Raw genomic sequence first — 72089 nt, 5'->3', positions numbered from 1 at the left:
ATATATATATATATATATATATATATATATATATATATATATATATATATATATATATATATATATATATATATATATATATATATATATATATATATATATATATATATATATATATATATATATATATATATATATATATATATATATATATATATATATATATATATATATATATATATATATATATAGTCGAACCTCGATTTCACGAATTTTTCGATATGTCGAAGAAAAAAAAATTCTCTTCAAATTTCCTATATACTCAATGTTAAAAAAAACTTGATTTCACGAATTTTTGTTTCAAATATATCGTTAGCTTGAATCTTCTTTCCATAAATAGAGTAGATTTTTTTTCTAAAATTAAAAAAACATTCCAAAAAAAAAAATTAAGAATAGCTGACAAGGCATGGAATGATATGTCTTCTCTACGATAATGAATGGCTTCAAGAAGTCTGGATTCATAAAAGATCACGAAAGTAGTCAAACAATCAATACCGTTAATTCTGCTGAAAACTACACCGCGAATGATTGGAACAGATTGACCGGACTCATGAAGCTTGATGACATGGAATTTCATGACTTTGTAATCGTAGATGATGCAGTAATAGTGTGTGGTCAGTGGGATGACAATGATATCATCGCTCAAACGAAAGCTTGTTGTGAACTATCAGAAGAAGAGGATGAGGAAATCGAAGATTTACCGCCCAATGTTACTAACAAACAAGCTCTTTCTGCAGTGGACACTGTAAGGAGATTTATTGAGAGGCTGCCGTATATGTCAGAAGAGACATTTAAAGCTATAGTCCACTTAGAAGACTTTCTCACGCATCTCTAAAGCAAACAACAATTGAATCTTTTTTTTTTAAAATGAAAGTGTAAAAAGTGTTTTTAGAATAAATGTGGAATAGTAAATAAGGTATGTAAAGAGCATTTTTCTTTATTCTACCATCGATAACATGCGATTTTCGATCATTCGAATTTTCAATATCTCGGAATTTTTTCTGCTCTCCCTTCAAGTTCGAGATATCGAGGTTTCTATGAACTTGCATATTGTGCGCATGCGTAGTTAGTAAAATTTAATAAATCATATACTACATTACATTTGCATTTGACTTTGATCTTGAAGATAGAGGCCTTCTCTCCATCGAATAATTCTACTTCTACTTTGATTTTCAATGTTTCTGTAAATAATCTTCATCTGACTAGCTATTGTTTCTAGTTTATTTTTTGGGGGCATAAGGTTATTTGTGACATTTTGCTATAAGCCAGCAGAAACTGCTCCTGCACTGACTGCTTGGTAATGTCACTAAAAATATGGTAATGTCACTATAAAGTGGCTTCCATTGTGTCAGTGTTTTTTCCAGTATTTTAATTTGAGAATTTTTACATAAAATATTAAGATTTATCGAGCAATATTAATTTTTAATTGAGTATTGGAAGATATTGTTGGATTGTTAAAAATTTTTTTAAAACTATAAATTTTGGATACTGATAATTTTTTTAAATTTTCCTTTTTAAAAAAATTAGATTTTTAGCATTCTTTTCTTTAAATTAAAAACAGTTTTCTTGTTGTTTCTTTTTATTGTTTTTTTGTGTTTATCGTATTTCATGGGTTAAATTTTCTTTTTTTAGCAGCCATTTTAGTTTTTAAATTTTACAGTAAGTTTGTTTTAACAAACAATATGCTATTGTCATGAGAATACATATTTCCTGAAAAATTTAGTAGAATGATAATATGCATCTAGCTTTCACTTAATCTGCTTTATTGAAACAAACCATAAGAAAGAGTTTTGTCACGTGATATTCCGTGGTCCGGCCACGAACAGCAGCGAATCTGTATCTTTTATGCTTACATTATATCTCTTGATGCTTTATCTGGACTTAATATAATTCTAACTAGTTATGCTACGCATCTAACGGAAATTACTATAATCGAACAAAAAATACCAGATTTGTTCAGAAAAAAATTCATATTGACTCAATTTTCAGGAATGAGGGAATGAATATTTTTCGTTCACACGAAATACGACAATTTACAGTCTCTTGCTTCAAGATCTAATACTATACTACTAAATAAACTTTTTTTTAAAAATTTCAATAAATAGCATTGATGTTAGTATTTTAAAATACCTTGTACTAGCATTGGCTGTTTTGTATGTTTAAAAAATTTAATTAAATTTTAAAATGTCATTTTCCTGGTATGGCACAAACAATGTTTCGAATAATAACTAGCTTCAAAACATCCCATAAATTTTTTTTATCTCAACCGTTGCATTTCTAGAATATATGCGGTTAGTATTATTTACAAAAACTTTGTTGAAAATAATTTTTTCTGTCAATAATTTGTTTGTCACAAGAAAAATCTGTCATTTTCCTGGCTACTTTTATTTAGTGATTTATAACCAAAATAGATAGAGCCAGCAATCAATATCTTATGTTAATAGATTGATTAGAACCATCCTATTATTACCATCCATTATTACCATCCTATCTGAACATGTCTTATTGCATGAATAAAGTACCAACTTTCTGGTTCAAAACCTATTTCAAAAATTTTTTCAAGGTGAGTAGGTTTTTATATAGTCATTTTCCTGTCTTTTTGAAATCATAATAACATAAACTGCATAGATTTTCCTGAGTCATTTCAAGAAATCTGAACTTTCATTTCAAGAAGAGTTTTCAGCGGAATGTAAATATCTTAGGCCGAAATGTTAAGTTAAATGCAAATTGTCATTTTCCTGACTTATGAATGCCAGGACATTGAAACAGTTACCAAAATTTTTTTTAAACAGTTGAATGTAAAGAGAGAAAGGAAATATTAACCTAATACCAAGTTTATGTAAGATTGTAACACGCTTGAATGTAATCAAAGTTTTTTTTTCTTCATTTGGTGATTGATTATTATACACAATTTTATTCTGTGCATATCAGCGACAAAAGCATTTTTGATTCTTTCTACAGTGGATAAGAGAATTAATTTAAGCAATTCATGTTCCATCTAACGCAAAGGCTCAAGTTGAATTACTTACTATTAGCTTAAAATGACTGTTTTTTAAATTTCTAAGCTAATATGTCATTTTCCTGTCATTCAAAATTTGGAGAATTTCTATTTTTTTTTTCCTCGAGCAAATATCAATAAATAAACTACACTGCTGTCTGTAAGATATTAATAAATGTAACTAAATAAATATACAAAAAAAATTAGATTATTTTGAAGAGTTTAAATTTGAAGAAATTTTTTATTTGAATTGTCACGTTTCCAAAACCCATATATATATATATATATATATATATATATATATATATATATATATATATATATATATATATATATATATATATATATATATATATATATATATATATATATATATATATATATGTAACATAAAAAGCTTTTATTAATCTTTTTATGTTAGTTTCTTTGCTATGAAACAACTCCTACTTTATTCCTAATTAATTATTCTATTCCAAATTCTTTCTCACACTTTTAAAAGCCACATCCTGTTCTTAAATCTATTTTTGGCTCAACTATGCATTTAATTAAGAGCAGGACATATCTCCCTATGCTCTGTGTGGGAAACGTTAGATTTCTTTCATAAACCAATAGTAATCCGTATCACTTCCCTTTTCCCCTCAAATATAACAAAATAGAGGGAAATTCCTTTGCTACTTTCCCTAGGATATAAACTTAAGCACACAGTTTTTGAGTGCGAATTTGAGCTCCGCCTTTGCTAGAAAATGTCTTAAATATACTAAGTGAAGTTAATAAAATATTTTTTGCCTTCCAACTGCTATCTGCGTGGCCTAACATCACTCACCATGACTGCTACCCTTTCAAGCCTTGCAGGATAAATTTTGCAGTTGGTTTGGCACTTTTTTTTTTTCACTGGCTCCATTAAAAAAAAAAATGCTTTTTTCAAATAAGTAAAAACTATATAAATATAAAAGGAAAGAAGAAAATAATGGAATGAAGTTTTAGGAGATGCCGGCGTTGCTCGTGAAACAGATATCCTGACTAAAAGAATGAGAATTTCGGGACCTTCCTTCATAATGGGTCCAGACGTTGCCTCTACACCGTTGTACCGGAATCGCCGTTAAAGAATTGATGTCTTCGCTGTTTTGGTTTCGTTTTCGCCTACCGTGTGGTGTGTTACCATCAACAATTAGCTTCTTGCGGATTTACAGCAAGTGCTTGCTGTGTTGCCCTACTTGTTTGCTGCTTGTCGGTCTCATTGAGGATTGATAAAGGTTCAGCATATGATCGAATTGATTTCGTTTTCTGGCGATTTTCTCGGGTGTTCTGTGTTTCCTTGAACGGAAGATGACCAAAAATGTGATCTCAAGTGGTAGCTATGATTCCGCTCGCGTGTGCGCGTGATTCATCAAATATTAGAAGTGATTTATTGGTGATTAATTACAGATGTGATTGGTATTTACTCTCAAAAGTTTAAGTTTTTAAACGTGAATACTTTTGAATCATTTACGCTCATATATTGAAATAGGAACATATAATTTTATGTTTATTGTTCCAAATATTTATTCCGGTAATATTATATTTATCTATTAATATTTATATTTTGATAATAGTTCCATTTATTGATGCTATTATTCAATGGTTTATAATATTATTTGTTTAAATTAAATAATGATATTAAAATTTAGTGCTATCACATATTTTTTTTTCCACTTTTGATTCAGTATGATTATAGTTTTAATTATTATTTAAGGAATCACTTTTTATATTGCATTATATATCACAGTGTATATTATATTGATTGTAGAAGTAAAATTTAAATTTTTATTTTATTATGGTGTTTAAAAAAGCAAAATATGTGCTATTCATAAATTTAAATTTTTTTTTCCTTCTAAATGTTATATTTAATTATGAAAATTTATTTTTGTTATTTGAATGCGGAGTGGAAAAAATTACAAATTAAAGATGGTAATCAAAAATAGTGCAACAAATACAAAATTAAATTTTAAATGAAGGTTCAGGCAATCCCATTAACAGATCAAGTTTATATGAGAAAGAGTCAAACCCAACATAAAGTGACCAAACCACGAATTGACAATGAATAGTATCCGGATACACTCAAAATACATTCAAAATAAAAATAATAAAAGTAACAACTACCCGATGGTGACTAAGAAAACTATCTTGTTAAATACTAACACAGGTGGTACTTTAAAAATAAACCCAACAAATATTTTCGAAAAGGTATGTGTCCAAAAAGAAAAAAAAATAGATAAATGAAAACAAACAAAAAGTAATTTGCAAATTAACCTAACTTGCACTTCAAATTAAAAATCAAGAAAATAGCAAAGTCAGTCAAATTTTTAAAAAAAAACTGATTTACCTAATACCATATTGAATTTGAAAGCTTTGTTTTGGATTTCAATTCATAATGAATTGTGTTAAACGGGTTGTAATGTAAATTCTGAGAAGACTGATCACCTTTTCTGATTCTAAAAGCAATTTGTTCTCACACATTTTTTTTTCCTGAAATCCTGGTTAATGTTTGCAATAAAAAAAAAAAAAACCAAAAAATAAAGGAAGAAAATAAAAATTTGGGCATAAAAAAAAGAAGAATAGTAAAAAGAAAAATGTTGACAAAGTAAGTTTAAAGAAAAATAAAACAAAAGATAGACTGAAAATAAAGATTTAAATAGCAAAACTGAAAAAATCTTGAATTATCAAGTGTTTTTGAGACTGATTGTGATAATGTGGGGCCGCATTGACAAAATCATGTTGACGGAATTATGCAAATTCAAGATAATGAAAAAAAAAAAAAAACTTCCAGCTTCAGGAATTTTAAGAAATTTTTCAGATATTTTTGCTAAAAATAAATAGTTTATAGAGACCATAAAATTTTAACCTCAAAGGGTAAAATAACCATCAAGTTTACCAGTGTCAAACTTTTTATTCTCTCATTGAAATAAAAATACTGAAGTCTTAAACTTCAGATTAAAGACCATTGTGTCAAAAAAATTTTTATATTTTATATTGAAAATTTTTTTGATAAAAAGTGTCAATTTGTATTTTTATATCTCATATCACTTGCATTTTCATATTTTTGTATCTTTCTTGTTATTGAATATGAATATTTACATCTTTTAGGAAATTTTTATAGATTTTCTTGTCTTAAGTGAAAAGTTTATTTTAATTGTGTTAGTATGAGGAATAACTTTATTTACTGTGATTATAAAGAAGGACTGAAAAAACTTAATCACAAAAAATTTTTGAAAATGGAGATCTAACACTTCATTTCGATAGTAGCGCTACTTCAAATTTTTTTTTCTTCCTCTAACACTGTATAAAAATTTTTTTACATAGTGTGCAAATGTGTTTTTTTTTCATTATAATTCATGTTACTTTATATCTTGTTGATATTACAAATATTAGTATTAAATTATTTAATTGTGTCATCATAAGGAAAGTTTTGCAAAGGGATAATTTTAAAAATTTTTAGATATTAGTCAAAATTGTTCGGCGAGGGGGGATGTAACATAAAAAGCTTTTATTAATCTTTTTATGTTAGTTTCTTTGCTATGAAACAACTCCTACTTTATTCCTAATTAATTATTCTATTCCAAATTCTTTCTCACACTTTTAAAAGCCACATCCTGTTCTTAAATCTATTTTTGGCTCAACTATGCATTTAATTAAGAGCAGGACATATCTCCCTATGCTCTGTGTGGAAAACGTTAGACTTCTTTCATAAACCAATAGTAATCCGTATCACTTCCCTTTTCCCCTCAAATATAACAAAATAGAGGGAAATTCCTTTGCTACTTTCCCTAGGATAAAAACTTAAGCACACAGTTTTTGAGTGCGAATTTGAGCTCCGCCTTTGCTAGAAAATGTCTTAAATATACTAAGTGAAGTTAATAAAATATTTTTTGCCTTCCAACTGCTATCTGCGTGGCCTAACATCACTCTCCATGACTGCTACCATTTCATATATATATATATATATATATATATATATATATATATATATATATATATATATATATATATATGGGGACGGCATGAGTGGTCGTCTTAAATAAAAGACACGTTCTTAAACAAAAACATGTATATTGAAGATTAAATTTACACAAGGAAGGACGATTAACAATTAACGATTAAATAACAAAAAAATAATAAATGAGAGTTCGTCTAAAAGTTTTGTATAACTCCTCTTTGGAGTGCATATCATCACGTCTTTTCCGGTCCGTTCCCCTCCCGCTCTTCTCTGGGAAATCCCCCACTGCTTCCTCGTCGTGCACAGGGATGAGCTTTCAGCTTGCATTGACTGGCGGGACTTCTAGCTTACGGATCTGAGAACTGATATCGGGTTACAGCACAGGAACTGGCACCACAGACAATGGCGTGCCAGCCGGGGGGCAGAGGGGGCAGTCGCCCCTCTGAAATTTCTGGGAGGGGGCAAATAATATGTTTCGCCCCTCCTGAAATTTAAACATTCAAGAAAATAAAATCAAGTAAAATTCCAATTAAAAAATAGTAAAAACGTAAATTTTTTGAAAAAAAAAACATTTTAAATTGAACTTTAAAGCTATTTTCCTCTGAAATTAAAGTAAGAGCTTATAATAAATATAAAGACAAGACACTTTTTTTCAACTTAGAAGCTATTTTTCAAAAAGAAAACTTTATTTTCCTCTGATATTTAAGAAAAGGGCGAATAATGCGTTTCGCCCCTTCTGAAATTTGGACATTCACAAAAATGAAGTCAATTTAAATTAGTAAACTTAGAGGAAAAAAAACTTTTTTTCCCCAACTAAATTGAGGTGGCGAGAGGTAAATTAATTTAATTGAGGGAGCGATTTAATAAATTAATTTAATTTTAATTGAGAGGGCGAATAATGCGTTTCGCCCCTTCTGAAACTTAGACATTCACAAAAATGAAGTCAAATTATATATTAGTAAACTTAGAGGGGAAAAAAAACCTTATTTTTTTCAACTAAATTGAGGGGTTGAATTAATAAATTAATTTAATTTAATTGAGGGGCGAATGATGTGCTTCGCCCTTTCTGAAATTAGCCATTCGTGAAAATAAAGTTGGATTGGTAGTTTTAGAAAAAAAAGGAACTTTTTTAAATTTAAAAAAAAAAATTATTTTCTTCTGAAATTTAATTGAGGGAGCAAATAGTGTGCTTAGCCCCTTTTGAAATTTAGACATTAGTGACTAAGTCAAGCAAAGAAAAAAAAGGAACCATTTCTTTTTCTACTTTAAAATTATTTTCGAAATCAAAATTTTTATTTTACTGCGACTTTAAGTTGAGGAGGCGAACAATGTGCCATTCGTGAAAATAAAGTTAAGTTAAATGAGTAATTTTAGAAAAAAAAACTTTTTTTCAACTTCAAAGTTGTTGTTTTTTTTGAAAACGAAAACACTATTTATTCTGAAATTTAATTGAGGGGGAGAATAGTGTGCTTAGCCCCTTATGAAATTTAGACATTCATGAGAATGAAGCTAAATTAAATTGGTAACTTTTTAAAAAGTCTAATTTTTTTCTATTGTGAAGCTATTTTTAAAATATAAAATTTCATTTTCCTCTGAAATTTAATTGAAAGTCGGAGAATAATATGCTTCGCTCTTTCTGAAATTTATCCATTCGTGAAAATAATGTCAAGTTAAATTGATAACTTTAGAAAAAAACCCCCATTTTTTCTACTTTTAAGTTATTTTCGAAATCAAAAACTTTATTTAATAGTGAATTTAAATTGAGGGGGTGAATAATGTGCTTCGCCCCTTCTGAAATTTAGCAAGTCGTGAAAATAAAGTTAAGCTAAATTGGAAATTTTAGAAAAAAAGTACTATTTATTTCTACTTTAAAGCAATTTTCAAAATCAAAAATTTTATTGAAGGGCGAATAATATCTTTTGCCCCTTCTGAAATTTAGACATTCGTGAAAATAAAATTCAGTTTAATTGGTAATTTTAGAAAAAAGAAGCTGTTTTTTTCTTAAGGCAAAGACTTTTTTTTACATACGAGTATTTTCTATATACGTAATTAAACGAAAAAAAACAATTTTAAAAACAAAATACTTCTTGAAAAACGCATTGCATATAAAATATATCAAATGTTTAGAAAATTAAAATAATTTTATTTCTTTTACCCTTCCCTGGAAAGAGTAATAAAAGGCATCCTCCACTGATAAAAATTGGTTTCAAAGAATCCCTTGACTTTCAAGAATTTCCTTTCCACCCACCCACCTTGGCATATATTTCTGGTGGCCAAACCCCCCCCCCCACAAAGACAGTTATTTGACTCCTCAAAAACAGCCACCTCATGTTACTTTATGGGAAAAAGTACTTTTGCTTCTGTAATTTTCATTTTTATGCCCCTTTGACCTCTTTTTAAAGTGTCAGATATCCACAAAACCATATCTTATTTGGATATCTCTTCATAAATTGTCTCAAACAAGCAATTATCTAGATTTTCTGAGAAAACAGATGTTTTGGCCGGATCTAAACTGGGGAAGAATCTTGTTGACATTTTTCTCTGGTCATTTTGTGATGAGACTTTTAACGCTCTCTGTTGAATTTTCTTTTTTAGCTCATTTAATTACGTAATTTAAGCTATCGATTTTAAATTAAAGCATAATTTTTTTTATTTTGTTTAATTGCTTTAAATTATTTGGTTGATTTTTGTAGTTGTTTTTTTACATCAGTTTGATAAATTAGTTGCAACAGTTCTTTTTAACCTAAATCGTGTCATCCATCAATAATTCAAATTCTTAATGAAGCTTCTCGTTGAATAACAATAAATTTCGAAAGAGGTAAGCAAATGTTTTCATTCCATTTAATTATTTAATGCTTTAATAATTATGTACTGTTAGAATTGTTTTATATAGTTGTTTGTATAGTAAATGTTTTTATTATGTTCGTATATCAAATTCATTTATATAGTGGATTAGGTCATGATTTTACTGTTTATTGTGTTTGGATTTTGTTATCAATTTATATTAGGAATTTTTTTTTTTTTTAATTGTGAAATAATATTTCGAATTCTTTTTGCTTTTAACAAGTTTATTTTGATTCAGAAATGAAAATCAACCTTTAATTTTTTTATGATTGATTATGTAGAGCAGAATTCAAACACCAAATCCGTTACACTCTTTTTCTCTCTCATGTCAAATAAATCATTTGAAAAAACCTTCATAGACCAACTATAATTTGCATAAATAATGATAATTTTTATCGTAATACAAAAAAGTAACTACCATTTACATTTTTAACAATAAAAATGCAAAAAAAATTATTCTTAAAAAATGCTTCGTTAAAATTTCTATAATATTTTATTATTTTCAGTAATAAAACTTTAATTAAACAAAACATATATTTCTAAGAATGGGGCAATTTGTTTCCGTAGCATTGGAGGGAAAAAAAATTTCAGCGTAATTTTTGTAGTTTATTTTAATCATAATTTTATGGGATGGTCAAATTGTCTTAATAACTTTGTGTTAAATAACATAGTAAAAGCTTTTTTCATGAATAATTTTTTTAAATTTAAAGTATTAATTTTAGAAAATTTTAATGCTGAAATTATAAAGGCTGTTGATAGGGGATAAAAAATTGATCCGATTGTAATTTATTCTATATATTTAGGACTGGATAGGAAATATAGCTATATTTTTGGGACACACTAAAGTAACGCAATTTTATTTTTCCCTCGTTGTTAAAGATATAACTGCCGAATATTTTTTTATTTGTGACTTTTTAAAAGGATAGCAAATGTGATACATAAAACCCTAAAATTTTATCCAGTTTCTATAACACGTGTCAAAAATTTTCGATTTGAAACCAATAAGTGATTTCATTTTTTATAACAAGTTATTTCCTGAAAAATAATTTCGGAAAGCTAAAAATATGCAAAAAGGAAGAAGTATGCATCAGTATGATAGAAGTATGCATCAAAGAAAAAAATTTGATAATTTCTTTTAAGATTTCGACTGAAAGAGAAAAAAGAAGTCCCTGGGCAAACTAGAAATCAAGAGCCATCGTCGATTTTATAGCTAATACATTTAGTGTAAATTTCTGTTCTAATAATTAGGTTTCTGGATCGCTCAAAATGAAAATCCTCGCCTTAAGTTCCGATTGTTCATGGAATCTTAATTAAGAGAATATAAATTGTAACAATAGTTCATTTCGAAGAAGCAAACAAAAATTCATAGCCGACATTTACACCCAATTCTTAAAAAAAAGTTTAAATCCGATCTAAGAGTGTTCGCTTAGTTTATTTATTTGCGCTCAATACATTGTTCGATTTTGCTATAAAATGGAAAGCCTCTCGCTCGTTCACGTACATAAATAACGCGAATCGAGATTATTTGAAGTGCCTGCACCCTGCACTGCACAGAATCAGAAATTAAAAGAGCGTGAGCGTGCGAGATATTACGCGAAAGAGCTCTCTAATAACGTTTATTCTTGAACGAAATAATAATTTGTGTTTGGCGTGGTTTAGCCGCTTCTGTACATTGTTCAGTTATATAAAGAATTAGCATCGCATTTTTTACTAAAAATTATAAAAACAAAGATAAAAGAATTTTTGCATTCTAATTGGTCAGTTAAATGTGAAAATTTACGGAATGTGTACAGAAGCGGCTAAACCGTGCCAAACACAAATTATTATTTCTGATTCTGTGCAGTGCAGGGTGCAGGCACTTCAAATAATCTCGATTCGCGTTATTTATGTACGTGAACGAGCGAGAGGCTTTCCATTTTATAGCAAAATCGAACGATGTATTGAGCGCAAATAAATAAACAAAGCGAACACTCTTAGATCGAATTTTCGCAGGACTCAACTTGAATGACTCGAGAGCCTAACTTTAAGTATGCGAAATAATTAGAGTAGACGGACAAGAAATTTCCCCCACAGAAACGTTTTGAATAAACATTTTTCTTTCAACGTATGCAGATTCCTTAAAATAATGAGGATAGCCGCAATGGAAGAAAAAAAATGGTCCTAGCAATTTAGTCAGAGCCATCTCATGTTTGCGATTTGTAATTTTCAATTATTAACAGGGCGATTTTAAGGTTGCTCAATAATCTTTTAATTTACTCCTTTTTTTGTGCGTCAGACATTGTTTAATGCATTTTTTGTCAGTATACATGGCGCAGTAATGTGATTTTTGTCTGACTTTATTTACTTTCTATATTTAATCAGGTATTATTGAAATGCATTTTCCTCACATTTTAATTTTCAAACTTCGCAGTTTACTTTAATTTTTTGTTAGTTATTTTTAAAAATGTTGTTTTCTTCGGATTTTTTTTCTCTATAATTTTCTCTATAATAATTTTTATTCTTCAGTCCTTGCTATTTTTCAAATATTTTTAAGCTAATTGGGACTTTTTGTTTTGCTTTGATTATTTTTGTTTACTCATTAATAAAATAATAAGTCTTCATAAAACCTATGTAATAAATTCTAAAAGTACCACAAATTTTTCAGATTTATTAATTTTTTAACTGTAAATATTTTTTTCGATTTCATTTTTATCGGATTTTAGCTTTTACGTAGCTTATGTTAAGGATATTTTTCTTAATTGTCTTCTCTATATTTTGTTATAATAATTTAAATTCTTTAAATATATTTCATTTAATTTATACTTTTTTTTAAATGTTTTAAAAGTATATAACATATAATTTCCCAATATCATTAGGTTTTTCAAAAGATCTATCCAGCTATCCATTTTTGTTTTGAATAGCTATAATTCGAAAAATAATATTACATTGTTCAGTTTAAAAAAGATAATAACCATGTAACCTCAAATATACAATAAAATTTTGGTTATAATTTTACAATTAATTAATGAAAATCCCTTCATTTGTTTTAGTTTTTTCATTCCTTTTCCTTTCTCATGAAAATTTAATTAATATGATAACGTTAGTTCTACTTCGTTGAATTACAGCATATATGTTTTAAATTGTATATTTTCTTTTTCTTTGAATATATTTACAATTTTTACCTTGGAATAAACCAGAAAAATCAGAAGATTTCTTTAAAATTCAAAGTAATTTTTAAATAAGATTTAATTTGAGAAACCAATCTATTTTACGTCATTCATTTGTTGTAATTTTTATACAACTTGTGCTTAATCATTAAATGATAAAGCACAAGTACCAAGATTAAAAAGGAGAATTAACTTTATCATATTAATTATTTATCATTAAATAATTAATATGATAAAGTTAATTCTCCTTTTTTGTATACTGAAAATTTGTATTCATGATCAAATTAAAATCTATGCCAGAATCAAAATGTAAATCACAAATTACTTCTGATTCAATATGTTTTTGAGAAGCAAAAAACCATATTATGTTATTATGATTAACCCTTTCTGAAGCCGTGGTAAGTATAATTACTCCCTATTTTTAAAGTTCATGGTGAACTGTTTTACCAATTTCAATTTAGATTTCCATTTGTTAATAATTTCAGCTTTCTTTCAGTGCGTTTGAATAAAATTGGTTACAGTTTGTTAGTTTAAGAAAACGTATATAAGTTATAAAATACATAATTCCTTCTGAAGTTTGTAGTATTTATAAGATTTATTTTATAAATAACTAAAAGTAAAACTCAATAAGTTTCAAATAGGTCGTGATAAATACCAAGAACAAAATAATAATAATAATATTAAAATTTAGATAAATTTTTTATAGGCTAAATGGGTTATTCTTTCTTGATTCAATTACTATTCTTATATCAATTTCAATTCCAAAAATACTTCAATTTATCTTTACTAGAAATAAATGGCTCATTAAAAGGTTAATATGTATCTATAAAATGTCTTGCTCAGCATTAATGAATTTAAAGAAGTAAAATTACAAAATTAATTAATTAAATTTTAATACACTTTTTTAAAAATTTGTTTACAATTGATAAATCATTTTTTGTTAACTAATTTGTTGGTGTGAATGTAATAGTTAAATCATAGTCATCCTAAGCAATGAAAATAATAATAAATAATTAAAATTAGATAAATTACAATATTAAAATAATACAACTTATTTTAAAATACTAGATCGGACAAATTGACTTAGAATTGGCTCGCCCCCCCAGTCAAAAAGAAGTTGGCACGCCACTGACCACAGATAGGAACTGGCACCACAGAGAACTGAGATCGGCTTTGTGTACAGGAGCTGGCACCACAACTCGGCCCTCCTGTATCTCGCCTGGTCCTCCAGCGACTCTATAAAGAAAAAAAAGAAAAAGCAGAGCAGACTGAAAAATATAATTGATATCTGAAAATTAAATGTTTTCGGTTAATAACGTTAGGTAAGTAAGTATCAGTTCAGGAACGTTAGGTAAGAGTGTATCAGTTCAGGCACGTTCACTCTTCGATCTTTGCACATCTTTTGTCTCTTCTTCAACGGCTTCGTCTTCTTTTCTTTTCAACGTCTTTCGTCTTTTTTTTTTAAACGTCTTTCGTCTTTAACACCTTTCGTCTTCTTTCACGTCTTCCATCTTTAAATTCTTTCTTCTTCTTTCACCTCTTTCGTCTTCAAATTCTTTCGTCTTCTTTCACGTCTTTCGTCTTTAAATTCTTTCTTCTTCTTTCACCTCTTTCGTCTTTAAATTCTTTCGTCTTCTTTCACGTCTTTCGTCTTTGAATTCTTTCTTCTTCGCAAGCTCTAAAATTCTTCTTGGCAACTGTTCCATAGTTTAAGATACTCCGCACACGTTGTCGAGCAGTTTGGTCCTTCGTGATTCCCTTCTTTTACTACATCATAGGTATTTCCTCCTTTTACTCTTGTTATTTTGTAGGGGCCAAGGTACTTAGGTTTTAGCTTCAAATGAGGTCCAAATTGGGTTCTTTTGATGGCGACCAAATTTCCAATTTCGTACGATTTTGGCTCCTTTCTTCTTAAATTATAGGTCTTTTTATTTTCTTGTTGAATTTTAAAAATTTGTTGCTTTGCGTTTTTTCTTAGTTCCTCTCTTTGGGCATCAAAATGAGACTGAAATTCACTTTCGATCATTTCCTTTAGTTTTCCCAGTCCATTAGTGTTCATTTTTGTCCCAAAAAGCAATTCAAATGGAGTAGTGTCTATGCTTCTTTGATAGGTTGAATTTATCGCTTGTTGAACTTTATTTGTATGCTTGTACCATTCAGCTGGATTTTCTAGGGATAATTTTGAAAGAATCGATATGATGGTTTGATTAATACGCTCTACTTGTCCGTTAGCTCTTGGTAAACCTGTTGTTATTAAATGATGTTTAATATTTTCTTTCGAGCAATAATCAGCAAATTCATTGGAGGTAAATGTTGTACCCCTATCTGAAATTATCTGGAAAGGACTTCCAAATACAGTTTTTTGGATTTCTAGTTTAGCTAAAGTTTCAGCTGACGTAGTAGTCTTCGTGGGATAAATCCATACAAACTTGGTAAAAGCATCTATTATCGCTAACACATATTTATAATTTTTATGGGTGCTCTCCAAAGGTCCGAGATGATCAATATGAAAGGTTTTCAAAGGCATATCTTCTTTATGCAATGGATGCAATAGCCCTTCTTTCTTTCCTCTTTTATGATTCACCAGTATGCAGTGAACACAATTTGCTATGATGTTTTCTATTTTCTGTCTAAGTTTGGGAATGAAATAATTTTCTTCGATTTCTTTTTCCGTATATTTAATTCCTGAATGTCCTTTCTCATGAGCTGTTCTTATAATTTCGATTTGCATATTTTCTGGCACAACCACCAATTCTTTGCCATCAACAAGTTTATACAAAATTCCATTTCTATTGCAATAATCTTCATAATTCGAAATTTTAAGTAGTTCTTTTATAGTCTTAATTCCAGTATCTTTATCTTGGGCTGATCTGAGTCTTGGTAGAATATTATCGACTGTAACACAAAATACATTAATTGGAGATCAACTAAGGGCGTCTACGTGAGCCATCTTATTTCCAGAACGATGCTCAATTATGTAGTTGAATTCTTGCAGCAAAAGTGCCCAACGAGCTACACGAGTTGACAAATCTCGTTTTGACATAGTCTTTTCAAAAGCAGCACAGTCAGTAATTATTTTGAATGGAATACCTAACAGATAGATGCGAAATTTTTTAAGGGCTTCTACGATAGCAAGAGCTTCAAGTTCGTAGCTGGAATACTTTTTTTCAGCATCAGTCGTTTTTCTACTCATATAGTAAGTGGGGTGAAAATGTTTTTCATCAGGGGGTTTTTGCATTAAAATGGCAGCATATCCTTCTAAACTGGCGTCTGTGTGTAATTCAGTTTCATATTTAGGGTTATATATTGAAAGAACAGGATTTTGGGCTAACAAAGATTTTAATTGATTAAACGCTTTCTTTTCTTCAATGCTAAACTTAAACTTACGATCTTTTTTTAGCAGGTCACTCAACGGTCTAGCTATTATAGAATAGTTCGGAATGAATTTTCTAAAGTATCCGGTCAATCCCAAAAAACTATGAATGTTTTTCAAATTTGTTGGCTCTGGAAAGTTGAGAACTGCTTTGGTTTTTAAGGTAGATGGGAATATTTTTCCATCCTCTATCACATGACCTAAAAATTCAATGCGCTTCTTTAAGAAATGGGACTTCTTAAAATTAATATCAAGTCCATATTCACTAGCAATATTCAACACCCGATTAAGCCGTTCAATACCTTCTTCAAGGGAGGAAGATAGAATTATAATGTCATCTAAATATGGTAAAACTATACCCTCATTAATCAAGGTTCGGAAAATGGTGTTTATGAATCTTTGAAATACGGCGGGAGAATTGCAAAGTCCAAACGGAACTTTAAGAAATTGATATTGTCCTTCATGTGTCACAAAAGAAGTGTATTTTCTACTATCTTTATTTACATCGACATGTAGGAATCCGTTCTTAAGATCAATCGTACTGAAAATTTTCGAACCTTGTAGTCTATCTAATATGTCTTCAATCAATGGGAGGGGAAATCTATCTTTGACAATTATCTTATTCAATTTTCTATAATCTATACAAACACGAGGAGATCCGTCTTTTTTCTTAACTATTACAACGGGGCTACAATATTCGGAAGAACTAGGCTCTACTATTCCTTGTTTTAACCATTCAGCGACTTGAGCTTCGACAGTCTTTTTTTCAGAAAACGGTAATCTACGTGGCTGGTGAAATATCGGTTCCTGATTTTTAACCAAAATGTTCATTTCCACATTAGTTGTCTTAAGTTTATCTGGCGCATAATCTAAAACTAATTTTTGTAACTTATTTTTTAAAACATTAGGAACACAAGGATCTATGTTAATTTCAACCTCATCAGATATAGTAAGATCAATTGGTAAAATAGACAAATAGTTTTCTTCATCAAAACACTGAATTTTATTTTTAATTGTGATACCCTTTTCATTGATAATTGTTTCACCCTGCATTAAGACATTAAGGCCTATAATAGCGTCATAAGGCATCATATCATTTTCTACAACACATATTTCAGAAAAACAATTGAAATCATCAATTTTAATATTTTCCTTAAAATAACCTAATGGAGTCACTATTGATTTGCCAAATCCGTTTAGAGTAGAATTAAATGGAAATAGTTCTTTAGAGTTTAATTTATTGAAAATTGATCTTTTGATTAAAGTGGCTTGACTTCCTGTATCAATCAAAGATTTCACATTTAAGTTATCAATTATTACCATTTTAAACAACTTTGGCTCTACACTAACATTTAAAGTAGCAACTTCCGTTTTTGCATTTGATTTTGGACATTGCGAAGCTTTGTGTCCAAACGCTTCACATTTAAAACACTTTAAACCCTTATCTTTATGTATGCAATATTTTGAAATATGATTTCTTGAACCACAATTGTAACACAATTTATTATTAAAAGTTTCAACATCAGTATTATACCTTATCTTTCCATTATTATTTTCATATTTATTTTTATTCCTATTTGAAACATCTTTTCTTACATTATACTTATCATCATATTTTGCTTTTGTTCTATCATAAGAATTATATTTACTATCAAAGTCATGTTTTGTTTTGATTTTATTGAAAGCACTTTTACTCTTTGCAAAATCACTTTTTATTATTTCATAGACTTTAAGTTTCTCTTTAAATTCGGACAAATTTTTGCAGCCGTACAAAACAATTTTGTTTTCATGTTTATCATTAATCCCTTTAATTACATAATGCATAAAAGCAGCAGCATTTATTTTTCCGAAATTACAGATCTCTTTCATCTTTAAATAATATTCTTGAGCGGATTCAGAATCCTTCATTTTACGTCGATTCAAAAGATCATGCAAATTAGCAGAATTAATTTCAAAAGAAAATTCATCAATCAGAGCTTCTTTTAATTTTTGCCATGAATTTATTTCCGGGACAGTTCTGACAAATAAAGAAGCGTTACCACCAAGAGATCTTTTCGCAAAAATAAATTTTTGTAAATCAGACAAATTAAACAATTTTGAAATATTTTCGAAATGTTCGATCCAATGAACAATATTTTCATGCGATTCTGCATTATACTTAGAAATGGTACTTTCGATATCAGAATAATTAATAGCAACATTTTGAAATTCAAAATTTCTACAGGCATTATTTTTATCTCTTAAGCAAGAATCAATGTTTTTATTTTCATTATTGCACAGCATTGAAAAATCATTCTCTTTCTTCTTAGTTAAAGTTTCAGTTTCGTTTTAATTGTTTATGTCTTCCGTGGAGTATTCTTCTGACTCAGAGCTAGACGCGTAGGCGGCGTCATTAAGGAGCTGAGAGAGTTCATTCAAATCAATTAACAAGGTCAAAATGTTTGTTGCAATTTCTGTTTTATTGCCTTTCTCTCTATTCTAAAAAAAAGTTTTTGCAGTTAATTTTGTCCCCTGAAAAACTTTTTAACTACGTGATGAAAATCTAAGATTAAGGAATCAATTCATTCAGAATCTTTCAGGGAAGACATTTAGGGCATTCAAATCTTTTACATAATTTTAAATTTTTATTTATTTTAGTTTTAAAGCACGATTTTGCAGTTAATAATGAAGAATAACCGCCGTTCACAACAGCCAATCACATGTCTGAAAACGGCAAGCTTAAAAAAGCGATTTACAAGTCTGAATTTTCTTTTTCAGAGATGCAACCAATCACAAAATAGTTAGAATTTCATTCTTCAGTTTTACAACATCTCAACTTATTTCGTATTGATATATTGATTAATCTGATTATTTGTTTTCTAAAACGTTAATTCGTAAGTTTAATCTGGTTTTAAATCTTAATTCGATTTGTTTACTTACAAGTAATGCCTAAAAAGAAAAGACCTAACATTACTAAAAAGTCGCAACTCAATGCGAAAGCTAATCGAAAGCGGGAAAAACGTAAACTTCATAGTATAGAAGAAAATAATGCTCTTTTGCTTATACAACCTAATGATGATTCAACTAACAAAAAAAAAAGTTAAACTAACAAAGGTTGAGCTAAAAGAGAATGTGTGTAATTGCTACACAGTCGCAACAACATCGACTTTCATTTGCCCACATCAAACCAGACCTGTAAATACAGAAAATGTGGTTGGAATGCACACTGTACCAATTCGCTTTCGCAATGTTGACAATGATATGGACCAAAATCCTAATCCACCTATTTTAAAATCAAAACAACATGAGTTTGCTGGTGATTTATCGAAATTGTTACCTATCAAAGTGGCAAAACATAGTCTTGGCAAAATGTTTTCAAAATGCAGTTATTGTGGAGCTTTGAGATTTGCTTCTGCAAAAGAGCGCTCTGTTAATTCTTGCTGCAATAATGATAACATACATATACCTCCGCTGCATGAATATCCTTTATTTTTGAAAAACTTACTTCTTTCTGATGAGCAAGAAGCAAAATTATTTAGGCAAAATATCCGTGTATACAATTCATCATTTGCGTTTGCCACTTTTAGTGCTAAATTTCTTCAAGATGAAAGCAGAGGTCCACCGTTGATAAAAATTCAAGGACAAGTATATCACCATGCGACAACATCCCTAAATTCAGCAACCAATGCTCCAAGGAATGGACAAATATATATTTATGACAGTGTTGAGGAGGCTATTAAACTACGCATGAATTTAGACAATCTTCAGTTGACAAGGCATATTGAAAAATTATTAAGGGAAGTCAATCCATATGCACAGAAATATCGGATGCTCAGAGATTTAACTATTCATGATAGTGAATTTGTTTTACAATTTCAAAGATTTATATTCGATGATAAAAGAAGATACAATAAACCTACTTCTTCTGAATTAGCTGCCATTATTGTTTCCAAAGATGGTGTTGTTCCTGTATGCGATTTAACTGTATATCCTAAACAAGAAATAAGAGAAACGAGTATAATAAACCAAAGATCTCAACATGCTGATCCTATGGTCTTTCCTTTACTTTTTCCTAAAGGCGATTTAGGATGGACTTATCAAATGCCTTCGCAAAAAGGAAAACAAATAAGTCCAATTCAATATTATGGGCATAGGTTAGCCTTACGACCTAATGGTCCTTTTAACCCGTTATTGCATGCTAAAAAATTATCTCAGCAGTATGTGATAAATTGCTATTTGTTGGTTGAAAGTCAGCGATTAGATTTCATTAGAAACAATCAAGGAACCCTGCGCACTGAATGCTATCAAGGGTTAATTGACCATGTTGAAAGGAATTCTTTAAATGAAACTGACAGAGTAAGGTTGGGCACAGCTGTTATACTACCAGCTACGTATATTGGGTCACCTCGAAGTATGCAACAACTGTATCAAGATGCAATTGCTATTTGTCGGAAGGTTGGAAGGCCTGATTTTTTTATTACGATGACATGTAATCCGCAGTGGCCAGAAATTACTGAAACTTTAAAAGATCATTTCATTAAAGGTACTACTGTAAATGACATTTCAATAATCGTCACAAAGATTTTCCAAACTAAAGTGGATGAATTAATTCATGACTTAACAAAAAAACATGTTTTAGGCCCTATTGTGGCATACGTTTATACGATAGAATTTCAAAAAAGAGGGCTCCCACATGTTCATATTCTTGCTTCACTCCGAACAGACTGTAAGTTGTTAAAGCCTGAAGATGTTGACAGATTTATAACTGCTGAGCTTTCTGATGATAACTATCTTCGCTCTCATCAACTAAAACACATGATGCATGGACCTCATATTGCAGGCCTTATTTGCTGGAATGAAGAAAAAAAAGAATGCTCAAAAGGATTTCCTAAAGAATTTATCAATGAAACAGATATGACAGGTGATGGTTTTCCAAGATATCGGAGAAGAAATAACATCAATAAATTATACCAATATCCTGCTAAAATAAAAGGCACCACTGTGTATGTAGATAATCGCATGGTTGTACCTCATAATCCGTATCTTTTACTCAAATTTAATTGCCATATAAATGTTGAATATTGCTCCTCAGTGATGGCTATTAAATATATACATAAATATATTCATAAAGGCCATGATAGAGCCAGAATTGCTATTGTTCAAGAGGACAATGAAATTGCAAGCTATATAGATAGCCGCTATATTGGGCCAATGGAAGCTGCATGGCGATTAAACGAAATTCCACTGCATAATAGAAGTCACACTGTTGTTAGGCTTCAAGTGCATCTTCCTGGCCAGCAACACATCAGATTTGAGGAAGGTTGTGAGCCTGCTGCAGTTTCAAATAAAAAAGCATCCCTTACCATGTTATTAGCGTGGTTTAATTTGAATAAAGAAGATCCAACTGCACGTATTACTTTGTACGGTAATATACCAGAAAAGTACTCTTGGAATTACAAATTGAAAAAATGGATGCCAAGAAAAAATAATGTCCATGTCGTTGGACGTTTAATGAATGTTTCTCCTAGAGACTCTGAGAGGTTTTTCTTGAAACTCATTTTATGTAGAGTTCCTGGATCTTTCAGCTATGAAGATCTGCGAACATTTGAAGGTACGATGTATAAAACATTCAGAGAATCAGCAATTGCTATGGGTTTAACTGAATGCTGTGAAGAATCTACAGCAGTTATGGAAGAGGCAGCAGCTAATATGATGCCTAAGCAATTAAGGCACTTTTTCGTGTACTATTTAATATGTGATGAGCCATCAGATGCAGTAAAATTATACAATATTTTTCATGAACAAATGATTGATAAAGATGCCGATGCCAACGATGCTTTAATACACATTGAACAGTTGTTGAATTCTGAAAATAGAAGTTGTAAGGACTTTGGATTACCCGAGCCCCCATTATATGAAGAACTGGTTTATGCTATGGATATAAACGAATCAGTTGAAAAGTTTACTCTGATAAATGCTAAGTTTAACGAAGATCAACTGTTCATTTTTCAAAGAATAATAAAGTCTGTCTCCGATGAATCATCAAATCAGCAAACTTTGCTTTTTATCGATGGTCCAGGAGGAACTGGCAAAACCTTCCTATATAAAGGATTATATCATTATTTTGTGTCAAAGAGCATGAAAGTTGCTTGTGTAGCTTGGACTGGCATTGCGTCAATGTTACTTCCATCTGGAACTACTTCACACAGATTTTTTAATCTGCCTATTGATCTAAGTGACGATGGGATTTGTATTTTAAAAAAATGTGATAAGATTCGCTTAAAAAATGTTGACGTTATTATATGGGACGAAGCAAGTATGATTCCCAGAAAAGCAATAGAAATGATCGATAGAACTTTTCGTGATCTTCTAGCTAATGAGATACCATTTGGTGGTAAGATAATCATTTTAGGTGGAGATTTTCGACAAGTGTTACCTGTCGTTAAAAAAGCTACACATATGCAGGTTATTAATGAAACTATAAAATACTCTTTTCTTTGGCCATTTTTTGAAATCCTCCATTTGACAATTAATATGAGAGTTAAAGCTGGTAACCAAGAATTTGCCAATTGGTTGTTGACAATTGGCAATGGAGAACTTTTACATCTTGATGCAAGCACTCCTGATCTTTATTGTAAAGATATCATTTCTTCGTTTTTTGAAAAAATCGATTGTCTTAATACTAACTTCATTAATCACATCATATTATCACCGCAAAATGATGAAGTTAACAAAGTTAATGAAAATATTTTATCACGTGTGCCAGGTGAAGAGGTTATAAGTTATAGTATTGATAAGGCCACACTATATGGAGTAGATAAATCAGACGGGAGAGAAGAAGAAGCTACTTTAAGGTATTCTATTGAATATTTAAACTCCATAAATCTCCCGGGACTGCCACCTCATCAGCTGAAATTAAAAGTTGGATGCATTGTAATGCTGATCAGGAACATATCTATTGTTGATGGCCTTTGCAATGGAACTCGATTGACTGTTCTTAAAATAGGGAAAAGAGTTTGCCAAATTGCTACTGGTAATAAAAATGGTAGTATTGTCAATCTTCCAAGAATAGAATTAAATACATTATCAAGTAATTCTTCCTTACCATTTGTGCTTTATCGACGACAATTTCCTGTTAGATTAGCTTATGCCTTAACAATTAATAAGGGCCAAACCTTCGATAAAGTTGGGCTATGTATTGAACGGCCTATTTTTTCTCATGGTCAATTATATGTGGCATTGTCAAGATGCACAACGAAGGAGAACATTAAAATATTTATTAAAGATGATACTGTCATTAACAATATTGTATATAGAGAAATATTATAACATATATATATAATGTCAAATTTATAAATGTATTTAGCGTAAAGAAAATGCTATTGGTGCACTGTTTATTTTAATTCCGCAAAATTAATGTTTTCATTTATAGTTATTTTGCTGAATATTATTAAAATATTTTTTTAAAAATTACCCTGTTCTTAACAATATTGCTTATTGAAAAATATTATAGTGTTTGCATATATATATATATATATATATATATATATATATATATATATATATATATATATATATATATATATATATATATATATATATATATATATATATATATATATATATATATATTGAATTAAATGTGTTAAAAATATATTCATTTCTTTGGGACAAAGTCTGTATTATTGTGATTATCATTTTTTTTAAACAAGTTTCATATTAAGATTATATCTGCACATTGATGTTAATTTCTGACAATTTTGGCTCATTTATAGAACAAATAGGACATAGAAGGAACTGTAGTCAACGAAAAAAAGTGACATTGATATTGACACACTGCTTATTCTGCATTTAAGAAAATTAATTCTTTTCGATGATAACAGTTAATATTCAGTTTAATATTGAAATATATGAAATCAAAGCATTCTTGGTTTTGCGAAGCAAACCAAGCAAGAATTGCGAAGCAATTCTCCGGGGGTCGGCGAGCGTCAGCGAGCAGGGGGCGGAGCCCTCTAGTGTATGAAATATTTAGAGTATTGGAAACAGTTATTAACTGATTAAGAGTGAATTCTTTTTCGATATTTTTCAATTTATTTTTAAATTCTTCGCTACCCAAAATAAAACTGAAACCATTAAAATTTCTTAATCGTTTTCTGTTTGACCGATCGCCTTCTACATCGAAAATAAACTTATGTAGAAGTTTTATTTTGTCAGTCTTAAAATTCTTCAATGCTTTGCTTACTTGCTTAATATCGTTAAGAATCATTTTAAATCAATGAAAAAAATGTACATACCCCAATTGTTGTTGCAGATATGAGCTTAAACAAGAAACGAAAGTTTCATCACAACGTCATTCGGTTACTTATTGTTCACGAGAATGAAAAGTATTTGTTTCGAGGAAAATGAAAATTGTTTTCAATTCAAATTGAAATTTCTTCACAGTTCAATTTTTTTCACTACCAATTCATTCATAATCCAATTTTTCATCATCAAGTTTTACATTCATCATCCAATCGTTTCATGTTCAAAAATTTTTTTTTAGAATCTCACTTTTTCATAATCCATTCATTCACTATCAATTTTTTCTTCATCCCACTTCTGAAAATTGTGGGGACGGCATGAGTGGTCGTCTTAAATAAAAGACACGTCCTTAAACAAAAACATATATATTGAAGATTAAATTTACACAAGGAAGGACGATTAACAATTAACGATTAAATAACAAAAAAATAATAAATGAGAGTTCGTCTAAAAGTTTTGTATAACTCCTCTTTGGAGTGCATATCATCACGTCTTTTCCGGTCCGTTCCCCTCCCGCTCTTCTCTGGGAAATCCCCCACTGCTTCCTCGTCGTGCACAGGGATGAGCTTTCAGCTTGCATTGACTGGCGGGACTTCTAGCTTACGGATCTGAGAACTGATATCGGGTTACAGCACAGGAACTGGCACCACAGAGAACTGAGATCGGCTTTGTGTACAGGAGCTGGCACCATATATATATATATATATATATATATATATATATATATATATATATATATATATATATATATATATATATATATATATATATATATATATATATATATATATATATATATATATATATATATATATATATATATATATATATATATATAAACTGCTGTTTGTTGAAAATGCAACACCATGAAAGAATCATCAGAATCAAATGAAATTTAATGCAGAAACGACTTGTACTGATACAAATAAATGATGAAATTTTCAAAACAAAAGAAACAAATTAAGCGTCCGAAATCAGTATTTGGTGCAGCCACCACGCGCTGCAATAAGTGCTGCTATACGACGTGGCATGGAGTCAAACAGATGTTGAATATCTGCTTGAGGAAGAGAATTCCATATCGCTTGTATGCGCAACCAAAGTTCGTCTTTGGAAACTGCAGGACGCGGATCACGAGTGAGACGCCGACCAACCATATCCCACACGTGCTCAATAGGCGACATATCCGGCGAATAAGCAGGCCAAGGAAGAAGTTGCATGCGTTGTGCTGAACAGAAGTCTCTAACAGTCCGCGCAACATGTGGGCGTGCATTATCCTGCTGAAAGATAGCTCCAGGGATGCCTTGAAGGAAAGGAACGACTTCGGGCTGTAGCGCTTCACGGACGTATCTGTTGCTATTGAGATTACCCTCAATTCGTATCAAATTGGATCGTCCATGATACGAAATCGCACCCCAGACCATAACTCCGGGTGTTCGACCACTATGTCGTTCAATAATACACTCAGGAAAGCAGCGTTGACCGGCATAACGTCTAACACGAACACGGCCATCATGGGTCCACAAATTGAAGCGTGATTCATCTGAAAAGACAACTTGGTGCCAATCAGCTCGCCAGTCTCTGTGCTCAAGAGCCCACTGCCGACGCAGCCGTCGATGATCCGCCGTGAGGGGAATCCTGTATAATGGCACCCTTGCACGCAATCCACGGCGCAGCAGACGACGACGAATTGACGAAGCCGACAATTGTACACCTGTAGCAGTAGACCAATGTGCTGCCAGCTGCCTGGAGGAAGCTGTGCGATCATTCACCGCCATGCGGAGCAGGTGTCGATCATCGCGCTCTGACGTCACCTTCTGTCGTCCAGTGCCTGTTTTTCGAGTTGTTCGGTGCTCGTCGGTCCACTGCTTCCAAACTCGCATCACTGTGGAACTGTTCCGCTGCATACGAGCTGCTATTGCGCGATAGGAAAATCCTCCTTCTCGAAGGCCGATTATCCTCCCTCGTTCAAACTCCGTAAGTTGCTTGAATTTCTTATTCTTCCGTCGTGGAGGCATACTCAGGTCTCACTAAACGTTTGCCACTAACAAATAATCATAGACTATTTTCAACGTCCCGCTACAGCACTTTATTTATACGCTTTCAGCATCAATTCAGAGGGCGCTGCGCGCGCCACGCACGCGCGATGGCTCTGAAACTTTATTAATTTGCATAATATCCTATAATTGACATTTGCTGCGAATTTCATTTGATTCTGATGATTCCTTCATGGTGTTGCATTTTCTACAAACAGCAGTTTATATATATATATATATATATATATATATATATATATATATATATATATATATATATATATATATATATATATATATATATATATATATATATATATATATATATATATATATATATATATATATATATATATATATATATATATATATATATATATATATATATATATATATGTATGTATATATATATATATATGTATTGGAAATAACTTAAAAATCGCTTTCGTATACGGAATTTTAAATTTTAGAAAAAGAAATAAAACTCTTTTTTTGCAAGTTGTGCGGACAAACAGAAGGATACCTTCAATATATATAAAGAAGTGGGGCGAAAAGAAGAAATACAGGGGACGAAATGTTCGGGAAATTCGCAGAGTAAGGAACAATCGGAGCACAATCAGCGGTGAAAAAGCGTCCATCCCATGAAAGAACCCACTGAATGCAACCTTTTCTACAACGCTCAATCCACGGAGAAAACATGATGGTGCACCGCAGGAAAGTAATAAAATCTTCACAAGCAAACGTTTGAAAGAATGTTTGTTGATAAAATCTCTTTTAGTGAGATTATTATTTATCCTAAATTTATTATGATTCTTGTTTAATAGGGCGATTTATTAATTCTTTTCATTTATTGTTTCGTTTTAACTCATTGCTCGCTGAGCTTACCGCACCCTAGTAACTGCTCTAGTAGTTTCAGTGTAATGGATAATTTTTCAAATCTTTCATTTCGTTACATAAAACATTAAAAACAGTTGATGACACAAAATTATAATAATCACATATTTTATAAAATTTTTTTTATTTTCTATCGACTTTTAAGAAAATAAAATAATGATGAATTGGTGAGCGGAATGAAGATGAGCCTCCGACTCATTCGAAAATTAATTCTAAATCGGTCTAGTTGAAAAACTATTTTAAAAGTCATAGAGTAAAATATTGTACAATAATATTATAAATGCTTGACATCGAAATTAGAATGGAGCCCCTAAAAGTATTCTTGTGTATCCAAAAATATTTAAGCACGTAATTTTATTATAATTAGTTATATTATAGTAAAAGTAATTAATAGTTTACAAAAAGTTATTGTAATATTAGTTATATTATGGCTTTAAATTAGTAAAGTAGAAAGAGGAAAGTTGGCGAAAAAATTGTATTCAAATGGGACAGATTGTTAGATGAAGAGAACTGTATTTAATATATTCTAGTGTACTTTTAATTTTTTTTTTGGTCACATTTTTATCGTGGGTCACTCAAATAAAGTAATGATAAAAGATCAAAGGTGACATTTTTTGTACAATTCTCAAAATAGTTATGTGTTTGAAAACAGTAATGTCTAGATGGGAGATAAAATCGATTATATAATTTTTTCTTGGCATTTTCTTTTCCTTGCCGATAAACACAAAAAATATTGAACTTTTTGTCTAACCTAGAAGGATGAAATGTACAAAAAATTATTATGTTTTCAATGGAATGAAAGGAATTGTATTGAGAAAATTTGTATAAGTTGTTAGCAATTATGTAAAAGAAATTTAGTGACAAATTTAGTGATTTGAATGATTGCAGAAAAATTACGTAACTCACAACATAATGATTGAAATGGTTATTTTATTTATATAGGGGTCGTTCAAGTATTACGTAAGCGTAATTTTGGACTCCACTTGTCAGCAAAAATGAGCGAATCACAACCTTTCACATGCTTATGCAAGAAATTCGCAATGTCTCCTTTCCTTTTTCTTTTTTAAATTCGACTTCCAATTTTACGATTAAATTCAAATAAAAAATGCAGCTTTGCATCAAGCAATTTAATTCTTTTAATCCATTTTAATCCCTTTTATAAAATTTTAAGTGAAATGTTTTTTTAGAATTTTTTTTTTGGTCCTTAAAATTTTTAAATATCTTCTAATTTTCTTTTTCATTTCTAAAATTTAACTTTTATCAAAAATTTGAAATTTCTTCACTTGCAATTTTTGCTATATTTTTTATTTTGCTTTTTAAGAACATTTTTAAAAACATGAAGAATTTTTATGTCTTAGATGCGCATTGGTCAAACTCCTTCCCCTTGTTAGCAAAAATTAACAAATCACAAACCTCCACCCTATTAGGTTTACAAAGCTAAATGAATTGTATACATCGTCATGTTAAATGAGTTTAAAAATAATTCTTTAAATAATGGGAAGTTGTCCTGAGCTACTGTTCTACTTAGTATAATATGCTTAATTTAAGAATTAAGAAAGAAAAAAACTAAATATTTAGTTGCAGAAAGCTGAAACAGTCGCTGCAAATAGTAAAAATAGTAGTTTGGAGAATTTCGTATGAAAACTGACTAAATAATAAGTATATAAAATAATAACAATAACAAATTATTGAAATGATACAAAATATTACGATCCATCGTCTTTTTTCTTCATTTCCTGATGATTTAAAATCTGTCCAAATACTACACAAAGCGTTGAAGCAAGATTTTTGCCTAAACAATGTTTTCAATTGATCAGAACAATATTTGATCAGGTGAATTGGATAAAACTTCAATTACAGAGACAGAAACACATATTATTAGGTAAATAATTCCATTACTTGAAATGAGATATTACCTAAAAATACGACTACTGTTCATTATTTTTAGAAAAATAAAAAGTAAACTTTGATATTATCTGCGGATGATGTAATAATCTTCAGCGATAAATAATTATCGCTTGCCTTCCACTGAGGTGAACCGGGTTCGAATCCCAGCCATGGCTGGTCGATACGAATTCCACATCCGGCTTGCAACGAGCACAGTTTTGATGTAAAATATCCTCAGTGGTAGACTGATCATGGTTTATAGTACCCTTGCCGTCAGGCTAACAGTTGGAGGTTTTCGTGGTTTTCCTCTCCATGAACCGCAAGTGCGGGTTAGTTCAATCAAAAAGTCCTTCACGAAGAAAAAATTTCTCCCAATACTTGATCCAGGAGTTCCCTTGTCTTCTGTAATAGATTCAAAATTAAAAGGCTATGGAGTTGAACATTCAGCGATTAAGATGGAATAAGAAAATGAACAATCAATAATTAGTTCGAAAGTGACTAGTAAAATAAACTTGTAGGAAAAAATACCATGTGGGTCGCTCTGCAGGCCACAGGAATGCCACTACACAGCTAAAATTTAGAACGCTGATAGGTCCATATTTATTTATCCATTTAACACAAGAGTGTTTTTTCGAAATTCTAATTTGATTAAACGTTATTGCAATTTTAAATGCTTTTCTGAGAATTTTGTCTTAGTTATTTTTGCTTTTCGTAACATTTTGCTTTGGTAGGTTAGTTTAGGTAGGTTGGAAATGTACAAAAAATTCGATGGCATAAAAAAAATCGATTATTTGTCCAAAAATATTAAATTGCAGAACTTTGTTGCAAAAAAAAAACATTTACTGTCTATTTAAACGTGACTACCGGATTGAAATTTGAAGTGCTGATGTGACCATTTTGAATTATAAATTTAACAAAAGTCTTTTTTTTGATAATCCTATTTGCTTGAAAGTCATTAAACTTAAGTGTATTTCGCAATTTTTCTATTAATAACCATTTACCTATTGTTGCAGAAAAATTTATCTTTTTCGCAATTTTTATTTTATAAGCTCGCGCTAGACTTGATGTCGAAAATAACAAAAATAAAATGAAGAAATGAAAAATAAGAGAGCTTAAATTTTGCCTCACATAAATATTATTATTTTTATACTGAAATTTTTAAAAATGTAACCACTGCAGTTAGAAACTGCGTATATTGCGAACTATTATTATATATTGTTAACAAGGGAAATTACTTCTAATTTTTTGCTGCTAATTACATTCAGAATTCTTAATTTTATTTTCAATACAAATACACTTAATTATTTTTCACATCCAGCTAACCTTTCATTTCATTACGATTAAAACATTTATAAAATGTGTTTACATAAGCTTATGATAATTTAATATTTTCTAACCAAAATTATCTTTTATTTTTTTCAACTTTTATGAAAAAACTTTTACGATGATAAAGTAGGAAAAATGGTTTATGTCTAAAGCTGATTCTGAAGGGGAAGAAAAACGAATTTCCACTCGGACAGAAACTGTTTTTCCACAGAACGGCCTATATTCACTGAGTAATAAATTTTTTTTTTGGGGGGGTGGGGGAGGCTCCATGTTATTGATTTCCCAAAATATCGTCATTCTCTTTAAATGCTTATCTAATCACAATTTTTGTAAAAAATGGACAGAAACCGATCTTTCCCTTTGATCTTCAATTATGACTGAAAAACAGCCACAAGGGTTAGTGAGCGAAGCGAAAAGGGCCAGAGTCTCCAAGTTATTTAAAAAAAAATTTTAAACAATATTTACAACTGGCCCTATCTTATCTCTCTCTTTCTATCTCTACCTCCCTTTATTTTTCTTTTTTTTCTACGAGGGTTGCTATTTATATTTCTGGCCTTGGCAACAGTAAGTGTTGCAAGGCGACCGCAGACGATTTTAATCGAAAGTTTGATATTTTTAAACATAAATTCAGTAGACGATTTACCATTATAGCTTCATTTGTGTTGTTGACAGTAAATTGAAAAGTTCTTCTCTTTCAAAAAATGGAATTGAATCGTGAACATTTTCGTGCCATTATTTTTCATAACTTTCGACGTGGATTGTCAAGACAAGAGTGCTTCGATGAACTTAATTCTTTATTCAGCAATAAAGCGCCATCCTACAGCACTGTAAAAAATTGGTATAACGAATTTAATCGTGTTCGATGTTCGATCCAGGACGAATCCCGTGCAGGTCGTCCAAAATCCGTTGTTGTGCCAGAAAAGATCGATGCTGTGCGTGTACTGATAAAGCAATATCGTCATGTGACATACCGTGAGATAGAGACGTCTTTGGACATTAGTATGACTAGCATCAATAAAATATTGCATGAACATTTGAGAGTAAAAAAAATTTGTTCGCGTTGGATCCCGCATAATCTGACAAACGGTCAAAAAACGGCTCGTGTCGATTGGTGCAAGGAAATGTTGGAAAAATACGTTCAAGGTACATCAAAGGCTGTGTATAACATCTACACAGGTGACGAATCACGGATCTATGCATATGAGCCGGAAACAAAACAGCAATCAACTGTATGGGTCTTCCAAGACTAGGCAAAACCAACAAAAGTTGTTCGAGGAAGAAACACATCGAAACAAATGATTGCCTGTTTCTTCGGCTTTAACGGTCATGTGGCAACAGTGGCGTTAGAGCAACGCAGGACGGTCAATTCTGAATGGTACACGACCATTTGTTTGCCAGAAGTCTTCGGAGAAATTCGAAAAAAGCAGAAAAACAGGCGAATCATTCTTCATCATGACAATGCGAGCTCTCACACATCGACTCAAACAAAGGCATTTCTGACGGAGCGAAAGATCGAACTGATGGGTCATCCGCCGTACAGCCCTGATTTGGCGCCCAATGACTTCTTATTCCCACACATCAAAATTAAATTACGTGGACAACGATTTTCGACCCCCGAAGAAGCGGTTGATGCATTCAAAACGCATGTTTTGGAGTTACCTCAATCGGACTGGAAAAAGTGCTTTGAAAATTGGTTCAAACGCATGCAAAAGTGTATTGATCATCATGGAGAATATTTTGAAAAACAATAAAACCAATTTCGATCCTACATATTTGTTTTTTCATTATTAAGCCAGAAATATAAATAGCAACCTTCGTACCAACATTCGTTGAAAAAAGAAAAATAGAAATCGAGAAAAACAAAGATAATTTTTTCTATAACAATAAATAAATATTCAATATTTAAAGCAAAAATAGAGAGAAAAAATTCAAAACTAATTGAAACAAAACGTGTTAAGTTTGTTAAGAAAAATTGCGTTCTTTAATTTCTTTTTATTTAACTACATAAGGAACTGCGTACAGGTATCAAATTTTCTACATTTTAACAATATATGATATTTATTAGATATTTTTGAGTTAACTTTTTCTCAATTTTTTTTCATGTAAACTTAAGACGTTTTTTCCATGTACTCTTCACAATGTGTACCCGCAAAACTTATCTATTTAATTTTTATTTTTAATTCGTCACTTTATATTTTTTATGGGACTGAATTTTTTCATGGTTTCAAAATATTTCATAACTTATTCAGTAATTAATTTGCTTAACTCGACGCGTCGAAACAGATTCACCTTATCATACTTCATTCATTATTAAGTAAAATAAATATGTTTAATTTTTAATATTTAAATTCAATGCACATATTTTGCACTTTTGCTTATATGTTCTCAATAAATATATTTATGTAAAAAAAAAATTTTTTTTAGACCTTTTTTGCATACCTTTTGAATACGTATTTAATTACGGCTGACGGAAAATTTTAAATTTTGAAATATGGCTCGACTATCAAGGAGCTTGGCCACCTCTGTTATATTATATTATATTATATTATATTATATTATATTATATTATATTATGTTATATTATATTATATTATATTATATTATATTATATTATATTATATTATATTATATTATATTATATTATATTATATTATATTATATTATATTATATTATATTATATTATATTATATTATATTATATTATATTATATTATATTATATTATATTACATTATATTATATTATATTATATTTATTATATTAGTATTTTTTTTAATATGGCTTACCATATTATATTTTCAAAAATTTGTTAATAAGTATTTCTCATAGCACTGTACTCTGCGTTCCTTTTTTTCTAAAATATAATTAGAGAAATTGAACGTAGTTGCACCCAAATAACAATATTTTAAAAACGATCATAGGTATTTAAAAGCTCCAGAGCATCAGGCGCTTCAATTTTTACGAAAAACAAAATTACATAAAATAATTAAACATAGAAAATAAAATATTATAAAGAACAGAATAATTAATTATTTTTAAATCAATAAGTTTTTATAAATATTTTTTTACGAACGTATTTTGGACAAAGGTTAGAAAAGGTAAAAGGATTCAATTCGGAAAAAACCGACATTTATTTTAATTGGTTAGAGTTCCGAATCGGGTGCCCCACTAATTATCGAGAAATTTCGTGCCATTTTGCTGAAACACGCCTTCTGTTAATGACATTCTTTTAAAAAATGCAAATTTGTTTGATAAATTAACAATTATATAAAATGTTTTAATGTGATTCAGTTGTTTTAAAAAGATATGTAAAAAAAATAATAAATAACAAAACTCTTTTTTTGCTGCCAATCTTGGCGTCAAATAAGAGGGACACCCAATTGTTAATAATTGGAATTTGATGACAAAAACAGTCTGTATCAAATTATTAATTAAGCATAAGTGAGCTATAACATTTATTTCCAGGAAGTCGTAAAACTAATTTTTGAATCAATTGTTTCCTTATGCAATTGTATAGACTATAGAAAGGAGATATGAATTCTATTAAAAGCTTATTAACTAGTTTGGTAACTTACCCCGGAACTTCTCGAACAAATTTATCAATTACATAACCTGCCAAATGTTACGTGCTTCAAAAAAAGCTTTTTCCTAGTAATTGGGAAATAACTATTGAAATGATATAAAAGGCTAATATTTAATTCATCTTTCAACATCACTTTAAACACATTAAGATAAAAAAATTATTAAATAAACGAGCTACCATGAATAAGTCGAAAGTATGTTAGATTGTACAAATGTACTAACAGATGTACAAATTTGTAAAAACGGAAATCAAGCATAAATGCAAATATTTTGCTACCACGTTAAATAGAAAAACTTAAATCTTCCGAAAAATCCGGATTGTTTACAATTAATCTATTATTCGATTTCGCAATCAGTTCGTTTATCTAAAGATGATTCCAGACAAAAAATTATTTTTATAATTTTTCAAAAATTATATCATTTTAATTATTATTAGTTCAAAAATTGAATTGAATTTTTAAATGGTAAAACATAAATGAAATCAGTCGAATAGTTTGTGAAAAATAATATTTTAAATGTACAACTTTTTAAAAATTTGATAAATCAGAAACTTTTAGACGGATTTTAGTCGAATTTTGTATTATGCCATTTTAAATGACATTCTTTAAAATTTTGTAAAAATTTATACACCTTGCAATTTAAAACCATTTCGACTATTATAATTAAAATAATAAAAATAATAATAAATAATACTAATTAATATTAAAACATTATTTTTCGCATGAATATATCTTTAGATACACTGTTTTTGTTCGCACATTTGTATTAATTGTTGTATGAAAAAATTTGAAATTTTTTTTCGATTCCCTTAAAAAGTTCTCAAGACATGGTGAAATTCATAAATAGGGAAGTTAATACATCGGGATCCTAATTTTTGACCGTTCCCCTGCCCAAATTATTCTAACTCGATTTTCCAGATTGCGACTAATCTCCTAACATTTAGAAGGTCAAGAATTCAAAGCCGATGAAAAGAAGGACTATTCTGTGTCTAATTCAACTTCAAATATCGTCTACACTAATTCATAAGCATGTTTGGGCTCAATCCCAACAATTAATCCCAGCAATTACTAGAACGTCGAAATCCAATCATTAGAATAAAAGTTATTTAATGTGTTTCCTTTTGCGCATTGCACATGAAAAAAAACCATCACAATTTCTTTTTTTTTTACAAAATATTAAAGTATTTAAGAAAGAGTTAATATTTTATATCGACAATAATTAAAAATTTCTCTAGTGGGGCACGTCTGATTCTGTAGAGCAGTGTTTCCCAAAGTGTGGTTCACGTGCCCCCAGGGGTACGGGGACGGTTTAGCGGAGGTACGCGTTCTTATGCGAAATATCTTGCAACAAACGAAAATTTCAAGAATTTTTATTTAAAAACAATGCTAGTCATGACAATTTACGATTACGTATTTTTCTATTGGCCATTTTTTGCAGAGTTAACAGTTAATAATTAGTGGTGTCAACAGCCAGTAGTGATTTTTAACTTTTGTGCAATTTTTTATAGTAAAAAATACATAAATTTTTTTATTAGTGGTGCACAGCGTTACGAAAAATTTAGAAAGAGTACACAAAAGTCATAAGTTTGGGAAACACTGCTGTAGAGTATACATTCGAAGTACTTTCGAATATCATGTTGTGAAACAATGATCGCAATTTCGATTCTTTCACATTCTAAAAAAAGGAAAAAGCTTTAGCAAAATCCCCAGCCCATTTAAAAAAAATGCAGAAGGAAAAAATCTATATTCCAATTTAAAGGGGCATATAGATAAAAATCGTGGTATAGTTACATTATTCCTTTAATTAAATATAAGCAATCGGAAATGTTTTTAATTTTTCAAAAAATAAGAAATAAATTTTGGAGTTTTTAAGAAAAGGAATCGAAAAAAGTATCAAAACACTTTTGAGGAATTACCTATACACTACGTCTATGGTAAAAAAGAATTCAAGTATAAATCTTCTCTTCATGAATGTCAATAATGCATTGATTTGAAATTAAAATGTTTAAATTCACAAAATTCTACTTTTTTCCAACTCCTAGAACGCGTGAGTTGTTATAAACCCTCTTGAAGGTAATCTACTAAAAACTGTGCTTAAACCAAGCATATGATTTGCTTCGTTTCAGATCAAGAATTATGGAAACTTCGTTTCTAAAGTACTAAAATCCAATTATTATTAATATCATAAAATAACAATTTTTGGTTGAAGTTCATTTTAAAGACAAAGTAACAAAAGTGACAAAATAAAAACGATGAGCTCAACTCATAAAGGCGGATTATGTACTTTTTTTGCGGATTATAAAGGATTAAATCCAACCACCCTCAAGACGCATCCAGGTTTTGAAATATTTAGATTGTTCTAAATCAAATTACCCTCTCTTTCTAATTTTTTTAAAGTACACCATAGAAATTATTAATTTAATCTAAGAAATTTGAGAAAAAATATTGTACCAATTATCAAATTAATGTAACGAAACGAACTGCAACTTGTTAGTTTATTTCAAGTCGAAAAGATTTCACGTGTCTTTAAATCCTATTTCAAGTTTACGAACTCTTTAATCATTGCTCTTTTTCCCCCTTTGTAACTGTGAGGCATTTCGAACGAAAGCATTTTTTTTTAAAAATCAAAAGTATAAAACTATGAACAAGCTTTTAATTAATCAGCTTAGCAATTGTTTAAACTAATTAGGTGCGCAAAAAATATAATTCTGAAATTATTTCAGCATAATTCAAATAATTTTTTTTTTCGTTCTCATAAGCCCCTTTTCAATGTTTATAAATTTAAGAAGATTACGAATCGGAAATAGGATTATGATTACTTTCGGATCTCATATTTTTAAAATGCACAAAAGAATTTAGAAAAATCTCTTTATGATTTAGTGCGAAATGACCAAAACTGTAAAAATTATTTCCCTAAACTTATTGAAGTAGAAAAGGATCATTTAAGAAAACTAGCCAAAACCTTTTTTAAACTATTTTTCCGTTTTGTCACTCTTTATAACATTAGTCTTATTAAAACGTATTCAGATTAAAGTCTAGATAAACTCACTGATCCTTTGTAACTAGTTTTTTGAAGAAAATGATTTATAATTTTGTACTTCAATTATAGCAGCAACTCAGCCAACATTTAATGGAATTAAATTTCTTAATAAGTGTTTTATTGTTCTGTAACTAAATTACGCTGTTTAACTTATTAATCTGGAAGAAAAAGTTTTTGTATTTGCATTATGCGCTCGAACAACTGTTAAATTAATGTTAATTCGGTGAGGGATTTGCTTCAATCATTGAGAGTTATTAAGAAAAAGAATTTCAGAAAATTTATTTCAGTTTGTTTTTGCACATAGATCTAAAATGTATAGTTTTGACTTTTCAATTCGTGTGCATAAAGAAAATAAATATAATTGGTAAGAAATTATGAATTGTCTTTATCACTTTTTTTACTTGTGAATAATTAGTTATTTAGGGATTATTTTATGGTTTTTATACAGAAATGTTAAGGATACTCTAGTACAGCGGTTCCCAACAAAAACAATCAACCTTCTTTTAGCGGAATCCGTGAGACTTGATGAATAAATTTCATTAGCAATTGTGAATCAACTGTTAATATTTTGAAAATATTCAACGATTGATATTTTATTAATTACTTTGGAAACATTTAGTAAAATGAATGAACATATTCTCATCATATCGTTTAATCAAATCTTAAAATTGAATTTATGTCAGACAGTTGAATTCACAAGGTGTAGCGCCATCTTGTCTAGTTTTCAATATTTCTTTTTTATTTTTTTTTTGTTTAATTCCTAATTTGATAGAAAGTGATAATGAATGAGCCGAAATATGTTTTCGGTTGAAATAAAAATGAAAAAATGCGAAAATAAACGCTGAGAATGGATATCAGAAAAAATACTTGAAGTTGATTATTTTTATTCGATGCGAATACTAATGCAATTATTCATAAATGCATCCTTTTCGTTACTGATTATTAGAAAAAGCATTGTTTTTAATTTAGCTTTCTTTGCTTTACAAGCATTTCAATTAAATAATTTCCAAAAAAATAATGGAAATATCCAATAAATATTAGATAATTAATTGGATATAAATGAAATTACAGGTTTCGAAAACTGGTAAATATAAAAAGTTTTAACTTTAGGAACCTATTTCCGCGGTACACCATTTGCGAACCGCTGCTTTATTAAAATTTCAAAATTATTCACTCGAATATTGATCAAATGATGTTATAAACTAAATGTCTGAGTAAAAGAAATCAAACTAACGGAGTGATGGATCACTCTGGCACGTTAAAGTAGTTAGAAGAGAGATGGCCTCGGCACCGATAAATTTAACAGTCCAGCGTAACGAAAATAAACTGCGCAGTGGAGGAAAAATAAGAAAAATGTCATCACTTTCGGGCTACTAAGTTACGCAGTAGGGGGAAATATGTAAGATATCATTACGTTTGGACTACTAAAGGATAAAATTTCTCGTTTATAGTTACCCTCGTAGAGTCCCTTTCTCTTCTTGGAGGTATTGGTCCACTTGCCTAAAGAAGGTCATCACCCAACCATGGACCTATTTTAGGATTCTAATCTTTAACGGCCATGGTAGAAATTTCACGTAATTTAGATCATGTTCAGACGGCGTGAGCAGCACCTGAGCTGGTACCCCTCTCACCAAACTTCAGCACCATAATCAACGAGAAGACTTTCCGCCTCGACGGATTTAACGTGCATATTTTACGTATACACTCTAATTGTTTGCGAACTCACGACCTCCCACCTCTCCAACTAGCGGTGTAAACCATAGAGGTTGGTAGTAGTATCCGTTTTCTAACGTGGAAACTTACACAAAGAATATACATAGGGGGAGAAGGCTAGCTTTTATAAGACATAATGTAAACCAGTTCCCTAAGGTTTGGTGCGATCCCTGTGTATAAAGGAAAAAACAACAATGAATGGCACAGCGACAGAGGTTCTTAAACGAGTTTGTACCCATCTGTTCTCCCAAGCACTACTGTTGTTGGGGAGGATAAGAAAATTTTATCTTTTAATTTATTGCTAATTTGTTCTGCAGTTTTGCACTATTTATAAACAGTACTGTACTATTAATTAAGATATTTGTTTCCGAATATATCAATATCATTCATGTTAATTAAATCTGCTAACACATTTTTTTTTGTCAACACATAGAAAGAAAGAATAAAAAGGCGGTTAAGGGAGACCACGTACAGTGCGGCATTGAGGAGAACTCCTCCAGGCTGAAAGTCTGGGGCTGTCTGCAGCTATGGTAACAAGCGAGAGCACATTTCTAATGGGAATGAAATGGAGGAAAGAAGGTCTCGATTGGTTAACTCACGATGACCTACGCTAAGATCAAAACAAAACTATTCACCCCACACCCCTATTTGAAGTGACCTTTCCTCGTAACCGTAGTACCCGCCACGACGCAGGACTGGTGTCTGGTGGAGTTCTCCTGAAAGCCGCACTATACCCACCTAGAGTAACCTTCTAGTAGGTTATGACTAGGACTGGGCGATATTAGAAATTATATATCGTGATATATCGTCAGTTTTGCATCGCGATATAGCGATGTATCGCGATATAGTATTTTTGAATTTCATTTACTTTAAGGCACAGAAAGTCAGATTTCTATCAAGACTTCAGACGCATATTGATTTAAATCAATTTATAAATTTGAAAATATATATGTTTTGCTAAAGAAAGATATTAAATAAATTGACTAAGGTGTACAAATCTTACTTAAAATATTTATTGAAAAAATGTGTGTAGATACAGAATGAAATATTTGCACTTCTTTATCGTTTATAAGGTATAAGCAGTCTTAATTTAAGTTAACCCCTAAAACACCCTTAATGAAAAAAAATATTGTTATTAAACAAAAGCTGATTTTAAAATTTCAAAATATATTTTAATTAAAATAAAAGTTAGATTGACTAAAAGCCGAAGTTTAAAATTAAAAATGTTCGAATTTTAAACTAAAAAGTAAACATAAGATTTGTAATAATTTCTTAAAATTTTCGTTCTCTGAAAGATTTCTCAGTTTAAAAATAAAAAGGGAATTTTATAAAGATATCTAGCTGAAATTATTGAAAGAAAATTTAAAAAATTAAAAAAAAAGTTTGTTAAGAAATTCATTATACATGTAAAACAAAGTGTTAAAAATATTTTTTTTTTTTTTTAAAAAGAAACTTTTTTTAACAAATCAATATTTGCTTGTACTAATATTTGCTTGTAAATAATTACAGAATTATTAAGTTCGATCGTAATGTTCAAATTCTTAATGAAGAAGTAAACACAAGTTTTGTTATATTTTCTAAAAATGATCACGCAAATAACAAAAGATTTCTTAGTTTAAAAATAAAAAAATAAATAAAAGTGAAATTTATCAATATATTTACCTAACAGCATAGGAACAAAATTTAAAAAATAAGTTCGTTAAAAAATTATTTGTATGCTTAAAACAAAGAGCTAAATAAATTTTAGAAAAAAAAATGCTTCTTAAACACTATTTTTATTATTATTTCATATAAATAATTAAATTAAATTAAATAATGACCGAATTATGAACGAAAAACAAAGTAAGGCAAAGTTTCTTAATTAAATTCTTAAAAATAAAAACAAAAGGATTGTGATATTCGGTAATATATTTAGCTAATTAACTAATAATATAAAACGAAAATTAAAAAAAAATAACGATTTTACTCTCTAATAAAACGAAGTAGTAATTGATAAAAAAAAAAAAAGAAATGAATAAAATTCGCAAACTTTTCAAATTCTTTTGAACAAATAAAGTTTATTGACTTATGTCCAAAAAATAAATTTTGTTTTAACTTTATTTCTAAAAATAAAAACAACTCAAGATTTATAAATTTAAAATCAGTAATAGAAGCCCATTAAATTATTAGAAGTTTTATCCGAAAGGTTTTTAATAAATTAAAAGAAAGTAAAAAAATAACCTAACAAATTTATTTACTTTGTAATTTAATTCCTTATGGATGCCTTAAATTAGATTTCCGATAATTTTCACATTTAAAAATATAAAAAAAGTTTTGTCAGAAAATAAATAAAAAACTTACCTAATTAATGAAGAAACTTTTCTTTATAAATTCTTTTCAATAATAGATTGCGTTCAGAACAAGGTTACGACGGCGATCACGAAGTTAATCCCATTGAAAATAATCTACAAGAAACGATTTCAAATCGCGAAGGTGCGAAAACGAACATGTGATATAACGATATAAGGTCTCAAAAGTGATTCTGATTCTACCATCAGTCAAGGCCGTCTCAACATAACGAAACAATATCGTCTTCCACAGCGCGAGTTGGCATCGGAACGTAAGAGAAAGTCCTTGCGTGTATCGCTATATCGTTATATCGTCTTCTTCACTCGACGACTTAAATCAGATTTCTGATGCATCGCTTGGAATGAAAGTTGCTGTATCGGTTTGCCGATATAGGCGTTAAATCGATATGTCGCGATATATCGATTTATAGCCCAGTCCTAGTTATGACTATGCGCAACCATGCATGTAGAGTTGTCCAACAACTAGTTTATGTGTGACGTACCTCCTGTTTGTCACTTTTCTTTCTTATGCGTATGCACTGGATCTGAGTATGTTGCTCGCCCTGAAAGTTTATTTTCTGGTATAGTATACCACACCGAGCGTTAATTACGTACTCGAAGAGCTGAACTAGGTCATTTCTGTATTCTTTTCCGATCACTTCTGTCGACTGGGGTATGATTTAATAAAGAGTTCAGTGGTGTTTCGTTAATTGCCCTATTTAAATAAAAGGTTAAATATGCTCTTCAAGTGTAAAAAAAAAAATTCACAAGGCAGATTTCACTGTTCAGTCAATTTTCATATGTTGTACATGTATTTTTTGTTTATCCATATTTTATTGGCTTTCTCTTTCATTTGGCTACAGTTTGGTGATTTTTCAATCGCTTTACGACACCTATTCTCCAGTGAACCGTTCTCTTTTAAAGAACATAAATGAAATAATTGATCCTAGAAAAATTTGCTCGAAAATTACAGAAACTGAAAGTAAATTTTAATTTTTTTTTATTTAATTTTTTTCTTTTGTTGTGGCAAAGCATTTAACGTAACTGTACGTATACATTTAACTTATTTTTTTACTTTACTCAAAATTATTGCGCTATACTTTTTTAATGCATTTTTATTTACATATTTGTATAGCAGTTTTATTTGTGAAACCTGAAGTGAAACCTGAATTTCTAAATAGATGCGTTAAACTTATTTTTAAATAGAAAATAAATATATTAGATATTTTTAAATAATAGCAATATAGCTTTATTTTTATCGCGAAATTGAAAAAAAAAAAAAAACTGTGAAAAATATCTTTTTTATGCATATTAAAAGGTTAAATCACAAATAAATTTAATATGTTAATTAAATTTTAAGTAGTTTAAATCGCAAATAAGTTAAAACATTTCAAAAAAAGGTCAATACAGCGCAAGTGAAAGAAAACTAGTTGTAATTAATTCAAATAATCCATCTGTCACTGTTTAACGGTTTATTCTGAATATGTACAGGGGAACTAGTAAATCAAATACCCTATAAAAAGGGTTTCAGAAGGGCTATAAAAAATTATCTCCATCTTCGATAAATCAAATGCGGAATCCTACCAACATTATCTAACAGCTTTGGATAAATTTACGCTTTGCAATTATTATATATCTTCTAATGATAAAATACAGATACAATTGAAAGATTTATCGGCAATATCGTGTTTGAAATTCCCTCACATAAGCCTTTTTTTTTCCTCACAGAGCTAAACATAATTATCTATAGTAGCTTAAAGCAAAATTAAATAAGTCGTAGAAACAGTAAAAATAAGTATTACTCTCAATTACCATCGTAGTAATACAACTTGGGGGTGGGGCGGGGGTATTATGAGTTATAGGGACCGTGTGTTGGCGACTGCTCTACGTTATCGCCGCCACGAAAATCGGTCCCTATAGTAGGAACTGTATTTAGCGATGCATTGTAAAAAATTTATATACTAAAAGTAAACTGCTGTTTGTAGAAAATGCAACACCATGAAAGAATCATCAGAATCAAATGAAATTTAATGCAGAAACGACTTGTACTGATACAAATAAATGATGAAATTTTCAAAACAAAAGAAACAAATTAAGCGTCCGAAATCAGTATTTGGTGCAGCCACCACGCGCTGCAATAAGTGCTGCTATACGACGTGGCATGGAGTCAAACAGATGTTGAATATCTGCTTGAGGAAGAGAATTCCATATCGCTTGTATGCGCAACCAAAGTTCGTCTTTGGAAACTGCAGGACGCGGATCACGAGTGAGACGCCGACCAACCATATCCCACACGTGCTCAATAGGCGACATATCCGGCGAATAAGCAGGCCAAGGAAGAAGTTGCATGCGTTGTGCTGAACAGAAGTCTCTAACAGTCCGCGCAACATGTGGGCGTGCATTATCCTGCTGAAAGATAGCTCCAGGGATGCCTTGAAGGAAAGGAACGACTTCGGGCTGTAGCACTTCACGGACGTATCTGTTGCTATTGAGATTACCCTCAATTCGTATCAAATTGGATCGTCCATGATACGAAATCGCACCCCAGACCATAACTCCGGGTGTTCGACCACTATGTCGTTCAATAATACACTCAGGAAGGCAGCGTTGACCGGCATAACGTCTAACACGAACACGGCCATCATGGGTCCACAAATTGAAGCGTGATTCATCTGAAAAGACAACTTGGTGCCAATCAGCTCGCCAGTCTCTGTGCTCAAGAGCCCACTGCCGACGCAGCCGTCGATGATCCGCCGTGAGGGGAATCCTGTATAATGGCACCCTTGCACGCAATCCACGGCGCAGCAGACGACGACGAATTGACGAAGCCGACAATTGTACACCTGTAGCAGTAGACCAATGTGCTGCCAGCTGCCTGGAGGAAGCTGTGCGATCATTCACCGCCATGCGGAGCAGGTGTCGATCATCGCGCTCTGACGTCACCTTCTGTCGTCCAGTGCCTGTTTTTCGAGTTGTTCGGTGCTCGTCGGTCCACTGCTTCCAAACTCGCATCACTGTGGAACTGTTCCGCTGCATACGAGCTGCTATTGCGCGATAGGAAAATCCTCCTTCTCGAAGGCCGATTATCCTCCCTCGTTCAAACTCCGTAAGTTGCTTGAATTTCTTATTCTTCCGTCGTGGAGGCATACTCAGGTCTCACTAAACGTTTGCCACTAACAAATAATCATAGACTATTTTCAACGTCCTGCTACAGCACTTTATTTATACGCTTTCAGCATCAATTCAGAGGGCGCTGCGCGCGCCACGCACGCGCGATGGCTCTGAAACTTTATTAATTTGCATAATATCCTATAATTGACATTTGCTGCGAATTTCATTTGATTCTGATGATTCCTTCATGGTGTTGCATTTTCTACAAACAGCAGTTTATATCACACTATTTTTTTAATTTAACTTATTTATGTAATTTTTAATTTGATCACCATTTTTGTTACCCAAAATAAAATTTATCAACACTAAAAATGACAATGTACTTGATAATTACTATATATAATATTCAGAATTTTTTTTCTCTTTGATAGGTTATAGTAATATTATTAAGGATCACGATATCATCCTATTCGATAATTGTAGAATTATTATCAATGATCTATTGGTTATCATTAATGACTGTGATATCGTCGTATGTGATGCATCCATGCCCGGTTTCCTGTGTTAACCAACAAAATCTGACGCTGTTCTTACATGTTGGAACAATTCAGCTTCATTGTTCCCTTTGACTAATAAGTATCAAAAAGTTTTACTTGATGTCTAAATTTTGTTTTCCGGATATCTAGCAATGATTGAGGTGTCCATGTCAGTGATGAACACGTGTGGATGTCTATAAAGAATTAACATGTTACATTAATTTTATATAAATTTCATTTATGAGGTAGTAACACCTGTACGGCGCGCATCGCGTTTTCTATAATAGTTTGCCGATTTTGCAACAATGGAATATAACAGTTGAAACGCAGAAGGGCCTGTTTTAAAGTTAACAGTCATAAAATAATGCAAGAGCAAACTTATATTTCTGAAGGTCTTTATTTTTATGACTTTTAACTATTATGAATGTTACAACAGCTTCCATTTGAGAAGAATAATTCAGATTTCAAAATCAACCCTAAAGATTTATTTCAGATTTTTCTCTTTTATTGTGTTTATAGAGAAGTATAAAATCTATTCTGGGAATAAATGTGAAAGTTTCCTACTTATGATGAATATTCAATTCTCTTATAAATTGAATTTTCATATTCATTAAAGTGTTTAGAAACTCTAAAATTTTTTTTTTTTTATATTAAACAATGTCTTAGTACCTTAAAATGATATAAGTTTTAAGACAAGAAAAAGTACTCGAATTTTAGCATAGCCATATGCAAAATAATTTCATATGGCTCTAATAAAATAAACATATTTTTAATGGATGCGACAGTTTAAAGGTAAGAGAAAAAATAAAGGGTTCAATACTATGGAAAAGTAAATATTCATATATCGATGCATTTAAAGAACATCCTGGACTTTATCAAACACTTTTATACCAACTCTTGACATATTTATTTGTGAACGTTAGTCTTATAGAACTTCAGTAAAAGAAGTAAGATACATATTGTTCAAGTTGAAATTTAAAATTGATATTGATCAACCACCAAACTTTGGTGTCTTAGAGTGTCACATAAAAGGAATAAATTATGAAAAATACATTTATCGTCATTGTTTTAAAAGCATGATAAGTTTTCTGAATCCCACAGAACATGGATGGATATTAAAAGGAGAAAATATAAGCATTTGTTGGAACCATATTCCATATGTATCAAACGGTTTGTTAAAAAGCAATTTGTGTCCATGCCAAAAGTCCTTCTGTTTAAAAAATAAATATGCAGTGCGCCAAAAAAAGAACCACTTTGTATAACTTTTGATCTATTGATCGGATCTTTGCGTGCTAGGACTCAAATTTAATGGTTCGATTCGATGAGATGTCCTCAAATATGCTAATTAGTTGGAACAAACAATATTTCAAGTTACGAAATCAGACACAAAAACGTGCTTTCTCTGAATAAATATATATATAGATATTTTTCGATGTATTCAGACTTCTGACCCCGCAAAATATAGTCCCAATTGTTTGGTGGAGCAATGTTAATTTTACTTTTTGCGTATTTCGCCATATCTCGAGAAAATTTTAAGCAAATTGAAAATATTTCACACGCAATTATAAAATTCGTTGATTCAAAGATAATTCCATGAAAAAAATGACTTTTTATAAATATTTATTATTTTTATTATTTTATTTAATAATGGTCAAAAAAATGTTGAATTGCTAGGTATATTTTTACACAATTTTAAAGAACGTAATTTTACATGGCAAAAAACAAAATTTGAGCGAAATCGGTAGAATAGTTCCTGAGAAATTTAATTTTAAATATACGACGTTTTTAAAAATTCGATTCTCAGGAACAAGCGATTTCACTCAAATTCTGTAATTTGCCATGCCTAACTACGTACTTTAAAATGATGTAAAAAATTGTATACTTTACAATTCAAATAATTTTCGACTCTTAACGAATAAAATAATTAAAAAAAAATATATTTTCTAAAATGTAGTTTTTGCATCTTTGGATAAACGAATTTTATAATTCTATGCAAAATGTTTTCTATTAGCTTAAAAAGTTCTCGAGGTATGGCTAAATACGCAAAAAATGAAATTACCATAATGGGTTTCAACCTTTGGAATAGCTCTTCGTACCAGACTATGGAGACCCTATAACCCGGATTGCTGCAGAGCCCTATATTTTGGGGATCAGAAATCCCAGTTAAGAAAAAAGGTATATTTATTCAGGGAAAGTACGTTTTTGTGCCTGATTTCGTTGCTTAAAATATAGTGTGCAGTAATTACGTAGCATATTTGAGGTCACCTCCTTGAAACATTGAGTCCCAAAACATGAAGATCATTAGGTCAAAAGTTATTCAGGGTGGGTATTTTTGGCGCACTGTACAGTGTGCAAAAAAAAAGAAAGAAAAAAGAAATATCACGCTGAATATCTTTCCTTTTAATGATCGAATTTTCACGCACTAAATGCCAATCTTTCTGGTTCCTGTGGGGGACTTCAAATATGCTAATTAATTAGTGCTAACTATTAATTATCAGACGCAAAAACTTACTCTCTCTGAATATACACAATGTTTTGTACATATTTGGATTCCTGACCCTCAAAATAGGGGGTAGACAAAATTCTAAAAAGATTGGATCATAAATTGGGGACCAGGAAGCTATATATACTTGGTATACATAATCCCAAAAAATCAGCAAAGCAATACCGCCGCTGCAAATGAGTAATTTAAATTAACCATAGATTAATTGAAAAGAGCAATTCCAAATGTTACTCCGTTGCTAAGCTACCAAGTTTAGACAATAAAAAAAACTGCTCGAAGAGGTTCATTTATTAATAGTTGATAGAAAAATTTCTTTTTTAATCTTTTTTAAAAAATCTAAGTTTCTAGGCAATAGGCATTTTTCAGCTGATTTCTGACCCAAAAGCAAAGATTTTTTTTTTATTTTTTTTATTCTGCTTTGAAAAGAAAATTTGAATCGAATTTATAAATGGTTTATGATTTTTTAAGCTTTTAGAATTTAAATGCATGAACTTTTTATCAGACATCATTTGGGCTTTACGTTGTTTTTACTTCATTCATATGAGGATTTCATACTAAAATCAAATTTACATAACTTGTTATAAATATATGCGACATTTTAGAGATAATCGTTTTTACAGCTTTAATCGAGTCTTCTGGGCAAGAAAATTAAAAAAAAAAGAAAGAAAAAAGTACCTGAAAAATGTAGAAGGTATGTTAATTATAATGCACATTTACAAGATTTTATGTAATTTATGATACTTCTTTTTTTCTACAACTGAAGAAATTTGCGACTATTAATTTTAAAAACATTGAAATATGTATGTTTAAGAGTAATATCTTGTATTAATATGTTGTATAGTGTAGAATTCGCTGTTCAAAAAAATCGGTTCATTCTGCCAAATATTTCTTATGACAAAGATGATTTGAAAGTAGGATGTTTCGATGCACTCTGAAACATATTTTCACAAATTCTCCATAAAATGTCGCTCAACATTTTCTTTAATAGCGATCAACTACATTTATCACCAAATAACGCTACTATAATTTCTTTGTTTTCCTTTTCATCAATTTACAAACTTGTTTTACGATTCTCACCATCACTGCATACATTCTATTCGATGAAATTAAACAGAGTTCGTTAGGTCCTTAAGATATTGAAATGGTGGCAGCAAAACTAAGAAGATCAAATGTATTTTTTTAAGTTTTCATTCAATTTCATTTACTCCAGATATTTGATTTCAAAATTTCAATTTCAAAGTTAAGAAATATAGCTTCCTATTTACAATATTGATGTTACGGTTCTCTTATTTTTTAAGGACTGCATGAACCCTGTTAAAATATTAAAATACAGATGTGTACTTCTTTGAACATAACATTTTTATCAAAATAATGATCAAGGATCCAAATGTATAATTGATGATAAAAATTTAATTGGCTTTTAAAAATCTGAAGATGAAAATAAATATTTTTCGAGCGCTCAAAAATACGCACCCATTCTCAAGACTCAACAGGATTGTGAATGCGACGTTAATTTTTGAACGCTCAAAACAAATGTAGCACAATTTTTGTTTACTATTAACCTACAAAACATTTTTTTAGGACGTCAAAAAAATTCCCTTTGCAATTGAAATTTCAAAAGTCGACTAGCATCACGAATCAAAGTTAAATGGTTACAAGGACAGTTATTTCAAACCCGTCCTAAATAGTTTGAAAATTTAATTTTTATTTGTCGAGTACAAAATTTGCTCTAGATATATTTTAAGGTATGCTCCTTAGGCGTGCTTTGATAGAGTTTATTTTTCTCATCATTATTTGCTTGAAATTAGTAAATAATTTGCTTAAATTATTAAAGCTATATGATTTCATGCATCCGTCATAAAATAGTAAACAGAGCTTCCAGCGTATATCCTTGATACCGCTATCAACAAATTAATGGAATAAGCTTAAATAAGTAATAATAGTTAAATTGTTTCTCGTTTTAGCGTTCCAGTAATAATGTTTCGTTCAAACTGATTTCAGTTCTAGAAATAATGAAATTATTGAGAAGGTTCCTTGGAACAAAATCATTATTATCCTCTTATAACGAAATAGAGAAAAATTTGCATTCATATTTTCTGTAAGAGTTTGTTAATATGTAAAAAGTATGTTTTTAAATTAGCAATTAGTTTGAAAGATATGATCGAAAACGCAAAAATAAAGTTAACATTAAGGGCACCAAACTTTCAACCGGTCACCTGAATAACTATTAGGACCACAATTTCCAGATTGCGGTACATATTTTTTTGCATATTTGGTTCAGAAATCCAAATATGAAAAAAAAACTATATGTTTATTCAGAGAAAGCGCGTTTAGTGAGTCTGATTTTGAAACTTAATTAATAGTTTGCACTAATTAATTAGAATATTTGAATTCATCCCCAGGAGCCATTAAGATTGACACTTAGTACCTGAAAATCTGATCATTAGAACGAAAGTTATTCAGGGTGAAATCTTTTTTATTTTGCCCACTGTACAGTAGGCACTAAAATATCTGGTACCTCACTCTTTAAAAAGGCGATAAATCCACGATGTCGACCCACCATTGCAGGAGGTCCATCAGTGGCAACAGACATAATATTAGCAAAAAGGAATGATTTTCTCTTTAAAATAATCTTTGACAGTATAAAAAATAGATTCATCTATAGTATGTTCAATGAAGCTTCTGGCAAAAAAGCATTTCTTGAATAATTTTTTCTTCCTTCACGAATTGGTTGTACGCCAATAGCAAAGCCTCATTACTTAGCAAGGTTGACTCATCAACTTGAAGGGAAAATTCGTTGGATATCAAAAGTTTGCATAAGGATGTTACGAAACTAATTACTTTCGAATTGACACTTTTGGAAACATTTATTAGGACTTAACACAAACATATACATATTAACACAGAAACTCAAGGCCTAATGCGTTTCATTAACTCCAATTACATAGGGGGCGCTGCTCGAGTGTTTCTGGATACGAATATTCTCAATAAAGGATACTTCATTGTCTTCATCTATCTCATCAATTCGTCGCCGTACTGCAGGGGTGTCAAACTCGCGGCCCGCGGTGAACATTTTTGCGCCCCAGTCAATATATCCGAAGCAAAGTAAAAATAATTTGGAAATGTGAATTAGAAACGAAACCAGCATATAAAATTGTAATATACTTTATTTATAAACTATACGGATCATTTTAAATTGTACGCGCGAAAATGTAAAATTCTAATTGGCTGAAATGGAGACTGTTTCACATAAAGCTATCAATTAGATAGTACATATTCAGGTTTATCCTACTACAGCGAGGTAAGTTGGTTATCTTGCCCCAAGGTTCTCAAACAATTCTGGGATTCGGAAGAAGAAATAAGTAAGTTTTTTCATACTAAAAATCAAGATACGAGCTTGTTCTCCGATTAAATATGGTTGCAAGATTTATTTTTTATGGTTGATATAACCCAACACTTATCTGATTTTAATTTATTGTTACAAGGCAAGGATCAGATCATTACAAACATGTTTGACATAGGTAAAGTATTCAAATATAAACTATTTCTTTGGGAAAGGCAACTGAAAAATGAAGATTTAACGCACTTCCCAACGTGCAACAAGAAAAATCTAGTTTAGATGATACTGCATCGTAACAAAAGTAAGCAAAAAAAAATTTCAAATCTTAGAACAGATTTTGAAACAAGGTTTTAAGATTTTAATTCTTTGGAAGACAAATTCTGTCTGTTTTCGTCGATTTTCTCAATAAATATAGACTCAGTAACCAGTTATATGCAAATGGAAGTGATTGAGATTCAGTACGACTCAAATTTGAAGGCAAAATTCATTGAAGTGGGTGTGCTTGAATTTTACGAATATTTGCCGCAAGGTTTGAAAATACTCGAAAATTCGCATATGAAATTATTTAGTATTATAGAATTATTTTAATTAAATACTTATCAGTGAGAGCAATTATTTTCTGTTAAGAATGGAAATAAATCTCCCGTCTAAAACCGTATTAATAACGCTCACGTTGGATCAATTTTGAAAGTAGTCTCGGCCAATAAAATTTCTCCCCAAAATAGTAAAGATAGTAGCAGAGAAGGGATGTCAAGTATCAGGACGTAAACAATAATTTAACTTTACATATGTTTATTACAATGTACTATTCAAAATAAAAATATTTGTTTCTATGAACATTGATTTTTCTTGCCGCCCACCTAAAGTTAAGCATTGTTTATTTGGCCCAAGTTAGCTTTTGAGTTTGACACCCCTGCCGTACTGTATCGTTGCTTCATAGAATATTTTCGATTACATTGGATGTGACTGGATGGTGTAAAACTGTTTCTAAAACTTCCTTGACAGCCGGCAGTATCATCTCTGCCCCGGTGATTCCCAGATTTAGCAATTAGTTGATATATTATTCAAGGCTATCAAACCATCGTCGCATTTTTGTGAGGAGGTTGCTAGTAAGCCTGAGAACGAAGGTGCCTTCAGAAACTCGTCCTTGATGTTCGTGGAAAATGACAAATCTTTATTGCGTTTTTCAGGATGAATTTTTTGCAAATGGGAAGGTTTCATTGCCTCATTAGTTAAAACTTTGTTACAAAGTAAACACATGCGTAGTTGAGAGTTCAACGACGATTGAACAAATCCGAACTTCAAGTACGTGACACTGTATATAGCCGACACTTCTTTTTTGTTAAGCGACATTGTTGGCGGCAAAATACAAACGATGAAAGAAAGTCTACTACTCCTAAAAATTAATAAACAATTTAAGATAAAGAACTAATTTGCGCACGTGCCTGGCCAAATAAAAAATGAAATCGAATCGAAACTGGGGGAAAAAACTGAAAGAAGCGAATGAAAAACATCATAAGATACATAGGTCAAATCAAACATTCATACTGAAAGAGCATGCACTTCGCCAAATAGCTTGAATGTGGCAAAAATAACTGACCCGTGCTTCGTATTGGAAAATAGGTGTCGCATAAGTTCGTTTTATTGCTGGTACAAATGCTGAATCAGATAATCTTAATTTGTTATATTAATTTAATCTTTTTTTATTGTTAATTTTAGACTAATTTTATTTATTGAATTAATCTTCATTTTATAATTTTATTAGGGAGTTCCAAAATTAAATTTGAATGATCAAGCATGCTCATCGCCCCCTACTTGCCCAAAATACACCCACCACCTCCCTACTGCCAAAAACAAGTTCAGCGCACTTCAGTATACTCCCATCCCCCCAGGGGATGGTATCACCCCCGTTGAGAAACAATAATGAAGTAGATGATCAGGGGATTTTCACATAAAAGTGTACCGCAATAATTTAAATACGTAATAAATTTGTTTCATATTCTCTCTTACTTTAATTCGGATTGACATAGATAAGAAAATTTCTTTTTATATGAAAACGAAAATTCATTTATCAAAATAACGCCCTATTGTTAAAAAATTATAATAAAATACTATTCTTGTACGTGCATTCATTAAGTGATATCAATAAAGATACTCCCCCACCAGAATAATAGGTTGGATAGAATTCGATGAACGGATACCACTAGTTGATTCATTGCTGTTTTGTGAGAAGCTGGGAGAGCTGTTTTAAGATCACCGTACTTTTTGCTGATCGTGAGAGCTGTATTAAGTTCACAGGCGTAGTCGCTCCTGTGTTGCCCGTAGCAGTCGAGTGAATACTTTGTACGTTGTGTGTGATCGAGACTGAGTAGCAACAGAGCTAGGAGGTGAACAATGTCGAAGTCACATATAGCTAGTCAACTATTCAATGTGGACAATCCATCGAAGTAGGAGTGTTAGAATCGAAATGGACGTTGCTGTTAAGGTAGGCGTGTTCGCATCACGTCCGGGTCACCAATGTGGGGATATCGACAATGTCAACCTTCATCTATGAAAAGGTACCCCGACATAGAATCGAGTTAACATGTCCTATATGCTAGTGAATTGGAATTGTATTTTTGTTGTGGTAGACACGCTACAAACCCATGATTCTTCTAGCACAGTCAGCAATGAACTGGAAACAGAATTTGACTCCACTAACCAACGCTGGGATTCGAACTTGAGTCACCTCATACTCTGTAGTTATTGAAAATATTTTTAGGAGTAACATTAAAATCTTTTTATTTATTTACTTTTCTTTATTTTGTGAAATAACTTCCCGCCAAAAATGAACCTTCGAAAATACTTCCCTTCGATAGATTAGAGTAGTTTAGAAACCTCTGTTTTTATAAATCAAACATCGCTTGTAAATACTATTAATCGATAATTTTCCCACAAACATTTTGTTTTTTACCTATTTAAAAAAAAAAAAAGTGCATTGAGCACGTGATTTACGTATCGCAGTTATCAGTGAATAAGAGGGGAGAAATCTCACGTGAATGTGCGGCACCCAAAACGATTATTCTATTCATTTATTCATTTTTACACATAAAATGGAGGAATAATTCATTTCTATAAGCAACAGAATTACCGAAATTTCACCATCGTCGCTATTCTTTGTCCATCTAATAACGATTGTCTCCAACCTACAGACCTCGAACTACTTTTTTACAGAATTTCAAGTGGACATTTTCCACTTTTGAAAGTGACATTTTTTCGGAAGTATGAGCCGATTTTTATTTTATTACGTCGCGTCTTTGTTCTCTTCTTAGGAATATAATATTTAGCTTAAATAATGCAAAACAAGTTTTTTCGTCAAAAATAAATACCATTCCAAGATGGGAGCATGCGGAGTTAACGTAGAAAGCGCAATTAAATGTTTTTTTCCTGAAATGGTTCATTTGTTAAAATTAGTTTTTATATAAACAGGATTAAATTGTGAGCAATAGACTGTAATTAGTCGCCCAGATAACTTCACCAGCTTCAGTTTTTAGAGAAAAGAAAAAGAAAGCCTGTAGTTTTTAATGTGTGATACACTTACATATTTCTAAAGGAAAACATCTACCGCTGCAGTTCCTAATTGTTTTCGCCTATGGAACCTTAAGTTAGTGGTTCCCGAAAGGTATTTCCATAAGGTTCCGTCATAGGATCACAGGAGCTCAGATAGTTAAAAAAATTTTTTAACCAGTAATGATTTTCGAAATCTAAAATAAAATTTATTTCCAATCCATTAATTTATAAATATAAAATTATGAGTTTGAGTGTCTCTACGAGTTTGTACTCTTATAGCTCCAGAATCGTTTGTTCAAGCGGCTTGAACTTTGAACAATGGGTGAAAAAGAATTTTATTTTAAAAATCGTTTGAAAATTTCAATTAGATTGTACGGGAGATATATTTTAAGAAGGAATTTTGTTTTCATTAGTTGCCCTTGTTTCTATGATTCGAATTAATCAAATATTTTAAACGATAGTATCATTGACGTTTAAGCGTTGTGATTTTAAACGATAACATGTCTCATTAATAGAAAAAAAAGAAGTTTATCGAACGTTTTTTCATATCTCATTATATTTTATTCTTCAAGTCGGATAAACTTAAGTGGAAGTAAAAGGTTGTGCATGCGTCCCCAAATTAGTAAATTAGTTATCGAAGACCACAAGTTTATTTTGTTTGTTATGAGTTCAAAACGTGATTCTAAAAAACTTTAAAATCAACGGTAAATAAAATAAAAAATAAAGTATGTGTTAAAAAGCGAAATTTACGGAGAAATGGTATTATCTCATTTAGGAAAAGCATAACTAATAGCCATAGTATTATTGACGCTAATGTTTTATTAATTTTGATAGTAAGTTGTTCTAAAAGTCAAAACTAGTGGACAAAAAGAAATTATTCGTTTACGTGAACCGTAAACAATCACCATACTATTATTAACGCTAATGTTACTTAATTAATTTTGGTAATCGATGCTAATTGAAATTTAAAGAAAGCTGTAAATCAAAAAGCAGAATTAAAAGAAAAATTATACTAATTTGTTAAGAGAAGAGTAAAAAAATCGCCATATCGTTATTGATGTCGCTTGATAAATTTCTGCAATCGACACTAGTTGAAACAACAAAAAAAAAAAAGATATGTACTAAAAATCAAAATTAATCGAGCAATCCGTTTCGAAGAAAAGTAAAAATTCTCTGTACTAAATTTTTTTATGCTAACGTTGTTTCATCGATATTGGTATTTGGTACTAATTGAAATTAAAATTAAGCTGTGTGCTATAAAATAAAAATTAATGAAAAAATAGTACTAATTCATTCAAGAGAAACGAAAAAAATCGCCATAATATTTTTGATCCCAATAATGCTTCATTAATTTTGGTAATAGCTGCTACTGATATTATCTTAATAGGTCGAGTTTTAATACGTACCAAATATATTAATATAATCAAAAAGTATTCTATTAGTACCTATTAAAATTGCACCCATTATGAGCAGTTTTAATATAGATAATGTAAAGAGATTTCTTATGGCACCTTCGAAATGGCTAAAAACTGGAGAAAGTCTCTTGATTGTGTCACATTTTGGCTATCTTGAGTTGACCTCATGGATATGCCACATGATAACTGAATAAAGTTAATCTTTATTTTGATGGGATTAACTATTAAAAATATGCTTTGTTTAATCTACAAACGTAAAGTCACCAGGAAGCGCGAGAAACTAAAATAAATGAAAAATTGAAATTATATTAGCATTATTTCGACAGTTCTTAGATACTTTCGTATCGTTGATTTCAAATCAGCAATGGTTTTCACAACTTCTTTTTTTAAAATGTCATTTGTAGTCCATTTTTTAGTCAAAATGTAAAAATTTAAAAACGTTATAATATAAAAGGGAGTCTGCTTCAAACTGAAACTGCTACTTTTCGGTTGCTGTTGTTGTCGTGTCTATGCATACAGTGCTAGTGCAAAGATTAGAGCTACATTTTGGTATATATAGTTTTACAGTGGATGGCCCTCACGTTTTCTTGGGGATATAAGCCCTTCGGTTCACTGGATGGCTTTCGGCTATAGTAAACCTAACGTGGTCTTTCTCCAAAGCCCCACAAAGGCTACCGAATAACAAAAAATGCTAGAAAATCGTTTACTGTCATTTGAACCCAGAATTATCGATCCAAGTCAGATTTTCCAGCAAGAGAATGCCTTCATTTACGATGTGAAATCTTCAAAATGGTGGTTTTTGGATGCATGTCTGTCTTTTCTCATGACCTCAATTTCCAAGAAAACGGGAACCTCATTAAGGTTCTATGCACGCAAGAAAGAAGCAGTTTCGCTCTGTAGCAGAATTGAGGGTTGCCATCATTGAAACTGAATATTGATTCCATCGGTAAATGTTGTACAACATGACATATTTTTAGTCAGATAAAGAATATTTTGCTTATAGTAAGAAGGTCCCGGCAATGGCTGGTCGATATGAATTCCGCATTCGGCTTGCACCGACCACAGTGCTGACTTGAAGTATCCTCAGTGATAGACGGATCATGGGTTAGAGTCCCCTTGCCGTCAGGCTAACCGTGGGAGGTTCTCGTGGTCTTCCTCTCCATGTAACGCAAATAAGGGGTAGTTCCATCAAAAAGTCCTCCAAATTTCTCCCAATACTTGATCCTGGAGTTCCCTTGTCTTCTGGATTGAGTTCAAAATGACAAGGCTACGGAGTTGAACATTAGTAGTCGTAAACCCAAAAATTGGGTCGGCTGTTCAACGACGGAACGACTTACTAATTTTAATAATTAAATACATAAAGAACTTGGACAATATAGCTGTCATCTCTTGAAAATAGTTAAAGTTGAAATCAAAATATTTCTGCTCGGGCAAAAGCTAGACAGTGGAACAATTTTGTTTACATATTGCTTAAGACTAATTAAGGTGTGGGGATATTTAAATTTTGTTACGCCTTGCATTCGGCTTGCTTACCATTAAAGTTTATATGTTGTACAAAATAATGTTGAATGATAATCAAGCTCTGGTCGCCAAAGATGGCTAGGTGCTAGATAAAATTTTTACTTTAATTACAAATTATAACATGAAATAAGACTTTGTTTCGTTTTTTTTACCAGTCCTCAACAGACATAAGAAAGTAGAAAGCTTTCTTCTTCATAATCATTATTATTATTTCACCTTAGGGATGCAGAATTATTTAACCTTAGAAATGCAGAATTATTTAACCTTTAGAATACAGAAACTTTCGATTTTCTTTTTAAATACTATCAGCAAAAACAGCTTAACAGTCAAACTAGAGAGATGAAATTTTTTTATTTTTCGTGCAAAATGATTTAAGAATTGTTTGTAATAAAGCAGTTTATTTCAGTTATGTCAAAAAGTAAAAACAATTATTTTAAGTTTTAAAATTTCCGTTTCAGATATCTCACAGAGATTTTTCAACAAATTTGGTATACTTATCAAATTTAACAGCACCAAAAAACTTTCTGAAAAAATTTTCTAGAATTTCGATGAAAGCGATAACTTTTACTTTCTGGTTACAGAAAAAAAAAGGGTTATCTATATTTCCTTGGGTAGCGGTTCTTCAAGGATTACACCAATACTTCAGTTCATCGCACGAACGAAGGCGAAAGGGGTGAAGTCAAAATCATTTTAGAATCTTTTGTAATACTCCTTGATGATTTAAAAAAAAAAAAAACTCGTTTTCAATGTTAGTTTGTTTCACAATCTCTGTGTGTGAATGAACTTCTACTTTAATCACCATTCTTATACCCTTTGAGGCCCTCAGAATAAGACGGGGGTTTAGTTTTGAAAGAGTATTCGAGGACATCTTTCTAAAAAAAAAAAAAAGGTTACCGAGATCAAAGTCATGAGTTACCTTGATAGCTTTAGTTAGCCACTGCAATCACTTATAAAATATTACAGTCAAATATGGCACATATAAGGTTATTCCTTAAAATTTATCGTTGCTTAGATGACAAACTTAAATAAAACATTACTGTAAGCTGGTTCTACTTTGACAAATTTCTTTTGCAATTTTAATGAATTTAAGTAAATATAAAAGGAAATATTCGTGATATACATTTCTTTCCATTATTTTAATTGCTTTTATAGTACATGTTCTTCTTTTCTCTTCTTTCTTCAACATGTTTCGACATGTTCTTTAGATTCTTTTAAAATAGGAAAACATTTTAGAAGTGTTGAATAAAAGTGGGATTCCAATTTAACGTCGGTTTGTAAGTACGAGATGACTAACATTTGATTCGGAACGCCATAACAAAAATTATCAGTTGTCCCCCGGACGCTAATTTACAATCCACCGGCCTTTAACGACCCGTTTTTTTTGTTTTTTTTTGAATTTTAATCTTGCCTGCAGCTGGTTGCGATTATAATACAAGCTTTTATTTCTTTTAAAATGTGTGTCCCCCTGAAACAATTTATTTATAACCGTCGTTGAACATTTTGGTTTGCGACTACTAGTGTACAACTCTATAGCCTTGCGATTTTGACCCCAATCCAGATGACAAGGGAACTCCTCGATCAAGCATTGGCAGATATTTGCCTTCGTGGAGGACTTTTTGATGGAACTAATCCGCAGTTGCGTTATATGGAGAGGAAAACCTAGCACGGTTAGCCTGATGTCAAGGGGGCTCTAACCCATGATCTGTCTACCACTGAAGATATTTTTACGTCAGCACTGTGGTCGGTGATAGCCGGATGCGGTATTCGTATCAACAAGCCATCGCTGGGATTTGAACCCGGTTCACCTCATTGGAAGGCGGACGCTCTATCCAAGAATCAAGTTTTTTTTTTATTTAAAAAAAATGCTAAACAAGGGAGCGGGTCGTTCAATACAGCTAGATTGGATATTTGCCACTCAAACTAGCAACCAAAGTATAAACGTGGTATATGCTGTTTACTTTTTTGATTTTCAGCTTCATATTACTGTATGTGTTTTTATCAAAAAATGGCATAATCCTATTCATTCATTCATTCTCTTTATTTTAATTCTTCATTTAAATTCATTCCAAAAACTTTTTAAAAAAAAGGTAATGGAGACATGTACAACTGACCAGTTAAACATGTGTATGAACTAGTAATATTTTTTAGTGACTCGTGCCAACTAAAAACTAAATTTCTACCCCATGTAGAAATTGGGAAATTTCTATTCGGCTTGAAGTTACTTTAACCTCATTCTATTTTGCTCAGACCATTTTGTGCTAAATTTTCTGAATCCTCTCTCATTATTAATGACATGATTGAAAAAATGACTCGTAATTTCGTCCTAAATGAATAGAGAATTTTATCGTAAAATTTCACTTCCCAAAGAAGTTGCTGTTTAAATTGTTGGCAGCTAACTTTGTCACCATGTAGGTTGAGAAGTTGTAGGTTTTACGCTTTATATTGCCTCAAAAATATTTTTTAATCTAAACAAGCATAGGAAATACTGATTGAGACATGTCTTCTTAACATATAATTCGTATACTTATAATTCTTATACATATATCTCAAAAGCTAATTTCTAATACTATATATATATATATATATATATATATATATATATATATATATATATATATATATATATATATAATATATAGCTCATTTCAATTGAAAAGAACCAGAATAAAATTTAAAAAAAAATACTCTTTGCCATCGAGTCAAAATTTAAAAAAAAAAAACAAGTTTAAAAGTGCATAATGAGAAAGATCTATAGTAATTTTTACACCAATGCTACGATGAGGGTGCCGATTTGAAATTTGAGTCAATTTAATAAAATTATGTAACTCGAAAGAGTGGCTCAGATGTTGTTAATGTCTGCCACTTTTTTTTTTATTTTTGAGCGAATTTTCTTAATTTTGATGTCTTCAGAAAGAAAAAAGTGCAAACTATGCAATTAAACTTTTAAAGTTCTGGAAGTATATAAGCATTTGAAACATTTTATTAAAATAATTTTTGAGGTTAAATCGTGCTCAAATTTTAAGAATTTTTACAAGGAATTCACAAGTTTTCTCAACTCAGTTTTCTCAAACAATGTTAAATATTATACTTCATCAGATTTTAGCTTAAATATTTCAATATTTTTATAGCACAAAAAGAAAATTTTAGACCTTAATTTTTTTTTCATAACGTTAAATGTTATTTTTTTCTACATTAAAAAAAAACCCAAAATATGCCGTTTTTTTTTTAAATATTTTTTTTTTATAAAAAAATAAAAAAATGGGTTTTAGATAAAATATTTCAAATTTTTTTTGTAGTGAAATAAGTTCCCTGATCTCAATCAAAGAAAAGAATGCCCACGTGATTTTTTTTTTGCATTGAAAAATTTGATTTTTAACCTTATGAAATAAAGTTGAGGTCAAGAAACTTCGGTTTTGTGCTATAAAAAAAATCTTGTAGTATTATGGCTAAAAGTCACTTTTAATATTGTTAAGAATAAATAAATTTCAAGAATAAATTTCAGTCTTGATATTTTTTATCATTATGAGAAAAAGACTGAGGATAGAAACTTTGTTTTGTGTCATAAAAAAACTTGTGGCAAAAAATCATTTATTTCATTTTGGCAAAAAACCATTTTTAATGACAAAAAAAATTTAAGAAAAACTCGATTGACTAAAAATGGGATATTTAACATTATGAGAAAAAAACTAAGCTAAAATTGTAATTTAACTGCAGAAAAATAAAAAAAAATTTTGAAATTTTCAAAAGAATTTTCCCCAAATAATTGCTTCAATAAATTTTTTAAAAATATATTTCCAGAATTTTAATAATTTATGTACACTTGTTATTATTTTTTCACTTTCCTAATGGTGCCAAAATTAAGAAAATTATGAGTCATACCTAAACTTACAAAGTAGCTTACGCAAAATTAAAAATAAATTAAAAATCAAGCGTTTTTTTGTGCAGTTCGTCACCCCTTCAAATCAGTACCATGTGATGTACCACAATACACGACTCATTACAAGTTAAAATCAAATAATCGCCAATAACAAATCATAATCAGTAACATCTTTTTTTTTTCTTTCCTTTTCCATTTATCCTGATACCACGAGGAAGCAAACTGAAGTTCAACAAATGTTTGGTATTGTTTAATGTACCATTACGTCTTGAGCATCATATCGTAAGTGCGTAAGAAAAATAAAAAACATAAGTTTTATCCCTTATGGTGGTTGCTGACCTCCTAACACGCAGAGCTACTATTCCACAATCTTCTAGGAATGATGGAGGCCATCTTATATGTCCTTTGGAGCATGACGCAAGGATTAATCTGCTCTAACTGTTTCTAAACACTCACTCCTAAAAAGGGGTTGAAAAACTAAAAGCGAGGATAAATCTATTTCATCCACCGCGTGGATGTTAATGAACTTTTCCAAGGGAACTATCTTACGAGGATTATACATTAATGCAATGGTTATTCCAATGAGGAAGATTTAAACATAAAATATTATAAAATAAAAGCTTAGAAAACTACGTTTTTCATGTACACTGAAAAGGAGAGAGTAATTCCATTCCATTACACCTAAAATTAAAAACCTAGATCAAAAATTTAGTTATTTTATTCAAAATGTCTGACTCTGATAACAAATAGAAGCACTCTCACATTTTTAGTCGACAACTTTCCGACTAAAAATGTGAGAGTGCTTCTATTTGTCAAACTTAAGAGGAAGGGACCTAGATCATAAAATTTGTATTTTATTTAAGATTTCTGACAAAAAGGCCACTTTCCAACTAGAAAGGACAAAACAGCCTAAACCTAAAACGAATATCCTAGACTTCATATATTTCTAATTTTACTTAAAATATCTGACTTTTAGGCCAAATTCTGACTAAAAAGTGCAGGAGAGTAGTTCTATTTTGCCAAACCTAAAACAAAAAAAGCATACCTAAAAGATTTTTCAACTGAAAAGGAGAAAATAGTTCAGATTTATAACACTTAAATTAATCACTTAAATCTAGAATTAATATATTTCTATTTTACTTAAAATAATTGATATTGTTATGCACGCAACTTCTGCAGAGATTCTGGGCTCTAAATATTTAGAGAGTTGATTAAAATTCAATTACAATATTCCTCTCTATCCCTGTAAAAACTTCTGTTTCTTTCAAACATATTTTGATGCTCTTAGTCCGATCTTTCTCATAGATAATCGTTAGAGTTCGTGTTTTACTAGGTGTAAACACTTAGGTGTTTAGAGGGTTTTTAAAAATCTAGGTGTTTCTCTTGTATACCTAGGTAAAACACCGAGTAGTTAGAGTTGTACTAGGTGTTTTTCCCTCATTTAAATATTTATTAGTAACCCTTGATGTGAAGACATTTTCTGATTTTATTTTCGACAAGAATTCTGAAAATAAAGTTTCCGATTATGGATAGCAAGATTTCTTAATGAAGCATAATTATATAAATTATGAAGGTTTAAATAGTAGGGTGTCTTCAAAAAACTTTTTTTATTAAAATAATCTATTATTGTGTTTGTTATGTCTAGTATAAATGTTATGTTACCTTCTATGATAAAAATAAATCATTAACTATCTAATTAATAATTCAAAAAAAGGGTTACCATTTTAAATTTTAAAAAAATTTTTTGGTGAATTAAATATTTAAGTTATAATCCAGTTAGAAACAGCATAAAACCCTTCAAAGAAATAAAAAAATAATAAAATTGACCTGTACTTCAGTCTCAATATTCCCTAGTCCAAGATAAGAAATATGATCAGTAAAAATATGATCAATATATGATCAGTTAGATAATATGATGATATGATATGATATGATATGATATGATACGATAATGATATGATATGATATGATATGATATGATATGATATGATATGATATGATATGATATGATATGATATGATATGATATGATATGATATGATATGATATGATATGATATGATAATGATATGATATGATATGATAATGATATGATAATGATAGGATCAATAAGAATAAAATTTATATTTATTTATATATTTTTAATATTATAATTATTAAATATTTTCGATTTTGCAAAATTTAATAAAAATTTATTTTTAAAAAAATTATAAATTTTGCTATTAATGGTTTCATAATTTTTCAGTTCTTGTCTTCAGATTTTAATATAAATATTATTATGCTCCTTCAGTGACAAGCTGATTTGCCTTTCAAATGTAGTTTCTGCAGATTGAGATTCCGTTTCCTTAGCAAAGCATTTGGTTTTGAATGTTTCTTATTTATAAGCGAAAAATCACTTTTAAATCACATAACCGCATCAATAATATTTTGATGTCAGAGCATTCTTAAAACATTCCTGTAGAAATGTGCAAAATTTCATATTGTTTCAACAAATAGTTTTTATCCTATAAAATTGAATCATTCAGAGGGAAAATTTTTGACAACAGTGACTATAACCTTTTTTAATGGAGAGAGGTTTGATGACATTGGTGCAGAATACTTACTCTGTTTTAATAATTAATAAACTTTTTATGTTTCTGTATAATTTGATATCAGTTGCATAATGTGGTACATAAAAAACTTACTTACTTTTAACTGTACTCAGAAGAATTATCATAACTCAACCAAAGAGTATCGCTTGAAAACAAGAATGAAAAATTTCTTTCATATGTACGACCAGTTGGATAGTTATAAGATAACTATATTTATACAATGTGTGTTAAAATCGTCAATGAGCCAAAACCATGGCAAAAATATAACACCAACTACAAAATCTCTTAGTCATGATTTTCTCGCTATAAAGAAACGCTTTATTTCTATTCTTCGATCGTGTTTTAACTTTCAGTAACAGAAAAAAACTATAATAGAAAATTATTATAAAAAACAAACGATTGTTAAAAGCAAACGACTTTGCTTTTTAACTTCACTTAAGCTTCATTAGAAGGTTACGGTTTTGGACCCCTTAGAATTACGAAAACAATACTGGTTTATGAGCCATAATTGTTTTCGGATGCTGCTTTGTTCAGTTTCAAAAAAATTTCAAAATTGCTGTACTTTTTGAGTGGAATTTTCTTTGAATAAGCGAATTTCGTAGTCAACTGCAAACATTTCTTAATAAGCTGAAATAGCTCTAAATTTGTGACGAAAGGCAAACGATATAGAATTTACATTAAGGGTACGAAACATAAATTTGAAATCATATTTCCGAACTTGCTGCCTATAACCGCCAACTTTTAAGATAAAAAATAGATATTCATCGTAAAAAAATAAAAATTAGGTATATTATGAATATTTATTCAAAAAAAATCAAGCTTTTGTGTCTGATTTCGAAACTTACTATATCGCTAGAACTAATTAATTAGCACATCTAATATTCACCCTTTGAGCCATTTAGGTTGTAATTTCTAAACGTGAAACTTCAATCCTAAAATCAAAAGATATACAAGGTGTTAACTCTTTCATTTTAGCATAGTAGCAACAAAAAAAAGAAGAAGAAAAAGAAAGAAAACGAAATTTAATTTAAAAAAATTATAAGTACGCGTATGCGGAGTGTTACTTTCAGCTTAATAAATTATAGAATATGCTTATGCGGATTGTTTCTTTTAGTTTAATAAATTGTAGAATATAAGTATGCGGAGTGTTCCTTTTAGTTTAGTAAATTGTAGAGTATGCTTATGCGGAGTGTTCCTTTTAGTCTAATAAATTGTAGAATATGCTTATGCGGATTGTTCCTTTTAGTTTAGTAAAATTGTAGAATATGCGTATGCGGAGTACTCCGTTTTATTTAAAACTTACTCAAAAATAAAAAAAAAAGTTTGTATAATCGATCCATCACTTAATATTTTTATTATTTTAGTGACTACTTTACAAGTGGCTATATTTGCAATAACCTTCGCCAAATTTAGCGATGCGATCCCGCCAAAATGATCCCTAATGCCGATGATCTTTATCTCTTCTCGCTCTACTTGCAGAAGTGTGTTGATGTTTAATCCTTACAGAGAGATGCTTAGAAGTTCCGTTTTTATTTTCTAAACCATCAGACCTTCACCTGAATGAGTGAAAGCTCTTCGGGGACGATAACCGGGACAATAACTTCTCCTGGTGTCAGGGGCAGAACGGAGGGATGAATGAACGATCACATGGATTCAAAACTACCAGACTCTTCTCGCCCACGCGGAACACACTTTCAATGAGCTTAATAACTAAGCAACACTTTAAATGGAGAACAAATTGAACCATTAACAAAATCCTTTTTGTTGTTGAAAATACGCGATACTTTATTATTATTAATATATTGCCATTAAAGTGTAAAGATCAATTGTTCTAAAGATTATCTAGCTCAGGGGTTTCCAACTCAGTAGAGGGCTGGGGCCACAATTAAAAACAACAGTCAAATGGCGGGCCGCAACTTTATCAAAATTTTATATAGGACTCTTTTTATGTTTGAAGGAACATTAAATATTACTGTCAGATTTATATCAAGTTGTACAAAACAAAAGTATTGAATTACAAATTAAAATAAGAAGTAGATTTCTAGAAACATTTTTTTGCATATTAAAAAATTCTGGCCTCAAATTTTACAAATGTAAATAATTTCGTTCAAAATGAGTGGCTTCAAGAAGTTAAATCGGAGAATTTCTTAGAGAAAATTTCTGATACACACATGCTACATTATATTCACAAAATACCAACAAAAAAAAAACAAAAAAAGAAGGAAAAAAGAGAGAAACATACACGATTATTTTTGTATTTGAATAAATATTTTCTTGGATGCAAAACCTGATATGATAAATCTGAAACCTGTTGGTATGTTAAATTTCCCAGAAACGAAGAAATTAGTTTTTTTTTTATCGAAGGAAAAGTATTTTAAACCCATATAGAGTTTTTACGAAACTTGTCCGCAAAAAATAACAAATAATATATTTTAGTTCGCTGGGCCACAAAAAAGGCTTCGTGAGCCGGATGCGGTCCTTGGCCCGCCAGTTGGTAATCACTGATCTAGCTTATATGCAAATTAACTAGGATGATCCGTTTTAGTAACAAAAAATCGTTTCATTTCTAAATAATCTGCTAACTACCAAGAATAAGATATTTGCTGCAACAACAGCTACATTTCTGTTCGCTTAAATCAGCATTTTTATTCATTTATTTTACGTTGCCTAAGAAACTCAAGTTGCTAAAATCAAACAACCAACACATTAGTTGATAGAATCAGTCACTTAAAAAACTACGACACAAAGAATTAAGTAGTTTAAAATATTATTGCGCATCAGAAAATTTATTATTTTTCGCTTGCTAAAAGTCAAGTTACTACAATCAAACAACCAACGCATTAGTTGATCGAATCAATCACTTTAAAAGCTATATTACTGAGAATCAAACTGTTTAAGATATTATTACACTTAAGAAAATTAATTATTTTTTACTAGCTAAAAAATCAAGTAACTGCAACCAAACAACTAACGCACTAGTTGATAAAATCAATCGCTTTAAAAACTATATTACTGAGAATCAAACTGTTTAAAATATTATTATACTTAAGGAAGTTAACTATTTTTTGCTAGCTAAAAAATCTAGTAACAACAATCAAGCAACTAACGCATTAGTTGATTGAATCAATCACTTTAAAAACTATATTACTGGGAATCAAACTGTTTAAAATATTATTAAACTTAAGGAAATTAATTATTTTTTGCTAGCTAAAAAATCAAGCAACTACAATCAAACAACTAACGCATTAGTTGATAGAATCAATCACTTAGAGAATTACGCCTCAAAGAATCAAATGGTTTAACATATTATTGCAATTAAGGAAATTAACAAAATGTGATTTATTTATTTTTGATAGATCTTTAAGATTTAAGTCAATAAATACAGTCAAACAATCAACAAATTAGTTGATAAATTGAGATGATCAAACTTTTGAATTTTAAAGGTATTTACGACAGTTCATGCACAGATTGCGTCGGTAAATTGCGGAAAACTTTTGATTCCGCACTTTAATGGATTACTCTAATTAATTTGCAAATTAGCAATGAGCATATTAACGACTTTCGAGATTTAGCGGTAAGAGTTTCTTTGATAACATGAACTAATTTTACCTTGTTATTTTTATGCATTAAGTAATAATTCAAATTACTTCAGCAATTTTGTAAGAAATACATTATACATTTTCTTATTTACATATCTCATATATTTTTAAACAGAATTTGGTCGTATACTAAAATTTTTTTTAAGGAAAGGAAAAAGGGTCTAAATGATTAGATGGTGTTAAACACAATGTGTTGTACCTTGGACTACTGGATGTTACTCCGTGATTATTCCTCATTTTGAAGTTTTTCTTTTAAACTTGTTGGTTGATTGAATTTACATACTTGTGAAAGCGAAATTTATTTTTCAAGTAGTCTGAATAAGCTGAAAAAAGTTAAATCAACTATAAATGTAGAACCAAATATTTTAGTGGAACAATTCAAAAATACATAGATACTAATAAGATAAATATTTTGCTCGTTGTGAGTGACTAAGTCCACGGGGAAATATATCTTTGATAGCCTGAAGCAACTTGACAGAGGTACAATAATGTATAAACTTTTTACGATTTTGTATATGTAATTTTGCATACGAAAAATATGTGCGTATATATTTGATGAATTGCAGGTCAGGTAGCTGAGCGATCAGCACGACTAACTGAGAAGTCAATGGTTGCTGGTTCGAATTCCGCTCAGGGCATGAATGTTTCTCTCCGTATTGTTCTGTGTGAATGTGGTCCACCCAATGAATGGGTGTATGTGGCAGTGTAACGTGAATAATGTTGCTCGCCTCCGTGACCTAGTTAATAAAGTTAGAATATTAAATAATTGCTACATTTTTTAATTCATCGCATTATAAACTAAGTAATCATAGAAAAAAAAGAGTACAACCAATGCATTCATACGTAAAATTTCAAAACTGAAATATATAAATATTTTAAAACTACGACAACCATAAATTGTCACATAATTAGATTTAATAGTCATAGACATTAAAAACAAAAATATTTAAATAAAATCTAAAGTTGCTCTATCAGCCTAAATTTTATTCTGTTAAAAATAGGACGAAGCTGGAATTTTAAAACAAATTCTTAGGTAAAAGAAAGAAAGAAAAATGAATAAATAAATAAAAAGTCTTATTTTGATATTTTGTTAACAAGTTCGTTTGTTTGTTTATGATGTAAATTAGTACTTCGACGAATTATTGAAAATTAAATTTTTAATTCACCAATTTTTGATCCACTGAGGCAAATTAAATATTATTTGTTATATTATAATGTATACGTAGGCAATACCTTTTTTTTTTATTAAACCAACCAGAGGTGCCATGTCGCAGATTTTTTTTTCCGTAGTACTTTCAGGTAGTTAAATTTTTTCCAAATTAAATTTTTGATTCTCGAATTTTCGATCCAGCGAGGCAAATTAAATATTATTTATAATATAATAATGTATACGTAGGCAATATCTTTTTTTTTTTATAAAAACAGCCAGAGTGTCGCAGATTTTTTTTTCGTCGTACTTTCTGGTAGTTAAATTTTTTCCAAATTAAATTTTTAATTCACCAATTTTTGATCCACCGTCTTGTCTTGTCTTGTTGGTTGGCCGGGGTGCCTGAGGCCGGAACGGCCCTTTACCCCTTCATCGTGAGATGAGTTCCTGGAGGTGTTTCCTTCTGGTGCTGTGAATCTAAAATTGAAAGTAGAATGATCCACCGAGGCAAATTAAATATTATTTATAATATAATAATGTATACGTAGGCAATATCCTTTTTATTTTATTAAACCAACCAGAGGTGCCAAGTCGCAGACTTTTGTTTCGTAGTACTTTCAGGTAGTTAAATTTTTCCAAATTTAATTTTTAATTCACCAATTTTTGATCCACTGAGGCGAATTAAATATTATTTATAATATTATAATGTATACGTAGGCAACGTCTTTTTTTTATTAAACCAACCAGGTGCCAAGTCGCAGATTTTTGTTTCGTAGTACTTTCGGGTAGTTAAATTTATTCCAAGTTAAATTTTTAATTCCCCAATTTTTTATCCAGTGAGGCGAATTAAATATTATTTATAATATTATAATGTATACGTAGGCAACGTCTTTTTTTTATTAAACCAGCCAGGTGCCAAGTCGCAGATTTTTGTTTCGTAGTACTTTCGGGTAGTTAAATTTATTCCAAGTTAAATTTTTAATTCCCCAATTTTTTATCCAGTGAGGCGAATTAAATATTATTTATAATATTATAATGTATACGTAGGCAACGTCTTTTTTTTATTAAACCAACCAGGTGCCAAGTCGGAGATTTTTGTTTCGTAGTATTTTCGGGTAGTTAAATTTATTCCAAGTTAAATTTTTTCCAAGCAAAACAATTAGTTAATTACTTAGGAAGTTAACAGACCGAGTTATAAAATATATGTAGGATTGCATCAATTTATTTACCGAACTCGAATTGAAAAAAAAGAAGAAGAAAAAGTATGAAACAAAGAAAAAAACGTAATCTTTTTCGTGATTTTGAGAGAATCAAATTAGAAAATGTTCAAACTCTCACTACAAGGTCCCGATCACATTACAAAACATTACAATTCTCACTAGAAGATCATCATTTCCGTGTAAGAGGAGCTACACTATCAGATTTTCATTTTTATTTATTTATTTACTTTTTTTTCGGGGGGGGGGGTATGAAAATAATTGGATTTAGTTTTCAAATTCTCTCAACAAAATCGTAATTTTGGAAAAGCTACACCATGAGATTTTTGAAATTTTTGGAAGAAAATCATAATTTCGAGGAGGAGAAAAGCTACACGACGAAATTTTCAAGTTCTGAGTAGAAAATAATAATCTTTTGTCGCCATCTCTCTAGCAGCGTTTCTTAACCTTTTGGGTATAATGGACTCCTTTTAAAAATTTTTGAGAAGTCACGGACCAACCCCCTGTGAAAAAATTAATTACGAAAAACATCAATTATTCGAAAACCTTAATTTTATTATTTTAATAGTATACAAAATTTTTAAAATTAAAATTTTTAATGTGACGGTTGTTGCTGCTTTTCCTTAATTAATAAATTGAATTGAGGGAAGGTTTTCGACAAAGCAACGTGCATATCATGTTCAACATTCAATCTATTTCGATGTTTTGTTTTTATTGTGCCAAGTGTGGACAATCCCACTTCACAAAGATACACTGTAGCAAACGGAATTATAGCTGCAATAGCTCGCTTTACAAGCAATGGATAGGCTTCTCTCACAGAAAACCAGAGCTCTCCGAAGACCAGAGCTGAAGAAAATAAAAGCAAAACAATTGAAAATAGTACTTTTAACTACATTGAGCAAGATGTGCTAAAACCTATTCCAGACTTGCAGAAACTTGCATGATTGAGTGTGATTTGCAGCAATCGTAAGTTTTGTTTTTATCTATCTGCATGCAATTATGGTACTACTCAAATATCCGTATTTTGAGGAACAAGAATTCAAATGCGTAAAATAACGTAAGTTTATTCACAGAAAGTACGTTTTAGTGTCTGATTTTTTATCTTAAAATATCGTCTGTGCAAACTAATTAACATAAAGGTTAGGTCCTTGACTCGTTGAGATTGATTTTAAAAAAAATATTCGGAGTGTTCGTTTCTTTTATTATGGGCAATGTGCGTCAATTAACAAATTTTATAATGTTATAATTTAACAAATATATAATAAAATAATACAATAATATGTATATGTTATCGTGAAGAACCGAAATCAAGAGAATGTCGACTTTCATAGGTGAAAGTCAACAACCATATAGTCGCTTTGGTGAATGTCCGAAATATTTGTTACATCCGATTCGATATTAATTTATTCGTTAATATTATTATATTTATTCGATATTTTAATTTCTGCTGAGGATAGATTAGGAGAAACATCAGTGTAGGGTATACCGAGCAAAATGCATGCCGGGCAGCGGCCCTGAACCTTAAATAAACATCAGTGTAGCATAATATACCAGAATGTGGCATTTAACTAGACTTCGTATGTATTTCTGATATTTACCATTGTGAATATGTGATTGTCAACAACCATCAATTTCGGTCATTCACAGTACTATAACGTCGTTGCCGAGTGGAAGGATTAAAACAGGTCTTAGGTCGGGAACGAGGGTACAAAATTTATTTATTAATTATTAGACAACAGCAGTCATGAGAGTGAGTAAAAGAGTGCATGAAAAGTTATATGTTAGGGATATATGTCATATGTTAGGGAAAATCTTGCAAAGTAAAATCCGTAAAATGTCTTAATTTAGGGAAAGACGGAAATCTTTGTAGTTGCTATTGGTTTATGAAATAGATCGAACGTTTCCCACACAGAGCAAAGGCAAAAATGTCCTGCTCTTAATTAAATGCATACTTGAGCCAAAAATAGATATAAGAGCAGGATGTGGCTTTTAAAAGTGTGAGAAAGCGTTTCGATTAGAATAATTAATTAGGATAACATAAAAAGATTACATGAAGCTTTTTATGTTACATCCCCCCTCGCCAAAAATGTTTAATTACAATTCAAAAATTATAAAAATTACCCATTTGCAAAATCTTCCCTACAATAGAAGTTGTAATGTACAGTGTAATGTTGACAATATATAAAAGTAATATAAATTATAAAACATTTACATATGTTCTCATTGTAAAAACTTTAACACTATCAAAAATCTGTAGTAGCATTATCAGCA

General features: G+C 30.4%; 1 protein-coding gene across 1 annotated transcript; it reads left to right on the top strand.

Annotated features, from left to right (window-relative positions):
* The first annotated feature begins 19388 nt into the window (after positions 1–19388).
* Positions 19389–68163, top strand: LOC147814146 (uncharacterized). The gene is made up of 2 exons (XM_087160225.1): positions 19389–22563; positions 68021–68163. The coding sequence occupies exons 1-2, from the start codon at positions 19389–19391 to the stop codon at positions 68161–68163; spliced, it is 3318 nt and encodes a 1105-aa protein (XP_087016351.1).
* The last annotated feature ends 3926 nt before the right edge of the window (positions 68164–72089 follow it).

This window comes from Parasteatoda tepidariorum, chromosome 3, assembly GCF_982258835.1.
Source record: "Parasteatoda tepidariorum strain Cologne lab strain chromosome 3, Ptep-v5.0, whole genome shotgun sequence".
Taxonomy (NCBI): domain Eukaryota; kingdom Metazoa; phylum Arthropoda; class Arachnida; order Araneae; family Theridiidae; genus Parasteatoda; species Parasteatoda tepidariorum.
Note: the sequence above shows the minus strand (reverse complement) of the source record. Positions and strands in the feature narration are given on the sequence as shown.

Bases quoted from the DNA above. Each gene is read 5' to 3' on its own strand.
- LOC147814146 (XM_087160225.1), top strand. From the start codon at position 19,389: ATGATTCAACTAACAAAAAAAAAAGTTAAACTAACAAAGGTTGAGCTA. The intron at 22,564-68,020 runs GTATTTTAAAAA...GATGAATTGCAG, and splicing joins TCTAAGTGACGATGGGATTT to GTCAGGTAGCTGAGCGATCA.